This window comes from Polyodon spathula, chromosome 9, assembly GCF_017654505.1.
Source record: "Polyodon spathula isolate WHYD16114869_AA chromosome 9, ASM1765450v1, whole genome shotgun sequence".
Classification (NCBI taxonomy): domain Eukaryota; kingdom Metazoa; phylum Chordata; class Actinopteri; order Acipenseriformes; family Polyodontidae; genus Polyodon; species Polyodon spathula.
In genome coordinates, this window is record NC_054542.1 from 37,132,781 (window position 1) to 37,204,869 (window position 72,089).

A 72,089-nucleotide genomic window follows, 5' to 3' on the forward strand; every position below is an offset into this window, starting at 1 on the left:
TTTATAAGCAAGTTTATGAAACAGATGTAATGCAAAGACCGGGTTCTGAAAAAGGCAACACATAAGTGAAGTATTTAATGAAGTAAAAAAAATGTTTATTCCAGTGTATTTTTTTTTTTTTTGTGTGTAACTCCGCCACCAACTATATATCCCTTTTAATAAACACACATGCTGAAAAAAAGTGCAGTTAATCACAAGTCCTATCAGGATTCATGCTTTGAAAACAGACTTTTGACTGCTCTTCCATCTATAATAATATTAATAATATCTTCATTTTTATATAGCACCTTTCATAGTGGACCACCATCACAAAGTGCTTTACAGAGGTAAGCTGTGAACTGTGCATTATATGCAGAGTCACTTCAAATAAGACACTGATTTAACATCTTGTCCGCAGGATGGAGCACAAGGAGGTTAAAGGACTTGCTCAAAGTCACAGAGTGAGTCAGCCAGTGGCAGAGGAGGGATTTGAACTGGTGACTGGTGACTTTCTGGTTACAAGCCCTGGACTTTTACCACTGGACCACCTGCCACCTAACATTACTTCAACACCCTTTACCAGCTGAGAAATGTACTCAAGATCTGTACCACTAATATTTACTAAGCATGTATTTACCAAATAATTCAGTTTGCTAATAAGACCCCTACAGTAGAGCGTGTACAACTGTTTTTTTTTGTTCCAAGATTTGTTATTCCAGTTAGAAAAAATAAAAAGGTGAACAAAATGAATTCCATAACATCATAAACAAATAAAAATAAGAACCTGCAACGCTTCCAGGAATGAGAACTGAGAATCAAAAGGAACAGATAGTGCAAGCTACATCCAAGGAAAGCTACACATCCACCTAACGTCTCATGTACCCAGAAAGCCCAGTGTCATCTTCCTCCTCTGAGTCTGAATAGTATCTCTGCTCCTCAATGTCTTTCATTTCTATATTGAGGTGGCCTGTAACACAGTTTACAGATTCTATAGACCCCATTAGTGGAGATCCTTGATGTTCCTCTGGCAGAAGTTTGCTATCCTCTTGGTCCAGCGCCAGCTCCATTGGAGGGCTCTCCAAGATTTCATCATCATCACCATCACCATGCCTCTCCAACAGTACTGAAAATAAAGGGATGTCTTGAGAGCTTTCCTGCTGTTCAGAGTATCTCCCCTCAATTACAGGTTCTTTCTCCTCCTGATCTGGTTGGTCTTGTGGCTGCTCCACTAGAAACTCATCACACACAAGCAAACACTGCTTCTGTTCCGGGTCATCTGGTTCATAAGCTTGCTTAGGCTCCCCCAACCGGGCAGATGAACAGCGGTAGACAGCAGGCCGTGTGGCTTGTGCTTCATACCCATCTTCACCCCCGCTGTCGCTGTTCTCGCTTTCACTGGAGTCCAGAAGTGTCCGACTTCGTCTTTTCAGCTTGCATTCCTGTTTGTAGACGATGCACACAGGTACTACAGGGCACCTCTCTGCTACTAGACACTGTTGTAGACGGCAGGAACTGTGATGTAGTGTAAAAGAGGCCTGAGGACACGAGAGAGGAGAGAGATTTTGACTTAAGTATTATTTAAGAATTAGACACCATTAACTGATGAACCGTGTGACAGCATAAAATCTGCTCTTTCAGTCTTAGTTTACCTGTTTCTTTATGTTGCCCTTCACTAGCTAGCTCTCCTACAGCTCATTTATGCACACTGTCCGTTTAAGAACTACCCACCTGTTCTGTACTGTTGTTTTGTGTCTTTACCAGAATGATTTACAGTTGAATGTACACCTTGGGTACATTTCTTGTATAAAATATCTATACTGGTGTCACTACAAACCAAGAAAAAGTAGGTCATTATATCCAACACTATATCCAATATAGTGATATATCTCTAATTTAATGGCACATGAGGAAGAATCTTCATGCCAGCCTACAAAACATTATAGAATATTACAACACAATCCTGTTCAAATAATTATCCTTACCAGTACTTTGGGGAGCTGTGTCTTCGGCTTGCACAGGTAACCACTGTAGACCAAGGCTGCCATAACCACTGCACTCAAGACGAGGAGAACACACACAGCAACCAGCAGAAAGGGGACTGGCAAAACAGCAACATCAACATATAAATCACAGTTTTGTGAATTGTAGTGCTCTTGATATCTGAGGAGTAATAAAACTGCCCCAATTAGCTTTGTGACCATGCATCAATACCTATCTGAATATTCCCTGCACTTGGCCTTAGGAGGAAACTGGCACTTACAGTGAGTGGTGTAGTGGCTTTGTGATATGGAATAATGTCCACAGGGGGCTAAATAGAGATCACCAATGGATTTCTTACCTGAACAAGTACATTGATTTCGTTTAATTTCCTCATTTGGCCTATATAGTAACAGCAGACACACGCCCCCATTACCATAACAATTCTGCTGCTTATGGACAGGCATGGATTGTACATCTGTCACACTGCACATGGTGAACACAACAGTGACTTCTCCAAACCTTTTTGATACTGCCATGTACAAAACTCTTGGTTTTCACACATACCTGCCTACTATCAGCCCTCCATATTTTAATAACTGAAACAAAACAAAGCCAAAAATGAAGACGTTGTTGTCTTCATTTAAACCCTAAAATGCCACCTTGTTTGCAGTTCCCACACTACATTAAATTAGCCAACTTTACTGTTTAAAACAATTCCAAAAAAGCATAACTGAAGATAAACCAGAAGCAATAACTGTATTGATTCTGCACTCAAGACAACAACTCAACAGCACCATCTTCAGGAAAAGGGAAAGGACAACAGAAGCTACATCACCCATTAAGCTTTATAAGACATACTTCTGAACTATGAATTATTTAAAAAAATGAAAAACCTATTCTTTTAAACAAGAGTATAGCCATAGTAAAAATAGCACAGTACCTTTGCTGATCTCCTCAGGGCTTGTGAATGCACAGTGCCACTGCGAAAACCTTGAGTTTTCATTAGTATTGACTGACATTCTCACCCTGACACAGTAATTTGTAGAACGCTCCAAACGGTTGACCTGGCATTTATTGAATGTTGTTGTCATCTCTGCAAAAATCTGAAAAAGAGGTGTACACAAAAAGTACTGTTAGTAACATACAGCACATATTCACACTCATGAATGAAAAAATAACTGTAACCCAGCCTCGATACTCTCAATAACTCGTGCCAACGAATGTCTTTGCCAAATTTTACTAAACAATGTGAATGTGCTTGCCTGCAATTGTTACAGCTATTCACGTGCTCAGACTTCTTAACTGCAGTTATCTTGCACGTTGTGTCCTCACTATGAATAAGGCTACATGTGGTTGCGAGTTCAACTTTTGCTCTTAATACAGTTTGTATATACAGAGTTCGGTTACAAAGGGCAGCGACAACGGCACTAGTTAATCCTTTTCTGAGCAAGTATGCAGTTATTAATTCTGTTCAGTTAGTGAATGCGCACTAACTGTGTGTGTGTGTTTGTGTATTACAACCTCAGTTGGTGGTCAGCGCAACTCGTTTTTCCACCGATACTGAACGTCTCATCTGTGTGTTCTGGCACTCCAGGAAATGTCTCAGGAAATGACAGAGATGCATATATGACTTCTTGGACAGGCGTACATTTTTTTATCCAGTCATTTGGAAAATCACAAGTCGTTCTCACCAGCCTTCTGGTCGGAAGATCGTCCAAATGTGTAGATCTACTGTCATGGTACTGCAGATTGTCACCACTGTATTTAGCAGTGCAGAAAAAACAACACAGTGTCTCTGCTGGTTTTGCAAAAAAGAGCATAGCTGCGCTTGACAAGCTCTCGATCGACATACAGTACTTTCTTCCAAAAGCATAAACAAAAACACAGCCTGCCTTCTGTCACACAAAATGTCACGATCGCCATGTAATGATGGACAGAGTTCAGTGCTTTGTTTAAATAGGGAGTGCACTCACTTCAGTGATGAAAGGTGTGTGTGTACAGCAACCACAGTGCAGTTTGTAAATATCGGTGTCGAGCCAACTGCAGTGTGTGTGTGTAAGTAGTCTTAGTTATGTTAGTTTGGTAAGCACAGGAAAGCCACCACTCTGTGTGGACTCTTCAACTTTGACTAAACCAATGTATTTCTTCGTTAGTCTCCTTCTCCTAATTCAGCCATTGTCAAGCTCCAAATCATATATTTTTGATTGCTTTCATAAAAAAATGTGTGGATCCAAACCTTAAATACAAAAACTTTTATTTGGTTTAGCAACCCTCTCAAATTCTACCGGTGGTCAGCCCCTGTTTGGTGAAGTGTATGTATTCTGCATTAAGAGGTGAATTCTTGCACTACATGGTCCTTTTTTCAAGAGGATTCTAGGAAGAGAAAGCAGTAGCTTATATTCATGGCAGAAAACTAGGTCTCTTAAGGTGTTGTGCATAGGTTTACACAAACTGAAAACAAGAGCAGATATACATATATATATATATATATATATATATATATATATATATATATATATATATACTATATATCAAATGAATACAATCAAATGAATAGTGAACCAGGTTAATTTCCTGAACAGATCTGTGGCTCACCTTGCTGGGTTGTGGAACGAGGCAGAGCCTTCTCACGTCAATGACATAGTCAAACGAGAGAGGTCGGGAAGAGATTCCAGTTAGGTTTATCAACTTGAGCAACAAAAAGGTTGTCTCAATCTCCACACCCAGAGACAACCATTCCTGGGTGGGCCCCCCAACCACCCGGGTTCAAAACCCCCCCCCAATGACTGGGGGGGTGGTGGGTTAGGGGTTGGAAACATTTAGTCAAGTGACACTAAAAAAAATGTTGAAGTTGAATATACCTAGTTAAGAAATACTGGCTCACTTTGTGAAACAGGTTGGAACCATTTGCTCTCAGTCCAGCCGGATTGCTGTGTCTCAGTAATGGCTTTAACCCGAGCCTTATATTCTCTGTAGACATTCTTAAACTGTTTTGTTAAGTTGCACTCTCTTCCATCTTTTTCACTCAGACATGTCACCAGTGACCAGTTATACTTTCTGGAAAACAAACATATGATTCAATTTAAAAGCTAAAACTTGCAACACGATTTTATGTGAGAAGATGTATGATATGTCCAGATGTTAAAAACAATATGGCAGTGACAAGGTTAGTTCCTACTTGACACCACCTGTACTGGAACTTTACTGAGAGAATCATAGAATACTGCTTGTAAAAACAAACAAACAAACAAACAAACAAGTCTGAAAGCAAGTGGTCCGCATCATTATTATGGCTGGAGGTTAAAAAATGTGTCATTGAAATGGCTAATTTTACTGGACACCAGTAATGGAACTTTAAGACAATCATTGAGTACATCTGTGTTAGATTTTTCCACAAGAGTTTTCCATAAACTAAAAAAGTTTGTCAGCTGAAATGGTATCTGAGATGCTGTTGCCCCAGCAGAGAAAAACAGGCTCTGCTGATTACTCAGTTAAGGTTACACATGCAAAATAACAGCACTGAGAATAAATGAAAGCTTGGAACATAATACATATAATCATTTAAACCAGCTGTTATTTTTTTTTTATAATATACACTACTTTCAGAAGAAGTACTGTACAGTACATTGTAGATGTTTGCTATGACAACCCCCCCCCCCCCCCCCCCAACAATGAATAAGCAATGTAATCATAAAGCACCTGGTTCAGTAATGTATACAATTCAGTTTTACTAATATAAAATAATAATGAAATAAAACATGTTAATGCCATACTGTTACACTGCTCAGAAAAACAACAAAAATTCAGCATCCAAAAAGTGGTGTTGGTGGTTTCATGTTAGTGTCAAAATACATGTGACTGTTGAGGTGAAGCATGAACTGTCACTCTTGTTTCTTCTAAATGAAATGATTCTGTTCACATAACAAAGATGCTACTCCCCGTTGCCTGACCTGTTCCCAGTGTACAGTACACATACCTGCAACACCACTCAACACTGTAATTCACCCCCATGGGAGTGCCAGCTCCTGGTTCCCATCTCAGGATATGCTCAAAGTTATTTGAGTCAATAATCACATTTTTCGGATCTGGAAGAACAGAAAGAGCTGAAATAAAAATAAAATAAAAAAAGACCAGAACAGTTATGCAATGCAGACATCAACATACAAACAAATGAAGTACAACAGGGGTGGCCAATTACAGTCTTGAAGCCCATTCTACTCCAAGTTTAACAGGTGGAAATGACATAATAAACTACTTCTGGGTCTGGATGAAGGTTTAATTGGTTTGATTAAACAATAATTCTTTCTAGACTGGAAGAGAGAACTTTGGACACCCTTGCACTACAACAAGGGAAACACACTTGAATGGATTTAAATCGATCATAACTGCTTTCATTGCTTCATTTATTAATAACAGCTATGGTTAAATAAAAATAAATAACTATGTTTCATGTGCTAAGGGCAGTTTCAAATAATAACATGCCTCTAAATGGAGCATGTTGTTGCATACAAGCAAACTAAAAACAGGTTTTCCAAATGTTTTCATTATTATTATTATTATTATATTATTATTATTATTATTATTATTATTATGTATTATCTAATTCAAACATACAATGTTTGGCTAGACACTTCCTTCTATGCAAAACTGTAAAATTAAACAATCAAAAAACTGCACTGGTTGGCAGTCAAACATATATTGATACCTGAAACTTACCAATTGAAGCCAGTTGTGCAAAACATACAACTTGGATTAAATGTGTCATTGTTTTGAACAAATCAGGCTTTTCCTGTGACCCTTTCCCCATTTTCTCAGCCCTAAAATTAAACAAAGCATTTAATTTGTTGAGATTGGGTAAATGCTATAATTAATAAACAAAAAAGTGAATTACGTTCTGGAAAATATATACTATTAAAAAAAAGTTAAGTGCAGCACTTTTTATTAATTTCATTGTAATAAAAAAAAAAAAAACATGGAAATGCTAGGTGTGCCAACATAATCCTAAAGACGTGTGACAAAAAAATGACAATACATTCTAACCATAGTAAATTTAAAGTGTATTTACAATGGTATACTTTTATGCAACTGCTACTATGAATGAAAACATGTTTCAATCATTTTTATTGAATAATTCAGAACAAGACGCCGTTGTCCACAATACGAGAATGTGATCAGAAAATAGTATTGTTTTCATAACTGCTTACTAATTTGACAATGTTATAATTTTCTGAAAGAGACGGTGGCAAAAACTGAAATGTATTTAAAAAAACTGATGCATTTTTTCTTCTTTTTTAACATAGGCAAAATCCGTAAAATATCCGTGACATTTGACACGGCTCCATTTATATCCCATAATCCTATGCGCTCAACGTGATATATATATATATATATATATATATATATATATATATATATATATATATGTAAAAACTACAGAATAACAAATTAAGATACATACCTTTCCACATTTTAACTGAGAAAAAAAGCAATTAAAGAGAAACGTTTATGTTAATGCTTACCTTTTTTTTCTATTTCACGTTTTGAATTCCAAAACAAAAACAACAACATTACACGGGTGTTAAATTCATGGTTTGACGCTGTGAAAACAATTAAACAGAACTGCTGTTTCCAAATGCGTGCTATTTCTTCTCATTGAAGCAACATAACTGAAACCACTGTGTAACACTTTCTGTACTATGAGGCCGTCAGTTCATTTGGCAATTACAAGTCTCCGGAATGCCCCTTGGAGTACTGTGCTTCCAACAAATGAACCGCCACGTGATCTCTCCATAGGCGTATAGAACAGGTGGCAGAAATAAAGGCGACACTCCCACATGCAAATTTTGATTAGCAATGACAAGAACATGTTCCAGCCTACACTGCGTAAAAACATGTGCGAGCAATATTCTTCTCCTGTAATGTATGTGTTTCATGATACCTGGAATTAGGTGTCAAATAAAAGAAAATGAAGACGTTTTAGCTGTATTCATTGATTTCTGTTCACACCACCAGTCTTCCCTCTTACACAGGGCAGTATTGTAGTGCTGTAGGTATTTGAACCAGCATTTTGGTACAGTTGCAGTAAAACCATACTGAAATGACACACACGTTAAGCAGTTTTAATTCAGACACAGATCCTTTTCTGTGCAGAACACTCTTATTTTATTTACAGTAAACACATATCGGCAACTGAAAGCTATTATGAGCAAAGTAAGATCACTGTGTCTACTCGAACCTTCACTGATAGATGTGCCAGGCATGAGGTTTGTTGTTACAGTCTACTTACAACTGTTAATATCACTGAGGTAAACACTAAAATGTATTGCCATAACAATCTTTATGTTTTTTTGGGATCTGGTGAAAAGCTGTGATGAGAATCCTATTGCTTGTGAATGCCACTGCTCAGCTAGCTCTACAACAGCTGGATTAATTAAATTAGCTCCATTACATTATTACTATACAGTATTGTACAGCATGTATACATGCAGGTTGGTTTAACAGGTTTTTTTTTAATGTTTGTTATTTTTAGTACATTTATAGTGATTTTTTAAATATTAGCAATTCCCTTCTCTAAACACTGAATATTAATTTGAACCATCATTTAGTCATTAGGGTGAAATATAGAATATTCTTCATACCTGCTTTACAGAAAACGCACATCATTTATGTTAATGGACACATATCATCTGGTTATTGATAGCCTTTCTAAAAAATCAGCTTGTGATCCATAAACCATTTTTTTATTCTAATAATTATTAGTTTAATGTTAGTAGATGAAGGTGACTAGGCAATGTTGGCTGTCAGCTGGCTCAAAGGGGCTGGGGAAGAGGAGGTTTGGGAAATATCCCCCAATGCTGGGGAGATTTTTCACACTGTAGGCTTTCAGAGAAGAGCCACCGTTAAGTAGGGCTAGGTCCAGAAAAGAAACCATGAAGGATATGTGTGGGGTCTCTTTAGGCAATGGTCTTTGTTTGCCTCTAGCTTTCTCCAAACCTTCTATGCTGAGGCCTTGCTCTGGGAACTCCACCCCCTTGGCGCTATTGTATATCTTCAACCTCTTTAAACCAAACACGGTCAGGTACTCTGGGAGGAGGGGATTGACCCCACATGCGGCAAGCCTGAGATCAGGCACAGAACTGTAGTTAACCAGCAGTCTGAGTATCCATGGGTCTTTCAGCCAAACTGTCAGCCCCCCCTGATAGGTAAACCCTGTGCTGCCTGCGATGCTGGACAGAGGGACGGTCCTGCAGCTGCACAGCATGTTGGCCTGGGCTTTGTTGCAGTCCTCGACCCTGGAGGCGCAGCTGCAGTTGCGGATGCTGTTGTTGTTGTTGTGGTAGATGAGGGTGCTGTTGTGGGGTTTAGCTGCAGCGAAGGGTACAAGGACTGCACAGAGACTCAGAGTGCTTATCAAGAAAGGAACCTGGGGTGTCCTGGAAACCATTTTGAGTTGTCTCAGCATTCCTGCATGGTCACCTGCATCTCTAGTTACTCATCGTCTGCAATCTGAAAATAAGAAGTATATCAATAATGTAAATACACAGCAATGATTCAGTTTTAAGTGTGGTATAGGAGGAGTTGAACATTCATAATTATAATACATTTTAGTTTATGATTAGTTTAGAAAACAAATCATTGCTATTATACACCAATACTTTATATAAAAATACCTTAAATGTTTTATTCTCTTTTCTTTTTGTTCTCAGATGCTTGAAACTATTTGTTTTTGCTTTTTAGTTAACACCCTTCTGCAGGTCTCAATAGTTGCTGTAGTAATTGAATGTTTTTATTCCAGTTTACATTAGTTCCATTTGATACACTACAGAAATCAAAAAGCTGTAAAGTATCATAACATATCCTTGGCCGTAACTAGCTACGAGGATACTGAGGTCGTGTCCTTGGTTGTTTTTTTGCATCATAAATGCTAATGATGAAGCAAAGTACAAAATACTCCTTAATTTTCTTTATTGGGTTGCCGTATAACATAGATTTGGAGGTTGAATAGTAAATACCAAGCAGTCATATAAATACTGCCAGCTATAGCTTGAAACCTAAGTTCCCAAGTTATAATCTTCAATAGCTCAGCCAATCAGGTGTCAGTACCATGAAAATGTACTTCAGTGGGATCTTTTTTTGCACAGTGGGGAGTATCTTCTAAGAACAAGTGTCCAAAGAGTGTAATACAATACACCTGTAATAGCTCAGACAATCATGCTCCAAAACAGTGAGAAAGTGTCACGTGAAGAAGTCTGCAGAAATAATAAAAGAAACATAATATTTCAAATTCGAGACATTAAAAAAGATAAACATTTTGTCAATAAATTCTTTCAGTATTTCTAAATTTACCACCATTGAAGTGTTTGATTACAGAGGAAGGTAATGTATTGTAGTAGCTTTTTTTTTTTTTTTAAATGATGGTTAAAACGGTTTAAAGGTTTCCATGCGTCAGTTCATGTTTTTAAAAACCACACTTTAACTCTCAGTTTATCCTAAATAAGGAAGTGCTACTTATGATACCTTTAAATGGTAGCTAGCTTAAAATGCCTCTTTTTTTGTTTGTTAAAACAACCATTTAGACTTTAAAGATCCTGACCTTTCTTAATGACACCTTCGTGGAAATGCAATGTTGACAACATGCGCAAGACTGGAGCAAAAGTAAATTACATTTAAAGATTACCTGTACTGAAAGGGAACAGAAACCACCTCTCTAACATCACCGTTCAACCCACTATTGAATTAAACATGCAAACTTCATGACAACAAAAGCTTAATTACACACCAGTTCTCACTGTACATAATTGGAGAAAGTAACTGAATTATAATTTTAAAACTGCCCCCCCCCCCTCAAGACTCAAAGCACTGTTAGTGGCTCTTTTGATTTTGCTTGTGTTTTTTTGAGAATGTATTCTCTAGATGTTTTGTCTGTTCTTAATCTTCCTGTATGTATTTTTAATTATGGAAAGAAGAAGATATCCACTGTGACCTATTGGATGTGCTGTCAACTACAAGACAAAGAACAACAAAAAAAACCTTTTTAACAGTGTATGATGCTTGTGTTACTGCTGGAATTATTGAATGGCTCAATGTACTTTGACAAGAATAATGAACAGGTTTTGAATGAAAAATACCATTTGTTATTATGTTTTACCTGGTGAGTGCCCTACAAGCATTACTGTTCTTTTGATATTCAGGGAATGTCTTGAGAATTTGGCCAGGGCAACGTCTGTGTCCTTGCTCTCCTTCATTAACATGCAGAGCAGATAGGGCATTGCTTTTACTTCTTTTCAGGGGTGTCTCGAGAACAAAATTATAGATGCTGGGAAATAATGTTCAAGTTTAAAACCAAGAAAGATTTGAACTGATCACTTTCTGGGCAAATTATTGGGCAAGAGACCTTTTATGTTGCTGATACTTGTAAAATCTGTTCCTATGGTAAGATTAGCACCCTACACTACTAGTATATGCTCTACAGGGGGTCCATCACAAATATGTCCGAATACTTATGTTCACATGGATACACATTATAGCTGGTGAAAATTCCAGAAATCTCTCTTGCATTCCCATGCACTATGTAGGTCTCAGGCATGCAGTTTTGAAAGAAGCAAATATTAATTGCAAAGGTACAGTAAAAAATAAATAAATAAATCTAGTTTACTTTACATTTAGGTAGTTTAATTTTTTAGGTCATTTCATCACACCAGACATGCAAAGACAGATTTCTTTAATCGAATGTGGAACCAGATAGACTGTTTTATGAGTGTTTTGTTCAAAACTGCAAATATTAGACCTACAGTAGATTATGAATGGAAGTGAGCAAAGGGGTTAGACTTCAGGAATGATTTCAATAGCTGTAACCCATTTTTTCACAATAGCAGCACAAAATGATCATCTGACTTTACACTTATACACTATAGAAATCAAAACGCTGCATCATATTATATTAAATAGGCAATAATGTATTAACGATGTCATTGATATGAAGCATTAATAATGGGAAACCAAAAATATATACTACTGCGATTACTACTACTAATAATAATCACACTGCTGTTCCAGTGCTCTGTCCTTCCAAATGTTTGTCAGACTTGCTTAATCCCTGCACAGAGCCCTTGTGTGGGTGGCCCGTGAGTTCTTCATTGTGTGCGTTTTTGTAGATGAATGCACTTTGTAATTGTTCACAGTAGACAGACCCTGGGCGCTTTCCCATGTTGTAAAGCTCACATTAAACCAGAATCCCAGACTCCCGTCAACCTAACTGCCTTTGATTTTTTTTTTTTTATTCCTTATGCTTCTGTCAAGAGTTCCAAAATTATAGTTAACCAAACTCTGAATAGCTGCTGACCAAATGTAAAGACTGAACTAGAAGTTCATCTGAACCATACATTAACAGAGACCCCCTGAGACTCTGATGCCACCATTATTAGGAGCGTGATGAAGGGATAAATATTGTAGTAAACATTTTGAAAATACATGTTTAAATGGACTATGACCTCTATAAATTGTTCGTCTTTAACATGTTGGCAAACCCAATCTTAAATATTATTATCACACACAAAAAAGTACCAGTAAATCACTTCTCATTGAGGTTGTTGATAGTTACATTGGAATGATATGAAAAAACAAACGTGTTTTGTTATAACTAGCTTACAGTTTTCTTACCTTAAACATATTTGGAGTATGTGGTGGGGTGGGGTGTTGTTTGGTGGATACTGGTAATTACCAAATTAAAACTTAAGATTAGTATTTTAGAGTACCTATTCTAAAATCACATTTAATGGTGAGTTTATGAACAAAATGAAACTGCTACAATTAATACCTAACATGAAAAGTAAGCTCTAAAACATCATATTTAGTGGTTGAATGAAGTATAAAGGTTAGATGTCATGCAAAGACTACAAAGTCAGTTTTATAGCCAAGGGACAATACATGTTAGCTGAAGTACAAAAGTTGATTAATGTATGATTTGCTATCTTTCTGTTCATCTAGTTTGTTATTACCTGTGCATTTTAGGAATTGTGAATGCTTTTACAGTAGAATGACATGTTTCCTTGTAAAAGGGTATGTCTGGTACTGTATCTGGCAGTGTTGTTTTCTCTAAGTGAAGGCATTCTCCTCCTTCCTGGGGGTTGCACATTCCTGAGGAGCACTCCCTCAAGAGTGCAAGGCTGTTTATATACTCCCTCTGGGCTGTGCTTAATAACCCAAATTAACAGCAATGTTAGCTGCTCAGTAACTTCTTGATGTTCTCACCCTCTGCAATGTTCTCTGGTAATATGAATTCCAACTCACTGTAAGGCAGTGGTGTTTGAAGAATTGCTCTTTACTAAATTTATTAGTTTTAATTACAAAGCAAATCAAAGATGGAAAAATGTATAATACCAATACAACTTTTTTGTACTATTTTTACTTGTTCAGTACATGAATAACACACTATATATATATATATATATACACACACACACACAATATATATATATATGTGCGCTACTTTTTTTAATATTACACAAAGAGGGTAGAAGTGTATATGACACCAATACTAAACAAACAAAAAAGGCCCAGATTTCTTCATAATATTTGTTCGCCAAAGGGGGAGAGTGTGAAGATTTAAAGCCACCCAGGCCCTCAGAGCAGAGTGGGGCAGCTAAAAGCTCTACTCAAGGAGAGAAAAGAATGCTTTGCTGAATAACCTTTAACTCAGAGGGTTTTGTTCATTCATTTTAGTTTTTTTGTTTTATTCATAACCATCACACACACACACACACACACACACATATATTGTCACCTTTTTGCTCGCCACACAGGCTCTCACGGGTTCTTCTCCCTTCTGAATCACGACCCAACACACAGGATTCTACTGAAACAGCGCTCACGCGCACTTTTAATAAACACAAAATGAAATAAACACAAAACAAACACCTAGCTCCTATTTGGAGCACTCACTAAACATAAACAGGAACCTAACTATCACGCAGGACAGCTAAGCCGTTTACCTGCCACAAACATTCAAAAACACACCCTCACACAATACCTCAATACGACTGCTCACTCACACAGTCGGGCTCTTCTCTCAGCAGCAGCCTGGAACAGACTGGCTGCCTCTCTTAAATACCCTGCACCTGGCTCTAATTTACAATTACCACCAGGTGCAGGGGATTACTAAACAATAAAACAATTACACAATTAAACCCCATAAGACCCAAATGTGCATTCTCACAAGGTTTTTAGCAGGGAAGGATTTTAACCCCCTCCCTGCTATCTCACAATATATATATTTAAACCATTTACCATATACCGTTAAACCATTTTGTATAACTTAAGACATGTGCAATGGGAGAACAGCTTTACCGATCTGTCCCAAGTTGAGTTATATTTCCTATTCAACAGGTACTGTTGATAATGTTTGTGATTGTATCACGTTATGCGGCTGGTCACCTATTGAGGTCTGCAGGCACTTGCAAACCTTCAGCTGTGAGACACCACATATAGTTCCGTGGTGGAACCTTAAGCTAAAGCAACTGCCTTGTTGAATTTGAAAAGTCACCTCCTGTTTGTAAAGGAATTTGAGATGTTTGTACATAGAACAATATCGTATTGCACTACATACAATTACGTTTTCTAAATCCCATAGGTACCATGTAACAGGCTAGTGTCAAAGTATCAAAATAATACAATTTAATTCATTTTGGAATGTGTGACAATGATAAACACAACATTGTGCGCGCGTCCAAACTGAGGAGACAAACATCTGTCACAGAGCGTGTGAGAAACAGTCCGGTCTCTGAAGTGCTTTCAGACAGCAATGGGCTAATACAATAAGTTTCTTCTTGGCACACATTATGCCCTTTATTCTCCTCTTGTTATGAATAAAAAAAAAAAAAAAAAAAAAAAAAAATGAATGAACAAAACCCTTTGAATCAAAGATTATCAGCAAAGCATTCTCTTCTCTCCATGAGTAGAGCTTTCAGCTGCCCCACTCTGCTCTGAGGGCCTGGGTGGCTTTGAATCTTCACACTACTCCCCTTTGGTTTAAATCCCATAGTAATGTGATGCCCTCACTATGGCTGGCACAAACATACCCAATCTGCTATGAAGTTCTGATCAAACAAATATTATGAAGAAATCTGGGCCTTTTTTTTTTTTTTGTTTAGTGTTGGTGTCATATACACTTCTACCCTCTATGTAATATTAAAAAAAGTAGCGTCTCATGTATTTCTGGAGTATATACCTTTATAATTTTTAAATAACCACATGAATAGCTGGCCATTTACTATTATTTCAGATAGAAAAAACAACTTAAGTTTTATATAATAATAAAAAATAATAATAATTATATAATAATAATAAATCTAAAGATTAATGTTGAGATTCCCATTTCAAATATTCAAATACTGGATAGCTGAGTGACACTCACGGAGACTCGTTCAGTGTGTTGGAGGAACACTATTAAGGGAGTGTCCTCTGGATGTAAAACCAAAGAACATAAGAACATAAGAAAGTCCAAACGAGAGGAGGCCATTCGGCCCATCTTGCTCGTTTGGTTGTTAGTAGCTTATTGATCCCAAAATCTCATCAAGCAGCTTCTTGAAGGATCCCAGGGTGTCAGCTTCAACAACATTACTGGGGAGTTGATTCCAGACCCTCACAATTCTCTGTGTAAAAAAGTGCCTCCTATTTTCTGTTCTGAATGCCCCTTTTTCTAAACTCCATTTGTGACCCCTGGTCCTTGTTTCTTTTTTCAGTATAATAATATCTACAGCAACAGTTGTTGATGCATAGTCCACCCACTCATCTAAGTTGCTTTGGATAAAAGCATTTGCTAAATGATATTATTATTATTATTAATTATATATACCCACTGCTATAACTCTGGATCGTATTACATAACCATAATATAATACATATTCTTAATAACTAATGAAAACTCTTATTCTCAAATATAATAATAATAATAATAATAATAATAATAATAATAGCTGAACTTCTACTTATCACAAGGAATAGTTGCTGAAAATATTTAGGATTTGGGAATTCAAGTTGTGAGGCATTTAGATATCACTTTAACAATATGTAAAGATTATTTAGTAACTTCCAACTGTTGACAAAGCACACATTGTTATATAGAAACAAAGTGCTAGAGAACCTACACTAGTTTTACAAACGAGAAAAGTACTGTAGTATCTACTGCTCATTTTGTATTACTGGTGAACTTAGTCGATATTAGTCCTATTTTTATTTTTTAACCAGTTGGTGTCAGCCAAGGTCAAAGCATGACAAATACGAGAAGAACATTTTCTACAGTATATTGAGCAAGTCAGGATATTTACCACTAAAAAAAAAAAACTAAACAAAAAACTTACTCCCAACGACCTAGAATACTACCCTCGTGAGGGTGAATAACTTCTCCACACTGCAATGGTATTGTCAATATATAAGGGGTTTCAAGGCTACTACTCAAATAAAATCCACAGAAAACAAAGACAGATGCTCCTGAAATGTTCTCAGTAAATAATATTCTGTACTTTACTGTAGTCATTTTCCACACTTTGACATGCCTTAGTTTTCCTCTGACTTGTTAAATTTTACCATGTATTATGATGTTTACCATTGCCTGTACAGTATACTACAATAGTATTGATAGGTTATACTTTAGGCCAAGTCTGATACATTTCCCAGTGAATAAAAAACAATGAAGGCATCAGAGGGACAGGAATGAGTCTGCAGATTCTTCTGTTAAAATGCATTCTTAGTCTTCTCAAACTCAGTTTAAAGCTGAAAGAATCAAAACAGTGATGTCACCAGCCATAAGTGAATCAGCCGATTTTACAAGCTCCTAACTGTCACACATTATAAGGCAGTACGTTCAAAGCATAGGGATATATATTAAATAGGAGCTAGAGCATCTGTATTAATTGTGAATTTTAAAAAGTACTTACCTTTTTTCTTTAGAAACATTTGCCACATTTTCATAAGAAAACTGAAAAAGATTTGCAGGCGTTCTCATGTTTGTTTTCTTGATGACCCACTTTAGATACCAGTCCTCCTAATCTTAAGAATCTCTAGATGGAATGCAGCCTCTGCACTCGCTCTGCTCCTTTGCTTTTCTGCCCCCACTCCAGTGTCTCCATAGCAACCAGAAGTGGAGTCTGTGGCCTACCGATTTAATTATTAAAATCAGCAGGATAAGCAAAGACCTTTCTATAGAAACTCCCCCAAACCATTCACTGAGATGGTCAGTTGTACAACTTGTTCCAAAATTTACAGATGGCAAACATAAGCTAATTTTAAAAGCACATAACAGAGTGCATACAAAACTTGCTAAAGCTAATAACTTTTATTCTCCCATCTTTCATGTGTGGCTATTGTGATTTATTGAATTGAAACATTGACCCGTACTTCAATAGCTTTAATTTGAACAGTTACTTGTTCTTGTGGATATTCTTGAATCATTTCCCAAAGTGTCAACAACAGTTTAAAAATGTCATAAACATGAACCGTTTTCTTGATTTATCTCCCACTCATTATGTGGTGCCCTTGAGCAGATATCTGTCAGTGGCCCGATCCTCTCAAAATATATACTGTTGTGGCAATTTGGCCAGTGATTGTGAACAGGTGTAGAGGTGATGCAGTGCAAAGGAAATCACAAACAATTGTAATCCGGTAGGAAAGTGGTTTTAATTGTAATCCGGGTCTGGTGACCAAATAAATACCGGCAATACACAACGATGTGTATTGCACGGAGAAAACAGGGTTACAGTCCCAAACAATAATCACAGACGTATCTGCCCCACAATAAATACGTGTTGTTTTTTGTATCAACCTTTTGTATACTCTAGCCAAGCAACCTTTATACAATTTAGCCGCACCTAGATCTTTATCAGTGGTGTTTGAAGCCTGCCTGACTTCTGTACCGTCTTGGTATGAGGGCATGCCTGCCCATACTGTGGGCAGATAACGAAAGAATTTTACTCCAATTACAATTCTGAAATGAATAGACATGGACTAAAGTCCCCCTGCAAGAACATCATTTGAGCAGACCAGTTATTTTGTAACAACGGCAAGTCACCCTGGATAAGTAATAAATAATAATAATAATATTGCAATAAGAAGTTACGATGCTGAAGTTGGCTTCTTATTCACATCCTGCAAATGTAACACAAATTAAATAAGTAACTGGGGTATTTCAGGGGTTAAATCGCTTTGGGACACTTATTCCAAAGCTGATTCTCAGAGGGGGGACTCCTCTATGACCAGCATTGATATTTATATGAAAATGCCTGGCAAGGGTTTTGGTGCAGTATTTCAAAGCAGATATCCAGTGGAAGCCATGTGCGTAATGATCCGTATATATTCTTCCCTGTGTAACAATTTGTTTAATTTTTTATAATATTGTCTGAATCCATTCTTACATGCAACCTATTTTAGCTAACTGAGTTTAATGCTTTTGTAGCATGCCCATAGGTAGCCAAGGAGATCCCAAAAAACGCAGGCAAGGAGACAGCCCCTGGTTATGAGTTTGCATTTAATTAAATTTAAATGACCAAATAAAAAGGTAATTTTAATAATTAAGAAAGGAAAAACAACAAGGATTTTACTTGGACAAGATAGAGAAAGTATTAACACATTAAAAATGACTCAATTTCTAACTATAAATCTATCTAAACCAAACAAAGTAGTTATCACACAACAACTTAATAACAAATAAAATCACAGTACCGATCTCAACTCAAATATAGCAATTTTCACAAGACAATTCAATCAGGCTCAAAGTACTATGGCACTTTAGTGAGTTTAACACCAAACACTTCAAAAACTCAAATAGATCAATTATTTTAACAAACAAAATTCAAATGAAACTTTATATGCCTTTAAAATAATACACTACAACATTACAAACATCAATAAAGCACCATGTATCTTCAAATACAACTTAAACAGCAGCAAGTAGGCTGACAAAAACGACAGATATAAAAGCACCATATAACTTTAAATACTGAGTTGTAAACACTCCAGTGGACGGTTTCATTAGTATAAAAGTTGCTAAGATACGAGTTTGCAATAAGAGTTTAGTACACAGTAGCTATAGCTAATGAATATATCATGGATAGACAACAAGCACACAAATCAATAATAAAGTTAAGAAACACTGGTTCTGCAGCTTTAAAACAGCCGCTAATACACGAAGAGATTTACTACACAGTGCTTGAGGGGGTATTGCACATACTAGATCCAAACAAACTACCGAGGTGTAAATGTAACTTTAACGAGACGGCAATAGCCAAAAAGAAGGCATTACGATATTTCTTTCAAAGTTAAAAAGAACAGTTTTCTTTTGTTTAGACTCGACCCATACAAAACAGCTACCACAGTCTGAGAGCACGCAGGATAACTGACCAAACCACTCTAATATAGAGCAGACCAAACTATTAAATATGAACAGCAAAAGTTTAACACTGTCACCTAGCGCCCCAGCCAATTTCCAGCGCATTCAAGTAATAAAGTTTCGGCAAACAATCTTACCTAACGGCAGTTCATCAACCGTTGCTCTCAGCTCACAATTAAAAACCCGATAACCCTCCTTTGTTTTACCTTCACGTTTTTTTTTTTTTTTTTTTTTTTTTTTTGCTTTTTTTTTATACACCTGAACCAATTAAATGAACACTGCAGTTTCTGTGGAGACTCAAACATTTCTGGCAATTTAAAGGGACAATATCAAATTATCAAAACTTTAAAGCAAACTTAATAAATCACACAAAAAGGTTAATAAAATAAATGAAATGTAAACTTCCAGACAAATTACACAAAAGAAAAAAAAAAAAATCACATTTCACTTCCATTACACTTTTCCCATTTAAGTACACTGCTGTGCACAACCTTGACTTGCATAAGAAGGAAAAACATTGAGTGAAATAAGATGTGACATCCGAAGCATAATAATCAAGGTGTGGCATCCGAAGCATAATCAACAAGTACAGAGAAAGATCATCTGTAATTGACAAACCCGGGACTTTAAGACCCAAAAAGCTGTCTAACAAGGATGAGCAATACTTGAAGATAATATCCTTAAGGAATAAAAAGAAGCCAAGCGTTGAATTGACAACAGAACTGGCAGAATGTTTTTCCTTCTTTATGCAAGTCAAGGTTGTTATATTAGTAGAGAACACTAGTGGAGGCTTTGAGTAAATTATTGATGCTCATAATGCATCAGAGTAGAAAAAATGCAACACTTTTGCACAGCAGTGTACTTAAATGGGAAAAGCACTAAACTCAGTTGGCTAAAAGAGGTTGCATTTCTTAAAAATTGATTATTGGACAAGATAAGAAAAAAGGAAAACAAATCATTAGACAGGGAAGAATACATATGGATCATGTACAGGGCTTCCACTGGATATCTATTTTGAAATACTGCACCAAACCACATGCCAACTTACCATCTGTGCCATGTGTGTCCTGTGTTTTCGTATAAAAATCTGTTTTGGACTGGGGTAAATACCAATGGGTGACATAGAGGAGGAACCCCAGAGCGATTTAACCCCCGAAATACCCCAGTTACTTATTCAAATTGTTATTGGATAACATGTCAACTTACTATCTGTGCCATGTTTGCCCGCTGCTTGTTTGTCAAAATTAGTTTTGGGTTGGGGTAAATACCCATGGAGGTTGTAGAGGGGTTCCCCCTGTGTGAGAATCAGCTTTGCAATAAGTGGCCCAAAACGATTTATCCCTGAAATACTCCAGTTACTTATTCAATTTGCAGTATGCGAATAAGAAGCTACACTACGCTATTTGCTGCTGTTTCCTTATCAAAATCCATTTTGGACCGGAATAAATACACATGGGTGACATACAGGGGTTCCTGCTCTGTGAGAATCAACCTTAAAATAAGTGGCTGAGAGCGATTTAACCCCCCGAAATACCCCAGTTACTTATTCCATTTGTGCGGGATGCAAATACGAAGCTGTCTGAATAAGAAGTTAACTTCAACTACAGTTTGAGCTTTACTGCACAGTGCAACACTATGCTTCCCCACCTCACTTTGCCACAATTAGTCTGGATGAGTCTTTCTGTTTTTTTTTTTTTTTTTTAATTATTTTTTTTTATTAATTTTTATAAACTGGTTAAAAAGCATGGTCAATATAATGATCTTAGCATAAATAACTATAGAGAATCATATACAACACACATATTTTAAGAATACTAGGAAAATGTATGCTATTTATATTTACGTTTTGTTAATACACCTGAATTAGTATTTATCATTTTGTCCTTTATAATTTGTAACACAATTTAATCAAAATACATATGTCTACATGTTTGCTACACCAACAGCTTTTTCTTTCAAGTTGTAAAGCACGGGGAATTCCGCGATTAGTGTAAAGCAGAACTTTTCAGGGTCGTGTTGCACAGAAATGGAAGAAGGCGCTTTTTGTACGTCACAGAATTAGATCACGTGTAAGCATCTGGCAAAATTTAGAGTCCAATCATTGTACCTCCCGGTTGGATGAAGCGAGCTTACCCTACAGCGACAGAGCCGGTTGTTAGTCTTGTCTTTTTGATGAATCTCAAACCAGCCAAAAATAAATAAAAAATATTTATGTACAACTTTTTCAGAAAGTCAAGACTCGGGAGACTTCGCATAAGCCAAAATACAATAAGTAAGTCATAATTTGTTTTTTAATTATTAAATTGAGGTATTCCTGGTGGGACCAGAGTAAGGACGGATATGTAAAATGTCGGATACATTAATTTTGTTTTAAATATTATTATACACAGATGTAACATTTACTGTATTCATACAATTATTGTTTTGAGATTCAGCTTTTATTAGGGAGCTCCCCTAAATCCCTCGACAATTGACAGGGTAGCCGCCTGCCATGTGGGTATATTTGCTGCTGAATGACAGCAGGCGATCGAGACGGAGGTTGAAGTTGATACGCCCCGCAGGCGAACTGGATTTATTTACATATTATATAGTTTATAGTTGTTATCTCCCATAGATGTTGCTGCAGGTTAGTACTGCCAGGTAAGTGTGTAATAAAACCGAGACGTCACTGTCAGGTCCTGTAAATCGATTACAGGCTATGGAAGTGACGTTGTCACATGTCAGAATTCCAAACAAACAGCAAAATGTCAGACTAAAGATTTCTAGAAGTCAGTGAGGCTGAGGTGGATAGTTTTATTCAGGAACAAGAAAACCAAGGTACAGAAAGGAATCTCTCTCTCTCTCTCTCTCTCTCTCTCTCTCTCTCTCTCTCTCTCTCTCTCTCTCTCTCTCTCTCTCTCTCTCTCTCTCTCTCTCTCTATATATATATATATATATATATATATATATATATATATATATATATATATATATATATATATATTATCGTGGTCTATGATGTCCCATAACCCCAGCTTATTACACACACTTACCTATGGTTAATACTCTATATCAACACACTGCACAGCTCACGTGACACTACCAGCAATGGCAGCGCACGGAGTACATACAGCACAGTGTACGAAAACTTTGGTGGGATCTACAATCTCTGAACTGATGTTCTCTGTTCAATCATAAATGGTTAGGGCGGATATGTGTCTACATACAATGCCTATAGAAAGTCTACACCCCCTTTCAAAATGTTCACCTTTTGTTGCCTTATAGCCTGGAATTAAAATAGTTTTTTTTTTTTTTTTTCATTTAGTTGTCATTTATCTACACATTCTACCCCACAATTTCCAAATGAAAAAATATTCTAGAAATTTGTAGAAAATTCATTAAAAATAAAAACTGAAATAGCTTGGTTGGATAAGTGTCCATCCCCCATGTAATAGTAATCCTAAAATAGCTCAGGTGTAACCAGTCGCCTTCAGAATCACACATCAAATTAAGTGGCCTCCACCTGTGTTAAATTGTAGTGATTCACATGATTTCAGGATAAATTCAGCCGTTCCTGTAGGTTCCCTCTGTTGGGTAGTGCATTTCAAAGCAAAGACTCATCCATGAGCACCAAGGTGCTTTCAAAAGAACTCCAGGACAAAGTTGTTGAAAGGCACAGATCAGGGGATGGGTAAAACAAATATCAAAAGGTCTTGAATATCCCTTGGAGCACGGTCAAAACGATTATTAAGAAGTGGAAGGTGTACGGTACCACCAAGACACTGCCTGGATCAGGCCGTCCCTCCAAACTGGATGACCGAGCAAGAAGGAGACTGATCAGAGAGGCTACCAAGAGGCAAATGGCAACTTTGCAAGAGCTACAGGCTTTTATGGCTAAGACTGGTCAAAGTGTGCAGTGACAACAATATCCTGAGCACTCCACAAATCTGGCCTGTATGGTAGGATGGCAAGAAGGACGCCATTACTCAAGAAAGCCCACCTTGAATCCCGTTTGAAGTATGCAAAAAACCACTCGGGAGATTCTATAGCCATGTGGCAGAAAGTTTTGTGGTCTCAAGAAACTAAGAAAGAAAGCTGAAACTGGGACGGGAGTTCACCTTTCAACATGACAACAACCCAAAGCACACAGCCAAAGCTACACTGGAGTGACTAAGGAACAAAAAAAATAAATGTCCTTGAGTGGCCCAGTCAGAGCCCTGACCTAAATCCAATCAAAGATTTGTGGCATTACTTGAAGATTGCTGTCCATCAGCGCTCCTCAAGGAACTTGACAGAGCTTGAACAGTTTTGTAAAGAAGAATGGTTCAAATATTGTATAGGTGTGCAAAGTTGGTAGAGACCTATCCCAAGAGACTCACAGCTGTAATTGCTGTCAAAGGTGCTTCCACCAAGTATTAACTCAATTATGATCTTTCAGTTTTGTATTTTTAATATATAATGTTTTTTTTCCTCAATAAATACACTTTTTCCCCTTAACAGTGTGTAGATAAGTGGAAAAAAAAAATCCTTATTTAAATGCATGAAACTCTGAGGCACTGACACAACAAAATGTGAAAAAAGTTCAAGGGGGTGTAGACTTTCTATAGGCACTGTAACTGTGTCTTGTGTTTTGTGGATAGTTGAAAACCGTTAATCAAAACTTATTGAGTACATTTACACCTAAGTATTTTTTTTTTATTATCAAAGATTTATTAATTTATTTAAGTTACCAGGCTTTGACAATCAGGCCTTTAAAGCAGGAAATGTGTATATTGAAATGATTGATTAAGGCGTGCATATAATCTATTCACGTGTAAAATAATAATAATATAATAATAATAATAATAATAATAATAATAATAATAATAATAATAGTTAAGCAACATTTTAAAATCTCAGTCTATATCTTGTGCTGCTAGATAGGACCCCCCCCCCCCCCCCAAAAAAAAAAAATGCTTGAAGCGTTTCGCAAAGAGGTCATTATGGTTTTAATTTAACTTAGATAGAATGCCAAACAATCTAAAACCTAAACAGAAATATGTTCCCACAGAAGACATTGAATAACACCAACTTTAGAATTTGTTTCTGGAAGGGGAATCCAAAATCACACAAGCATATTGTGAAGTCAGAACTAAATGGTGTTATCATGTAATGTTATAGAATTTCCTATTCTATTTAGAACAGGTTGGTTTTATTATTTGAACTGACATTATATAGTACAAGAACACATATTTAAATAATGTAATAAAAGAAAAGCTTCCAGTGAAAACATTACACATCCACATGGCAGGGAACTTTTTTTTAAACAGCATAGGATAATTTGCGTGTTTCATAGTACATTTTGTAGTGGGGGGGGGGGGGGTTGGGAAATCTTTTCAAACTGCACTGCAAGTCTGATGCCCTCTTGTGTTCATTGTGAAGTATTGGCACTGGGCTTGTTTTGTAGGCAGTATAAAATGTACTATAGGATTCAGTGTGAACCCCGAAGATGTTGAACTGGTCTATTTTTATCCTATTCTTTTTTTTTTTTTAAATATCCTTGCCACTATGTGTTGCTATTTTACTCGATGGACTATGAATAATATTTATAAAATAATATAAACATGTCAACACCCCCCCCCCCCCCCCCCCCCCCCCAAAGAGATTCAATGTGCTCTCCTATTACATGTCAATCACTTGGACAGACACACACACCCCAGTTACCTATATGACTGGATAGCACTCCAAGTGTCATGAGCTTTGTTTTTGTTAAAAACTGGAGTGTTGTTTAAATGTCGCATGTGGCTAGAAAAACTTTTATGTAAATGCAATGAAACTTGGTTAAGATCTGGAACTATATTTTCCACTATAGGCAAAATTGCAGACAGATTGTCCACTCCAGTGGAAAAACCAGGGCCCTAGGTTTTTAAAGTGCCAGCTCATTACTATGCGTATGCACTTTTTGTCTGTAGTTACATCTGTGGCAGATGATAGGTAAGCAAGTATTTTTGAAATTCATAATTAGAGCTGTCAGGATGATAATAAAGCTGATGACCGTGATGCATATCAACAGTGTGTAGGTAATACGACAAGAAGGCAATGAAGAGTTGAAAATTGAATATTTGGTATTCAAAATCAAAAACGAAGTTGTTATGCTGAAAATGAGCGCTGAAGTTCAACAGAGTAGTAGCATAGTTTTTAAATTGCCCAAGGCTAGGCAACCTTTACTCTTCAATTCCATTCAATGGCAAGATTTTTGCAACCAATTATTTATTGTATCTTTTGCAGAGCTAATATAATTAAGGAACAGGTTGCCTACATCTGCATTAGGCCAAGCTGATACAGTATAAGTATGAATTAGTCCCAATGATATACCCTCCCATCCTGTTCACTCACGGACTGGACATGAGGTTAGAAAAAAGAGATGCAGTACGTAATGTGTATGAAACAACTATTTTTGTTTCTAGTAAATGACGGCAACACCTTTAAGAAAAAATAATGATGCTTCCCTTTTTTCTGATTTTGGTTTTCTAGCTTGCGTGTATAAACAGTGGTTTTGGATGGAAAGGCCAAAGTACACAAAACAGGAGAAGGAGAAGGGTTTTTCTCTATAGAAATCCCCGTGAAACCTTTTTCATTGCTTCAGTGTAAGGACTACAGGACAAGCAACACCAACATAACAGGACTGCTGCTTTCCTAGAAACTTTGAAAGTCATGTATGGGTGAGTTTTTCAGTACATAAATTTTATATATATATATATATATATATATTATATATTATATATATATATATATATATATATATATATATATATATATATATACACAATAAAGAAACAAAAATAGATAAATGATTATAAAGATCAAATATAACAAGAATATGTGTATTCTGGTTAAAATGAAAACAACATACATAAAATGTTATACTGTTGCCAGCATGTGTCTAGATAACAAGAAGTTATACAAAGTTATGTGAAAATTTGTAAACCCATTTCGGACATAGGGAATTTACCAAGTGCCCTAAACTAACACCACAAGCTGTAAAGTGCATGACATATTTTGGTGAAAATGACTAAAGGTAATGGGCAGCACAGTTTCACATGCTGTAACTTACTGGAAGGTCTGCAGCACTCCTCCATACTTTATTTAGGCTAATCACAGTCTGTATTTCATTTTAGACTATCAATGGCAGGGACGTTTGCTTCCAAGGACAGGGGCTGCCGGAAATGCTTGTTTTTGCTGTTCCTGTCGGCAGGTAAGGATTGAACCTCATTATTGCAACATAACAGTAGCAAAGACTGGGACTGAAACATCTAGTTGTAGAATTCACAGAAAGCTTTTCGTTTTTGTCCCAATCATGCTGATAATTCATATGTCAGAAATGTTGTATAAAAACCAAAGAACATGCAGTGTAGTTGCATGGTTGTTATTTGAATGTTTCTGTACAGTACAACACTTTAACTCAAATAGTGGGGAACTGCAATGAGTAAGGGAAATTGTTTCTTAAGTGGCTGTGGAAGAGAAGAGGAGCAAACAGGCACAAGCAGGAAAGTTAAGCTGGTAAAATGAAAAGAAAGTTTTAAAAAGTTATTTAAGCTGTCAGTGGGAATGTGTAGGAAATGTGGGAAACTGATAGTGTGACGCCGAGGTTAACCCGCTCATACTCATTACAACCTTATTATATACTCCTCCTTTGTATATTGTCTCTTTATTAAAACAGGCGCAGCTATAAAATGCTTCTACAGTGTAATAGCCACACGACCATTTACACTGCAGAAGGCCTGTCTTTGTCTAATTCAGTTTATTATAGTTTTACCTCATAATTTATAGTTTAGTGTTTGAGGTCATGGATGACTTATGATTTTTACTTGTGTAGAAGTAACTGACAAAACAAATTATATTTATAAAGACAGTAAGTACTGTCTTTATGTAATAAAATAAGTATTTCATGAAGTCATATTAGAAACCAATGCACCGTACTGTAAAGGTCATGTTTAGAATACATTATGAATAGTTACATGGACTTTAACTGAAATGTTCAATGTACTAAATTTCAGTTGAAAGAAAAAAATGAAGGCAGGATATATATATATCCCAATACCCCCTAAATCATGCAAGTGAAGCACAACTTATCTGTTGTTTCACAAGAAAGTGATTTTGTTCTGTCCTCACAGCCCCATATCTTAAATGCAGGCTAATTCATTCCACAGTAAGTGAATCCAACCAATCAGAAAACACTTACAGAGTTGTAACCAGGACAATAGCAATGTTTAGTACGTTCACAACTGCTTGCTGTAAGGATTTATTACAGTAAGCAAGATAACACCAAACTGCATATTTTAGATTTGTTTACCAGTTCCAGTAAAACTACTTATTAAGGTTGTGTAAACAGCCACATAACAATCGTTAGTTTGAAAATGACTATAGTTAGTAATAATATCTACGTAGGAGTGATTCTTATTCATTTAGTTCCAGTTTCATAGTTAGACTACATAGTGGGGTTTTCCCTGCTATTATCATAAAGTAACTATGTTACAAGTCTTTATTGTTTTTGATTCTTTGTGATTGTTGGGATCTATTTTTAAACAAAACATAAAAGTTCAGTGGCTGCTTTTACAACAGTAAAAAAAAACACCTTTTGTTTTTTTTTTTAATCCTATAACATAGATGACATTACTATCATTTAAAAACTAACAATTGTGTTTAAGTTGTACAGCTGTGCTCTTGTTAATTTTTAAAACAGTGAACTCCTAGGAAATTACACATTGTTTTGGGAATTCCTCTGGGGAATTATGTTGTATGAATTGGTCCCAGTTTCAGTATCCACATAAAAATAGCACTTGGAATGACTGACTGACTGACAGAAACAAAGGTTACCACTGTTATGTTTTTGTGAAGAATTCCCCACTGCTAAAATATCTTTCACCTTCCTATTACACTTTTTTTTAAAGATGCTTGTGTTGTTTTCTGTTCCTGAAATTGTATCTAAGTGCTTGAAACAACAATGCTGACTGCTATATACTAGTTTTGTGATGCAGAGCAACACTATTAATAACTTCCCATCAGTAAATAAATGCAAAGTGACAGACTATACAGACAACACTACATAGTGGTACAACAAAGTCAGCACAGAAAACTTGTTCCTTATTTTGCATGGGCTAGGGAGTGAAACAGGAAGTTGTATAAGCAGCATTTTGCCATGTTCACTTAAGAGCGAGTTGCCCCTTTTTTAAAGGAATGTACGAAAAAAAGGTGAACGAATGCTAATCTTATCTAAATTGTACTGAAGGCAATATATGTTAATATTAGGTACAGTATCTAAGATTAAGGGTAATCAGGGTCTGTGAAAATTCAGCAAAGAGTTGGTTCAGGCAGGGAACTCACTTTTAAACTAGATTTAAATCGTAAACAGCAAGCGTATTAGGCACCCTGATTACCAGATCATTTGTCAGTCAAATGGCTATTGTCTCATTCGTCAACCGATGTAGCATTGCCAGTGGCTGGGGCCAAAACCTGGAAAATGTGTTTAGAACGAATCGCACGTGCTTTTTTTACAATTTTCTTTTCAGGCCCACCCACATTTGATTTGTATTAACATTTTGATAAACAATGGGATGATGTAAAAATGTTTATTGGATGGCTGTGTTACCACACGTTTACAAATATAAAAATGTTTTCAGTAGCCACAATTAGACAGTTTTAGTGTTAGGCTGCAAAATCCCATTGAGAGCAGAGTGCACAGTTTGCTGAGGTGTACACTGGTGTTTTAATGCAGTACCAATTATTAATAGTTTGCAGTGACATGTTATATTGTTTTCTGGTTTAAGGCTGGCTGAAAATATACATTGAGGGAACGTTTACAATGTTGTGGTCATTCTTTGTTGTCTGCATTGAATATCAAAGAGATTATAGAAAGTCGGTATCTCATGATTTGTCCACAAAAGTGTCGTAGGCTAAAACCAATAAAGAATAATTAAAAATTAATTTTAAAACAGGAAGTCCAAGTTTTAGTGGTGCTTCAGTTTTTAATGTTATCACCCCCATAAACACACTGTGAACTTTAAATGACCTGATTTGATACAAGTTCTGTATCTTAAACCAGTTTACAGAAAGGAAAAATTCATATCAATGAAAAATTAAAAAGCCAATTTGTACATTTGAGCCTCAAATACAGAACCCACAGGCCCTACTGGGAGGAGTTAAAAAAATGGTGTGACATCAGGAAACAAAGAAAACAAAAAGGAACGTTGACGTGGAAAATATTTTTGATTTATGCATTCGGAAATTCCTGCTCACAAGATTTTTTGTTCTGTTTTTACCAGTCCTGCTTTATAATATAATGATTGCTGCTGACTCGTGAACTTCCAAAGAACGGAACAGTGCAACGCCCAGAACCAGCCATTTTAATGCAGATAACAAAGTATTAATGCTGTTGACAAACTGACATTAAAGGGAGCAGAATTTCCCCAGCTAAAGTTACAATTTTACAAAAGTCACAAATTAGTTCTTAGTCACTTGTAGTCAACATCTCAAATCTACATCACAACAACCTTTGTAAGGTGTAAGAATGTACATCACTTTAAGATTTCTAGTTAGCTGCCATATAGCTAAAAATAACTTTCATCTTCGAATTAGACAAGCATGAGCTGTTGTGAACCTCTTTAATGTTTATTGTTTCAATTTCAACAAAAAGCAATGGGGTCATAGTCATGTAAGGTGCTATGGGGAGACAGCACGAGGAACCTGACTCTGAAGTATGCTACTGACATTTTTTAAACATTTTTTTTCTTTTATATAATGAATGCTGGTACATTGGGAAAGCTATGCAAATTCACGGTACAATAGTGTGCAATTTCCAGGGTGAAAGCTACATTTAACATCACAGAACATGGGCAGTTATTTTAGGGAAATGTACCTTTACACCTTCAACCAATAAATACCCATACTGTATAAGTCTTAACCAGATCTGTTAATCATGCTGTCATTTAGCAGTCAGGTCTATATAATTTCACAACAGGCAGGTACTATAGGGCGAGATGCAAATGCACTTGTTTCTTTATTAAATAATATATTTAAACAAAAACAAAACACTTTACAAAACAAACAGCTCATTGGCCAAACCAAACAGACTAAACATCATACAAAGTGAACACTAAATCAAACAAGTATTGTGTAGATTTAAAGCCAGCACGAGTAGCAATTGTTTCCTTTCAATATGTGTTCTTGTCTCTTTCCTCCTCTGGGCAACCCACCACGTTCAGCCAAAGCTGCAGGTCTTTTATATTGTGGCCGAGGGGTCAACTGGCTATCAATTACCTAATGTAACCCTCAACCACATTCACGCGGGTTTATCATATGCGTGGTCAACAGCTAGTTTATCAATACATTCTCACAAATTTATCTGAATGGGACATTTTAACACCATCTGGGCTGTAAACAATAATAACAAAACATTGTGTTTTTACACAAAACATACATTTTAAATAGTAATACAACAAATACAAAATAACACACACACACACACACACCCAAGGGGGGGGGTTGTACCTCGTCACTGTAGCCTTATAGGCTAAATAACAAAAATGTACATTTACATTTATTGAAAACTGTGAATTTAGTATTCCCACAATAACCCTTTGAAAGTTATAGCAAAATGACAATATGCAAAAACCACACACTTTCACAGATTTTCACAGCCCAAACTTTCTGTCCTAGTCATGAATTCTCCAGGTTTATCTATGCCAAGTTTGCAAGAAATGCAGGAATGTCAAATATATACAGTCGCAGACAAAAGTATTGGCTCCCTGGCACCCTTCGCTCATTATACAAAGTAACAGATTAAGGACAAGCATTTGTTAAACTTGAACCACTTTTTAATAAAACAAAAGCAAAATCGACAGCTTGTAGTAATTTAACCATCTGACTTCATTACAGTATTTGCTCATGACACATTGGCACAGCTGCTTTAGTATTTTGTGTGTCCGCCTTTGGTTTTTATTACGGCTTTCAGACGTTTATGATAATTCTTAGCCAGTAAGTTACATCTTGGTGATGCAGTCTGGGCTCACTCTGTCTTGCATATTTCCTGGATGCACAATACTTGGCTACAGCTTTTTTCAGATCCAAAGCATTTCTATTGGAACATTTGTCTTTGTTTTTTTCAAAAAATCCAGACTTGACTTAAATGTAAGCTCTGGTTCGTTGTCGTGTTGGAAGATAAACTGGCTGCCAATCAGCCTACGAGCAGATGGTATCAGTGTTTCGATACACAGCTGTATCCATTCAATCTTCAATCACATAAATGTCTCCAGTCCCTGAACTGCTAAAATAACCCTCATATCATGATTGAACCACATCCTTGTTTAACTGTAGGTACAAGGATTTCTTCATTGAAAGTGTTCCCTATTGTTCTCCAAACATACTGTGGTCCATTTTTGGAGAACATTTATATTTTAGTCTTATTGAATCTGAGAATTTTGTTTAAGATTACTGTTCATATTTCTTGGCAAATTTTAGACTTTTTTCTTTAAAAGTGGTTTGCAGTAAGGTCTTTCGTCCACTATTATGCCTGCCTGTTAATTTTGGATTTTTTTTTTTTGCTGCTCTATTTTAGTCCAAGCAGCAAAATGGCCAATTGTGATGGAACTTCTTTTGCACAAATTATTGAATATATCAGTATGGAGATCTATTCTGTCTGTATGTCTGCCAAACTTCCTTTTCTACCTTTAAATACAGTGTATGTAGGCCATGATTATATACTTTTCCATGTTACTGATGGTCATCTTGAATGTACTGGTGTTGCGTGGTTTAATGCCATTAGCTTCATGAATGAAAGTTTACAGTAGACCACAACCTTACAGTCCTTCTTAGTTGATTTGATACATCTAAGTCACTTGCAATATTTGTTTTCAATGTGAACTGAAAGTGTGTAAATTTAGGTAACAGGGCTTTTTTTTCCCATGTACTCTCATTTTGAAAACAAACATTTACTGGACTGGTGACTAACACGGGCAATTTACATAAAACATGCTGGGAAACCCCCCCAAAATAATAGATGCAAAAACCAATCTACTTTCCAGAATTTTGGTGTTACATTACAGTTTTTTTTTTTTTTAATTATTGAGTAGTTTTTTTTTTTTTTTTTTTTTTTTTGCTGGGTTTTTACTGTTAAATTGTTTCATTCCCTTCTGAGAATTTGCCTTTGTACTTGTTTGAAAACAATGGAATTTTGTTACGATTTTGCAGCAGTGAAAAAAACAAAAAAACAAAAAACAAAACAGAAGTTGTGTACTAATGTATTCTGTTGGTCAGAAATGTACTGTTGCTATGACCACCTCCCCTTCTAGTTTGCCCTACAAATCCAAATCTGGCACAACCCTACTTTTCGTGTTCCACAGTGCTTGTAAAATCTTTTGTTTTCAAATGATGCATTTTTAATATTAATTAACATATCAAATGATGATCAAAACGGTAACTGATCCTAATAATGGAGCCATCAAACATATAAACCTGTTTTAATCACGTTTTTATTGTATGTAGAAATGTCAATAATGTGGTCATTAAAACACCCTTGGGTATAATTTATGTAGAGTTGAAGAGTGACATTAGAATAGATTCCACTGTGTTGCTAAATCATTTTGCAAGCCAACCACAGAGATAAAGTGTCTCAATGACACATCTAAACTTATCCCGACCAGAAATTTAATTTTGAGGGGAACAATCAAACAAACAAACAAACGAATATGATTTTCCTATTATTTTCTTTCTTCTTAGTTACAGTATGCCAAGGAAACTCGTGGGACACCGTAATCCGGGGGGAAATTGGAAAAACAGTGACTCTTCCTTGCAACCATACGGCAGTTCAGAAAGAAAGACAGGAAAATGTGATGATATACTGGCAGACTGACGATGATGACGTGGTCCATGAGTTCAGTAAGGGAAAAGAAGAGTTGCAGCATCTGGGCGAAGCATATAAGAACAGGACAAGAATATTTCCAGATGAGTTGGGAAAAGGGAATTTCTCTGTACAGATAGCCCCAGTTAGACACACAGATGCCAATATTTATATCTGCTACTTTAATAACGCCGGAGGCTCCATGTCAAACCCATGCATTATTAAACTGGAAGTCACAGGTAAGATTTGAAGTCTGGTTATGATAAGAAAACCTGGTCATGTTGAATTCTATTAAGATTTGTGTTTTTATATGAACTCACGAAATGTTAAGATCAATTTCAATCATAATTGAAAAATTATAAAAGCTTATCGTGACATGTGGAAGGAGGGACATACAGACACAGGGTACCTCCAAATATGCCTAGATTATATAAGCAAGCTAAAGAATGCGAGAATAGGTCTAGATTTGGAGAATACATACTGGCCTCAGTAAGTTGGTGATTCTTCAATTTGTCCCGATTATTTGACGCATTACAACGCAAAGTATGATTAATCGAGCCAAATTGGAACTGGCCCACTTCATACATTTCCCAAATCTATCTTAATTCATAGAAATAAAAATTACATTCTTGGTGCTAGACTTGGTTGTGAAAATAGCAACTGTTTTTCCCTTTTATGAAAAAAAAATGCTAATAATGATTTGGTGTACAATGAGAAAGATTAAGTCAGAAATTCAGAAAGCTGCAAATTGTCTGCTGGTCTGTTGTCAATTCAAATGCAGATTATGTTTTATTAAGCATCCCCTTAAGGGGAACTTGTCTATGTATCTCATAAACCATTTATGGTTTACTGGTAACTTCAAATGTTCAGTTTTGTCGAACTCTGCAGGCAAAATCTAATTCACTAATATAACAGTGAATCAGTCTTTTTCCTTTTTACTTCATGTTTACTAACCATGATATGATTTGCTACCAGGAATGCCTGATTTTGCTGACAATAACTCCCAGTTTTGTTTTGTCTTTGTTTTCCCTTTAGCAAGTTTTACAGACCCATTAATAAACCTAGGCCCTTGCTGGAAAAGTGGGGAACAAGTAGAAAGAAATGTAAGTTGCATTTCAAATGGAGGATATCCAAAGCCTCAAGTACATTGGAGCATACAGAATGGAGAAACCCTTGTGCATCTGCAGGGACAGACGAACTTTACACAGGATCCTGACAGTGGGCTCTACATTATTGACAGTCAGGTGACTGTCAACTTTACTGAAGGGCTTACCATCAGCTGCTCCATTGAGAACAAGAAAACAGGAGAGAACAAAACATCATCTTTACAAGGCTGTGAGTTCCACTTTCAAACATAATTCATATTTATATTTCAAAGGATTTTCCCAGCAGCGAAACAAAGGTATAGCTCGAGGAACAAGAACGTAAAGTATTTTGAACAAGATCATTCTTTTTTGTTCAACCCCAGATGAGCTTATTGTTGACTTTGCAACTAGACTGTGAGTCATGGGTACTACCTGCAAAAAGACAAAATCTCAGTAATATGAATAGTCACCTGGTTCTTTATATCTCATTGAATGTTTGAAATGTATGAATCAGCATTTAGACAATATTTGCATGATAAAAACAACACACACTGTATTCTTTTTCAATTCAATTTTTCCACGCAAGCTTCACATGCACTTTTGTAGCTGGAATTTGTACATAGACTCAGTAGAACTGTAACCTCTGAGTGAGTTTCAGGGTTATACTCCCTCTCAGTCTCCATCATTCCTGTCAATGTACTTTCTGTCAACCTTCATTTCCTTATCAAATCCTTCTTCGTCCCATCCTACTCCACTATGCTATGCCACCTCTGCAACTTTTCTCCCTCCGGGGCTAAACTAAGCTCACTTCTGGACCTTGGAGGGTGACCTGCGCCGCCTCTCAGAGGGACCCCTCGCCACACCTTTGTATCCCTATACTCCCTTCCAGTGTTCACTCAAATCTCCCTCATTTATCCTTCCTTCTGGCCATCTTTCCTTCCTTTTCCCATTTCCCATGTCCCAGTCTTTCCCCCCAGGTGATCCACGGTCTTGCTCTGAACTGGTGTGACCTGGTCACACCAACCCCCTAACCAACAGAAGTCACTTGAATGTGGAGGGGGGGGGGGATCCTGGTAACTTTTGTTTCTGCTTTCCCACATTCCCAAGCAAATTCACTTCCCAGGTGTAGGCTCCAATGAGCCAGCAGTTGACCTTGGCTTTTCAGCACAATTTTTATAATGAAAGTACCAAAACTGTTCAAGTTGATAGAATGCAAATAGAATACAAATAATATTACAGTATATCAAAACTGAAATTAGTACTATATTTTAAACTCTATCTGAAGCTCTGTTCCTATTTCAGGTCTAATCACAGTTCCTCCTGGCTTCCCAGGAAGCATTTTGGCTGGTGTAGCAGGAGTCGTAATTGTTTTGGTGATAGCGGGATGCATCAAGGTTTACAGCAAAAGTAAGTCATGTACTATTATTTATTGAAATCACTATTCACAAGCGCCACCTAGTGGAAACATAATTATATATATATATACACTAACCAGTTAGGCAGATGTGGGTAAAATCTAATTAATACAGCTATGCTTCCCGGTGCAAGTGATTACTCCGGGACCAACAGTAGTAGCATACAGTATATACATTTACTATATGAAAACAATTGTGGTTTAGATAATTTATAGATGACACGAGGGAACATGTATGTTTTACTAATCAAAGAAAGCAGGAGGGTTTGACAAAAAAAAAAAAAAAACCTCAGTTTTTTGTTTTTTTCCTGTAGGAAACCAAAGAAATGAACAACAAAATGCAGCCTCAAGTGAAGTGACAGGTAGGGTGTTTAATTCACAATATTATAAATCACATGTAACAGAGTGACCTATCAGCACATCAATTCCGAAGTGACACATCTGGTTCACAGACTGTAATAGGAAGGCTACTTGTTTATAGTGTTGGTGAATGATTAAGAAGTATGTTTTGCTTAATAATTGCATTTAAAAAGTGTTTTTAAATTCTGAAGTCTGCTGTTTCTGATTCTTTTATCTAGGAAACCCAAATACAAGTCAGTTAAATGCAATTTCAGGTGAGTCTATAATCCACTTTCCTTTCTCTGAAACAGCTATTTAATTGTGGGCCCTATTCACAGAGCTTTTACTCAAGAGTGTTTCGAATAATCTTGAATCAAGTTCTATTATTCATGAAACATTTTAATATCTATATATATATATATATATATATATATATATATATATATATATATATATATATATATATATATATATATATATATATATACGTATTTGGTTTTAAATTCCAAAACACTTGGGAAATTAAAACTCAGTATAATAAAAGGTTATTTTATACACTTTAAAGGGTTTTTATCAACAACAACTTTTACAGCCTCAATGTCTGCCAGTGCTTATCACCAGCTGCTTTTATAAATGTACATTGTGTTATGCAATAAAATAATCTTTTTTTTTTAATATCCTATCTCAGTATTATTAGAATTCTTCAACCATAGACAACAAATAATAACATCATGCCATTCACAAACAGTTCATAATCTGGTTAACTTGCCTATGTAAAAATACATTCCTGTTTAAGTCTACACTGTATGTTTCATAATAAACCCTGTATTTACTGTTGCAGTGTTTTGTTGTGTGCTTTAATGCTAATACCCTCTTGTTTTTAAATATGTTTTATTAAATGTTCCTCTTTCAGGCAAGCAGTCAAGTTGTACTGTTGCAATACATGAATCGGGAGAGGAAGGGAACGAGGAACGACTTCCACTGAACAAAACAGAGAATAACCAAGTGGACTCAGCGACATTAAGTACAGGAGTTGACATGTTTCCTGCATAAAATGGACCAATCTTATGCTGGTTAGGTGGTATGGTGTGCTAAGTCATTAGTCTCGCTGGAGGTGTAAGTTCAAAGTCAGATCAGATCAGTGAATTGACTGGTGATCGCAGCCTGATCCCGTGGACATCACAAAACCACCACACTATTAGGCCCAGGACTGAATGGCAGGAGGTGTTCAGGTCAGGACTGGGGTGGACTGGAAACATTGTGCCACTGTCCTTCCACTTTCATGAGCACAGCATTTGCCAAATATAGAAGAAATTAAGGAGATTAAGTAAGGATTGGACATTTCTCTCTACGCATGAGAGAAGACAAAGCAGATCACATGTTTGTCTTTATACCTGACTGCTGTTCACCTTTCTGGCTGGTGGATAGTCATGTCTATGTAGAACTTTAAGAAAACCACCTGAGGACTGAAATAAGAGTTTTAAGATCTAAACATCTTGAAAAGAGTCTGAGTGGTGCGGTAAAGTCTCTCTGGGCCTTGATTTTGCAATTCATTTATTAATTTATTACCTTCATGCCAAGACTGTTAGACAGTTATTAAGGCAGAAAGAGAGGCCACCAAAACCTGCACTCAATGATGTACTGTGCAGTCAGTTTTATCGGTAGAACTTGATTAAGAATGACTGCAAGGCTTAAGGTGATGCAATGACAGTCTTTAACTTAATTTAGTTGTGAAATTGGCATGACCAATAACAATTAAGTAAACAAAACTAGTCAATACACTGAAGCCTCCAAGCTATTTTGTTGTTACTGACCAAATTCTAGTTTCAACTTTTCCACATTTCTTTTTGGATTTCCTTCAGAAGTCTGTGGTGAAGTAATTTACAATAATGCCTGACTCCTGGGCTAGTCATATTTATATTTAAGGTGACCAGACCACTTTTGGAACACTGGTCTCGGTGTCCCCAGAACCTTTGTTTGGACACTCATTTGGTCCAGTTTTTCCTCCAGAGCATCATCGCGCTGGTAACAGAAATTACAGAATATTGTATTCTCATGTAGGCTGCTGTGTTTCTACCATATCTAACTTATTACAGTGCAGTATTACAACACTTGAATGACCAGTAGCATTAAAAGTACAGCGCGTGCAATAGTTTCAGGTCTCCTGGTGCCAATTTAATTTCTTTAAACAATATTTACATATGTGTAAATATTATGTAAATAAGCTGCCTTAGAGACATCTCTTTTTAATTTGGTGACCCTTATTTTTATTTCTGTGTTAAATGTATATTTTATTCTGCAAAGTTTAAGAAGAAAATAGAGACAATGGAGTACTCATATTTAAGATTAATGCTCTCTGTTGCATAGGTGTGATCTCTCTGTATGGTATTTTAGAAGTATTTTACTTTATCACAGCTTTTAGTTTAATAGAAGAAAAACAATTATACAATCAGAAACTGCAATATAAAACATACAGAACAAATACCATGTCATATTACATGGTAAGAAATTCAATATTTAAAAAAAAAAAAAAAAAAAAAAAAGATTTATGAAGTAACCATTTAATAAATAGGATAGCATAGAGATAGAGCGAAATGGAAAGTGGAAATCAAAGAGAGAAGGTGCAGTTTCTTAGGCAGTAAAGGGACTAGATTTGCAGAAGTAATCAACAGTAAAATAGAATCTGAGAATTTGATATTATTGAATTGCTATTGTGTAATGTAATGACTATACCTTTTGTGTAGAAATGGCATTACAAAGACAATTTATTTATTCATTAAAAAAAAAAAAAAGTTTTTTAAAAGTAAAAGATTCCACTCTGAATATCACCATGAGTCTCTACATTCACTTTCAAAATAAACACCCGCGCTCTTCCCGGTAGCTTGGACGTTTACAGTATTTCCATACTGTTCCAGTTTAAGGACTTAAAAATCTGGTCACCTTATTTATATTACTAAAGGTGAAAATAATATATTACTAGTATCTTTTATCATGAAAACAAATGTTTGTTTACGTGACTTTATGAGCACTAATTCACAAAAATACAGCTTGATCTTCGTGTATTCACTGGTTTTCTTCAAAACAGAATGGTCAAAGTAAACACAGAGCAGCTTAATCTAATAATACTATTTCAATTATATTGATCAATTTTGATTCAGTATTAAAAGTAGCTTATAGATTGATATTTTCAGATTGAAAGTTTCTTCAGCAACTGTATTTAAATATCTCACAAATTAAAACTGTGAACGTAGTTGTATTATTTTTTGGGGCCGACAGGCCCCGTATGTAAGTTTATACTCATTTTAAAGTGCTTATTAACATCATGGGCAAAAGGAAGTGCTCACTTTGTAAGAGGGATGTCATAACTGTCTTATTTTATGATTGGTGCCTTTTTTCCTTGTGGCCTGAATGATGTGTGCCATTCCAAGTACTGTATGGGTTTAATGCAACTTATACAATATGGTATGTGCTACTACTGTACCTGTCTGTATCATTTAGAAAAAATGTATTACTTCTTAAAATATGTATTGAATGATTTAGCTTTGTTAATATCCCGCAATCTGTATTTGTCATTAAAGTGTTGCTGAACACGCTGTAGTGTTTACAATGGATACTTTGGCAGTCTGGTACTTTATTACTTATTTATGACAATTGATTAAATAAAAAAAAATATATATATTCACGTGAAAAAAGATAGCATTTTTCTACAATGCAGTAGGTAGCAATGGTAAGTAAGGTGTTTTGATGCTGACAGCTGTTGTATTATCAAACCCAGAAAAATATATCATTCATGGTCTATGGAGAAAGCTGTACATTAATTGTGAGTTGGAAACAAATGCAGTTTGTAATTATAAAGAACCCATGTGCATTTCTGATTCCAACAAAAAATATATATATATATATATATATATATATATATATATATATATATATATATATATATATATATATATATATATATATATAAAAGGGAGCCAAACTTTAATAATATAAGACTCTTTATATTCTGTTACGATCACTACTTACTGTAATACTACTACTATGATGTATGATATGATATTACTATTAATAATAATAATAATAATAATAATAATAATAATAAAGAACATATTTACTCAGTGAGCCAATCAAGTTCTTGACGATTTTAGAAATTAAATCTAAATTCTGTCAGTGGCTGAGCTACTGTAAATGTACGTGTTGGTATTAAATCCAAGGTGCTGTACAAAGGGTGTTTTGTAGGGGGTGTGTCAGTTAACGTGGTATAAAAATACATCATTCAAACGTTGTTGAACCCGCATTTGGTAATATAGGTGCATTTGTAAAGGCAGCTTCAAAATGGCTCTTACATAGCCCACTTAAAGATCTCCTTAGAAGAAAGGTAATAAGAAACACAGCATTTGAACCAAATATAACACAGGCATTATACCATACCAAAGTACACTATACAAGTGTAAACGGCATACACGTTTACATTGGATTTTGTATCCAAATACACAGTGAAAACCTGAATAATCAAGCCCTTCTACATACCAGCATTTTCTATAAATCTGAATAATTTTGGTGTCCTGACCAAATCTCTTTTGATATGAATGGCCTAATACCTTCTACAATGCAGAACATGTCTATAGTGGACTCTGGCATGATTGGGAAGTTTTGTCTGCCTAAAATGTATGCCCGTCTTACTGTGCAGTCCAGCACATGTCCCGTGACTGTGGTACATCTTTATTGGGCACCAATCATTTTGTTCCTTTGGAACTACTTAATCAGGTTGAACCTTATAACAGCAGATGGGCAGAAATATAGCATATCAAGGGATGTTTGACTGTTTTGAGTTAAGAAAAATGCCAATGAAGTAAAAAAACAACCTACCACAGCCTGATTCCCACAGGCTGAGTGATTTAAACTGTATTGTCTGTTATAGAACTCCTTCCCCCCCAGGTTACTAAAGAAAACTATCTGTACTTGTCATGCCTTGTTCTTGCATTTCATCCTGTTACCACTCAGTCTGAAATAAACACACCCTTTTTAATGCTCTTCATGACTTAGACTGTTGACTGTTGTTGCAAAAATGGCAACTGCTGGGGATCAATCTGCTGCAGAACAAGTCACTTGCCCAATCTGTTTAGATATATTTTCAAATCCAGTTACTATTCCATGTGGATACAATTTCTGCATTGCTTGCATAAGAGATTTTGAGATCGAGCAGAGAACAAAGACAACAGATGTCCTGTTTGTATGAAGACAATTTCTCCGAGACCAGAACTTGCAGTTAACCAATCACAAACTGCATTTGTTTCCAACCAATGTACAGCTTTCTCCAGAGACCATGAATTTTGTATTTTTCTGGGTTTGATAATACAATAGCTTGCTGTATAAAGGGTATTTTGCGGCTTATCTGTAGGAAGTGTGTCTGTTAACGTGATATAAAAGCACATCATTATTTGGTAATACAGGTGCATTTGTAAAGGCAGCTTCAAAATTGCTCTTATATAGCCCTGTGGCAGTACTAGGAGTCCTGCGACAGGACTAGGAACAGTGCGCATGAAAAGGGGATGGGGCAAAGCCCTGCCATAAATGTATTTGTTTAGTTTAGTTTTTGTGTTTAAGGTAGAATGGGGTACTCCTCCGCCCCTATGTATAGTTATTTGTTTTTGTATGTGGAGGACGAACGAGGTGCCATCCTCCACGTTATTGTTTTGTTTTTATTTTGTATTGATTATTTTAGAATGGGGTACTCCCCACCCCTGTAAATATTTTATATTTACTTTGTGTTATGATTTGTTTATTGTATTTATGTATTTTTATATATGACAGCGAGAAGCCGTGTTACTGTTTTACAGCTTGGATGGAAAGCCCCATCCACATTCAAAAAAAAAAAAAACCTTGTGCAGAAGGTGACCATCTCCTGAGTTAATTAATTGCTGCTAATTGGGAGATGGTAGCAAAGCCTGCAGCTCTATACACTCTGGTGGGTGTTTGGAGGAGTGAACAAGAGAGAGCGAGGGGGGGGGATAAACAGGATCAGTGAAAACGATCTGCCCAAGCCTGACCTGCGAGTTTGGTGTTTTGTGTTCAAGATTTGTTTTGTTTAAAGCCTTTATTTTGCTCTGTGAGCAAGTTTTTTTTGTAAAACCTTTTATTTTATTTTTGTTATTTGTTTAAATAAACGGCACAAGTGCCATTGCACCAAATCCCTGCAGTGCCTGTTTCTTCCTGCATCTGGTCTGACGTCACCACAAGCCATCCCTGTCACAAGCCCATTTATATATCCTTTTAAAAGAAAAATAATAAGAAACGCAGCATTTGAACCAAATATAACACAGGCATTATACCATCCAAAGTACACTACATAAGTGTAAATGGCACAGACATTTTAGGAAAAGGATTGGATTTTGTATCCAAATGCACAGTGAAAACCTGTCTAATCAATCCCTTCTACATACCAGCATTTTCTATAAATCTGAATAATTTTGGTGTCCTGACCAAATCTCTTTTGATATGAATGTCCTAATACCCTCTACAATGCAGAACATGTCTATCCAGGACTCTGGCATGATTGGTCAGTCTGTTTGTCTAAAATGTATGCCAGTCTTACTGTGCAGTCCAGCACATGTCCCTTGACTGTGGTACATCTTTATTGGGCACCAATCATTTTGTTCCTTTGGAACTACTTAATCAGGTTGAACCTTATAACAGCAGATGGGCAGAAATATAACATATCAAGGCATGTTTGACTGTTTTGAGTTAAGACTGGCAGAAATGCCAACGAGGTGAAAAAACAACCTCCCGTAGCCTGATTCCCACAGCCTGAGCAATTTAAACTGTATTGTCTGTTATAGAACTAATTCCCCCCAGGTTACTAAAGAAAACTATCTGTACTTGTCATGTCTTGTTCTTGCATTTCATCCTGTTACCACTCAGTCTGAAATAAATGCACCTTTTTTAATGCTTTTCACGACTTGGACTGTTGGTTGTTGTTGCAAAAATGGCAACTGCTGGGGATCAATCTGCTGCAGAACAAGTCACTTGCCCAATCTGTTTAGATATATTTTTGAATCCAGTTACTATTCCATGTGGACACAATTTCTGCATTGCTTGCTGTGACAGGATTGAAAGGAGTCCCTGTCGTAATTTGCCTTCCCAACCACCGGCAGCGCTGTGTAGGGTTGACCGTAATTGGATCAGAAGGCTGAACTCTGACCATACAGGAAGTTCTGGGTCAGGCGGCCATCTTGGCCTAAGGTAGAACCATGCGGCCGTCGGGTCCCATCATTGCAATCAGCTATGCTGTTCTCATTGATTGGCTGACGTGGGGCAGCGTGCTGGTTGCAGGTGTGGGACTTGGCAGTATTTAAGCAGTATGGTTTTGCCATTTGGTCTCCCTGGGCTGAACTGAAAACATATGTGGTGCTTGTTGTGTTACTTTTATCCACAGAAGCTTGAAAACCTTGGAAACTGTGTTGGATTACCGGAGTGAGGAACTGAGGACTGGCCATTAATCTGTGGAAGGGAGCTAAGAGGTGGTGAAAGGAAACCCACAAAGAAGTAGCACAAAGAAACCCAGTGCTTCCTTTGTTATTTGTAACCGCAACATTTGTTTGTTTACTCTTTTTATTTCAAACCTGAGTTTACCATTGCTGGTATTCCAGGTGGTTTTCTTGTTTATTTCTTGCAATACTGGACTGTTCTATTTTTATTGTTTGGTAAAATAAAACCCTGCCGTGATACTATTGATGGTACAGGGCTCTAAGGACTAAACTCCATTTCCGGCTCCTGTGTGCTGTCATTTCTGGTCCTTCCCCAAAGCTCCGCCCACTACCCTCCCACACTTGCATAAAGAGATTTTGAGCTTGAGCAGAGAACAAAGACAACACCTGTCCCATTTGTATGAAGACATTTTCTCAGAGACCAGAATTTGCAGTTAACCATGTGCAGTTAACCATGTCTTAGAAACAGTGGCAAAGACCATGGGTAAATTAAACTCTAGAACTTTGGGAAAACCAGTTTCATGCCTTGGACCACCCATTTTCCAAAACTCTACAAAGCTGAATGTAAAAGTCACCCGATGATCCAGTGGGTATAAAACAAAACCACTGCAGCAAGCATAATGAACCTGTAAGTCTTTTTTGCAGAAAAGACCAGACCTGCATGTGCTCCTTGTGTGCATTTCAAGAGCATGAACACCATGAAGTGATTTCTATTGAAGAAGAAATACCTAAAATGAAGGTAATTTCTAAACAGAAAATACATTAACACTTGGACTAAGCAGTTGATTTTTATAGAACTGACCTTACTTTAGAACTATTTTACAGATGTATTCACTATGTAAATAACATACTGTACTTTGCCCTTATAAAAGTTTACAGTTTTGCTGTTTCACATTCTTTTAATATTATAGGTTTTTTTGTATTAAATACTGTTTCTTTTACTTCAGCGTAGGTAGGATACTTTTGAACATATTTAAGCATTAATGAGCGATATAGAGTTCTCTAACTGGCAGTTAATAACCTAAGGGGGTGGTTGGGCAAAAGCACTGTAATGGTATTGTAGCGATCTCGGTTAACGCAGGCAGGCAATCCACACACAGGCAGAGGGCGGTCGCGAACCTGGGACCTTTCGCAATAAAGCATAGCTCAGATACCGCTGTACAAAAAAAGAGCTGGCTCCCTTGCAAGGACTTATATGTCGGGATTATATCTTTGTGTGTGATTACATCACCTACCAGCTCTACCTACCTACTGCTGCCTCTTCTACACTCTCTATGCCAGCCTGGGACTTGCTCACGAGGCTACAGTCCGACGAATGCGGGCCGGGGTACCTGCATTCACTTCTGACACTAATGTAGCGATCCCGGTTCCCACAGGCAGGCGCATCATACAGGGCGAGGCAATCCACACACAGGCAGAGGGCGGATGTGAACCCGGATCCTCTCACATTAAAGCATACCACAGCTATCGCTGTACAAAAGGTCTTTTACGGGTATGTAGCCCAGGTAGTTACCTTATTGGTCATTCAAGCCTCAGTGAACAGCCATATCTTGTGCCACATGATCAGGTTGCCTGGGATGAATAATTTGAATTTTTTTTTTTGCACATTTTCAGTGAATCAGCTTTTTTTTTTTTTTTGGTCTCTTTTGTATATATGGCCATAATTCCCTTATTTGCAGGCAGGCAATCCCTACATGTTTGAAGTTTCATTGTACACTTTGATTTGAGCTGGCCTTGCTAAAATATTTTTTACAAACAAAGTTTCTTTTTCAAAAGTTTTTGTTATCTCTAACTTTTTAATGAAAGCCTACTTTATGCACATTTATTTCATGTATGACATGTAACCTTTATAGTTGAATAGTTATAGGCACAAATCTAACAGTAACAAAAAAACAGGTGAGAATGGCTCGGTCCGTAAAGGGTTGAAGCAGATTGATAGTGCTTGTTAAAAACACAGAAATGAAGCTTTTTATTACAATAGCAGGTGTTCACTGGTAGAAAATGGCCTAAAATGCTGCATTTTGATTGGCTGAGACAGTGTCCAATTGTTATTAGGTTTATAATATTTAAGTCGTAATATTTCTCTTTATAGAAAGAGCTGGTCAGAAAACAAAGAACTCTTCAAAGCCATGTGCACTTGGTGAAAAGCGAGATAAGCAAAGTAAAAGGTTGCATGGAGTTAAAGGTAATCATGTTTTTTTTAAATACCAAAACACCATTTAAAAGACATTTATTCTTCACCTAACCAAAATGTTTATACACTTCAGATCTCCACTGACAAAGAGAAAGAACATGTTGGAAATGATTTCGTTGTCTTCATCAAAGCCATTGAACAATACCAGAAGAAAGCAATTGACGATATAAACAGTCAAGAGAGGCATGCACTGAAAAAAGCAGAACAGCTCAGAAGGCTGGAACAGAAATGCACCAAACTAGAAAAGAATATAGACTGTATTGACAAGACTCTGAAAATTGACAATGGCGCCCAGCTCTTCAAGGTAACAGATTTTATATATATGTGTGTGTATATATGTATATAAATCTAGCTGTCTTTGTACAAAAATTGAATGCCAAGATCATATAATCTAAAGACAAGCTAGTGACATTTACTGCCTGTTTTATATTCTATGCAGTAACACTTTGCTTTTCAACCCTTTGAAGGCCCTAGCTCCCCCATCCCCTCGCACACACACCTTATTTCCAATTTATAGAGTATAATTGTTTTTTCTTTTCACAATCTAAATTGTGCTCAAACACCAAACATCCATCATACTACCTTGTGTTACATATAGTTTAAATACTTAAATGCTTTAATCAAATTTTCATAAGCACAGTTCAATAGAATCTTTTATTTGATGTTCATGGTTTTTTTGTATTAAACCAGAAATGCAAGTCTTTGAAACAGGAGCTGCTTGATTTACCTGCCGTCGATTTGAAACTAGATGAGGAAATTACATTTTCTGGAGGTTCTGCTCTAAAGAAGGAGCTGCTGGAGATCTTCAACAAGCATGTGAACACACTTTGGAAAAGTTTGCCGGACCGGTAGATTGCTTTGAAAATATTAGCCACACCTGTACATGAAAGAACAGTAATTAATTACAAATCTGTTACAGGGGAAGGAGTCTTGTTTGTGGTTGAAGTAAGCAGTACGCCCAGTCCGAAACAGAAGCCCAAAACAAGGAAAGACTTCAAAAAATGTAAAATATCTCTAGATCTTTCAAACAATTGTTTTTTCATTATTAATATGCTTGTTAATAAACAACACTAAATCCAATATGAAAACAAACATCCCCCCACCCGATACAGCTATATTGGAAAATATGCCATTAAATCTGAATAAGATGCATGTTAGTCTGATATTCCAGTAGCAGAAAATAATAATAAAAAAAACCTCAAAATACACTTTGATAATAAAGTTATCAAATGCATGACAGGATGTGCATAAGTCACATCTTAATACATCTGTAATTGCTTACACCAAACTACAGGAGCCAAATCTTGTGTCCAGTCACAGATATGAGTGTCTTATGCAGTAGCTCAAGCATGGTGACCAAACTACTGAATGCATTGTACCAGGCTAGCCTGCCTCATAGACGATATTGCCTGTTACTATCTTTTTGCCTAGGGGCTTTTTGCAAGGGGACCAAAAGGGGAATCAACTTATTTATTATCTGCTTACTTCCATTTGGTCACAGCTACAGTCTGACATGCCACAATAATGCAAATACAGTATGTAGTATACAGTATATCATTCAATATATTGGATTCAACATTACATTTTAGATGCTATGGCTTCTGTGCATTTGTATACCTTGCTCAACACATAGCATGTATGTTATGCAGACAATTTGTGCAGTGGGAGTATTTCTTAATGTGCATCGAAGACTCATGTAGGTCTGTATTTGTTATGGTCTGTACATCTATAAACCAGTTTCCTCAATGGTCCTAAATGATCACATTCACGTATCTTCTTGTTCTTAAACCAGTTTGAAAGGATATTTGTATACGATATGTTTTCTTTTTCACCAGACGACTGTAAACCTAAACTGGATCCAGACACAGCGTTTCTCAAGATAACAGAGAGGTGACAAACACAGAGCCACATTTACAACCTCATCCTACCCACCCAGAGAAGTTTTTAATTTGTTCCCAAGTGATGTGTCGTGAAGGTTTGAACAAGGGCTGCTATTACTAGGAGGCCACAATCGAGGGATTTGTAAAACTTGGAATGGCATATAATAAAATAGCAAGAAACAGGGTTCATTTGGGATCTGATAGAAACTGATGGGGTCTTCAATGGGATGATCAATGGGGCCCTGGTTTTTATGCACGTCACGGAAATAGGACTGAGAAATGCACAAACAAGTATTTTCGTGTAATAGGTGTTTACTTGGATTATCTTGAAGGTATTCTCTCATTTTATGGAATTGAATCTATACATGATGTTCAAAACTAGGTTTACAGAACCCCTTTATCCCATACTGTATTTAAGTAAAAGCAGCTCTTTACACCTTTAAGAAAAAAAATTAAAAGTATGCTGGAATACAAAAAGTAAAATGAAATTCAGGCAACTATTTTAAAAAGGATGAGGCTGAACGCTAAAGATTTTGACATGGCTGACAAGTTTAATTTAAAGAGGTTTTGACAAATAATGTTTAAATTTGTTTTAAACGTAATACAGCAAACATTAAGCAGAAAAATGTAAAAAAAAAAAAAAACTTAAATCAGTTTAGAGTAAATGCATGTATTGAATAATATGCTTTTTCTGTTATTTTATAGCCTAAATGTTGAAAAAGTTATGAAAGTTTAAGTTACTGTAATTAAACAGTTAAAATGAAGTGTCAATGATTAAGGGCCAATGGTAAATAACTTTGTGAAACACAGCATACAAAATAAAGTAGCAAATAACAGAGAGCAATTTTATATATATATATATATATATATATATATATATATATATATATATATATATATATATATATATTGTGAGCAGGGAGAGGGTTAATTCCTCCCTGCTAATAAAAAAAAAAAAAAAATGTGCAAATGCACATTTGTTAATTGTTTAAGTGTTTTGTTATTAATTATCCCCTGCACCTGGCTATCATTGTAAATTAGAGCTAGGTGCAAGGTATTTAAAGAAAGCAGCCAGTTTGCTCAGGGCTGCTGCTGTGTGGAGAGCCTGCTTGAGAGTGTGCACAAGCGTATGGGGAAAAAGGTACTGTGTGCAGCCTTTTGGAAAATACTGTTTGGTCAAAACTGTGTATTTTTTTTTTTTTTTTTTTGGTTAACAGGTAAACAGCTTAGCTGTCCTGTTTGGTAGTTAGGTTGCTGCACAGTTTGGTTAGTGCTCCAAAAACAGTTAGGTTTTGTTTTGGTTGTGTTTTATTTGGTTTTTGATTTTTGTAATTAATAAAATGGCACGAAAGTGCTATTAGAAACTTCAAATTCTTGTCTGGGTCTGATTTTTAAGGGGTTATGAACCTTAAAATAAGTGACTGTCTATATATATATATATATATATATATATATATATATATATATATATATATATATATATATATATATATATATATATATATAAAATCTCTGAAAAGAAATTGTTCAGAAGTGCTTATGTATAGATTCAGATTCATGTGAGAATAAAGCATATTAACTGTAAGTGTTAGTCTGTTAAGAAAAAGTGGTCACAAGTCACAAGCTCTTCTCTGGTTTGGAACAAAGGTAATCTGTTGCACTTCCTAACATTATCAGCAGGTGTCAGCAGAAAACTGTCTCAAATCAACCCAGCCAATTGATTGATTATATGAGATCACCAAAAGTTAGTCTAAAGCCCCTTTCACACTGGCATGCTCTACCTGGGTTGAAACCTACCCGGTCAGGACCCGGTGTCATGCAAGTTGGTACGTGATTTCACAAGACTTTTGATAAAGCAGGGTTGACCTGGGTGACAGATGCAAGTACACAATGCGTGTATCACTGCCCAGGAATCAGCTTGTTACTGACCCTTTCATCCAAGGGTCTCTGGATTGAACCATCAGCCCAAATGTTGATTAGACCAAATTTTTCTACATCCCTGCTGCAATCTGACTCATGCTGTCTCAATCAACAAAAATATAGCTAAACAGAAATGTTCCTTGCGGAAGTGAAACCTTCACACAGGCGTGGCTGTTTGTTATTGTGCTGGCTCACGAATGGCCATCAATCATATTGTCTTGCTCAACCAGAGTCAAAATGTGTTGACCTACATCCTGAGGTGGGTTTCTGGGACCCCGATCAACCCGTGTATGATCCAGGTACGTGGTTTCACAACACATGGGATTGTGACCAGGGCAGGAGTGCCAGTGTGAAAGGAGCTTAAAGATGTCATAATTATTGAATAAATAATGGAACCCTGTCATAGTAGCGAAGCATTTGCACAATACGTTGAGGAACACACTGGTAATGATGCAATGCAGTAATATTGTGACCACCTGTCCATTAATTGTTTATTCCAAATTATCTCAAGCATCTTCTATGTGGCAAATACATTTTACTTGACTCTTAAAAACTAAACTTAGCTTTATATTAACTTTTAACAAACGTTTATTTTGAGTTAAGATTTATACATTAAGATCTTTATACTCTAATGTAACGGGCAGTGTACCTTTTAATTATTTTTTATGTGAATACAGTGCTATAGGTAAGCCGCAGCCTGTTACAATTGCTCTAGGTTCTATGTTCTGATAACATCCAGACCATGATTAGAGTGAGTTTGAACTGCAGTACATGAAGAAGTTAGGGACCAAACAACAGCAGCATTTTCCAAATTGAAGTATAAAATACAAACAATGAATACAAAAATCTTCAGCAAAAGAAAAATGGGGGCAAAACTAATACCAGCAAGTATTAATAAGGAAATTGATTTAAAATCTTTGTTTGTACTCCTTAAAATAGCAGCCAAAACAAGCAATTAATCAGTACTCTGTAAACGATACTAACAACACTAAATAATGTGCAATGAACACTGTTGGTACCAGGTGCCTGCTATTCACATCATTCACAATTATAATTATAGTTATTTGAACTATTATATATTGTCCCAATCTGATTAAAGTGTTTCTGAAACTGTTTCTTTTTTTCTTAATTTTTTTTTAAACAATGAATCTAGCACAGCATGGGCATAAACTAGTTAATTGACCCTTTAATCAGTAAAACCAATTTATTTTTCAAGGTGTACGCAATGCATTTGAAAGTCTCTCTCCTTCCATCTGTTTCCCTTTTCTCTCTAATACTTTTCCAGTCTCTGTCCTCTATTCTTTTCTTTCCACCGGCACTGAACTACCTGAAGGACACTTGTGGAGTATAATTTGATGTGAATATGCCAAAGTAGCTCCTACTTGATGAGCTAACCCTGAAAGAGGGTTTGGATGCGTCAAATGGTATCAAGATCAGAGAGTCTAGAAGAGCTGGTTATTGTGTTCCACCTTTTACTTTAAAACAGAGGGATTAGGGAGAAGACAAACTCCAGGCTGTGTAGGCCTCATTGAAAAGGAACTTGATTACAAGCCAGGAGGAGGGAGGTTGTTCAGAATTCAATGAGCAATGCTGGCATCATCAGCCTGAGCACAAAGAGTCTTCAGATGTTAATTAAAGCCACAGGTAATGGAGAAGGGAATCCAGTAGTGGCACTTCAGAGGTGCCATCTTTCTTTCAGAAAGAGAAAAAAAGAAAAGAAAGGCATATAGCAAGGGGTGGTGGGGGGCTGCATCCTGCCTCTTAATGCCAACCTCCTCCCTTTCAGGTCCTGACTGGCAGGCCGATTACTTTTTGTCTTTAGAATTCCCAGACTTAACTGGAAACGTGCACACTCCTGATGAGACAAGCAGGAGGTTTACAGATAATAACCCCCCCATCCTACTCACTCACACTCTCAACACCAATATTCACCTTTAGTGAAGCTATGCATGCACTGCACTTCATGCAGCCTTGTTTTTTTCTAAGGCAGGAAAAATACTAAATAAATGCTGCACTTATTTCTCATGTCTATGTTTTTTTTTTTTTTTTTTTTTTTTTTTTTTTTTTTTAAACAGTGTCTTTGACAACATACTTACAAAAACTATCACTAAATGAGTTTTTACCCTAGGTATGTAATTGGTATGGTCGTATTGTTGACTGAGCTCACTGCATACTGCTTGAATCGGACACGTCATACAATTCTGTAATTAGTTGTGCAAGCTGCCAATTAACTACTAGAGAACCTTATAGGACTCATCGCTGTTTATAGATCTCATCACTGTGATGCATAGGGACTGATGAATTGTGCTTTTTCTGAGTACCAGACCTTAATCGCGGGTGCATGCTTATTTAAAGAAAATAATTGTAAAAGTTCCAGGTTATCTCCAGAATCTACTTACCATGTCTACTTCAAACTACAGTACTGGCTCAGAACTGAGTGAGGGCTGACTTATTTGCAAAACAACTCATATTAACATAGCAGATTTTTCAGCTGCAGCAATATTATCTTACCCCTCTATTTTCAAGAGTAGGAAGGCACATTTGAGAGAGGAAGAGTATACATTTTATGGTCTCTAACTTTAGCATTCCTGTTTTCTAGCTTTTATTAAACACTCATAAATAGGATGGTTAACTGGGTAACAGTGTAGTAGCTGCCAGAAGCTTAGTGCATCAGTTGGCTACCTCCTGCAGGGACAAACTAACTGCAAATTAACTCTTGTCCTTAAGAGGTTTCTTGGGCCTCCCACCCTCAGGATCTCCAGGTCTGCCATGAGCTCTGTCTCAAAGACCCCCACCCCAGGGGGCAAATTATAATAAATGGGATTAGTCATAGTTTAGTTTAGAAGGATGCCGGACAGGGATCGAAGTTCATATGGTGCCACGCAACACTACCAATGGTCAATGGGTTTAATTAGAGTAAACACCAGCACGTTGTCCATTTCCTGTCACCTAATAACAAAAAGATCCCGACTTCCACCCAGGACATGTTAGTACCTTAGTAGCTCACCCCCATGCAGGCATGCCTCTTGCACTGGACACAACCATGCACTGGGGAATGCCCACACATGGGTCAGGGCTAACAATAGCTGCAGCAGATGGTGTCATAGCTAATCTCCCAAAAAATTAAAAATGAGTTTTTTTTTTTATGTCCTTTAATAATATTATGTGTGACCTGGTAGTAAGAGTTCAAGTCTAGAGAACCTAAACTGATGCCTGAGCAGAGATCTAGCAATGTCCTCCTCTGCCTCCAATGACACAGTAGCTGGGTGTTGAAGGAATCTTAAATCCCAGCACAATTTTACACAATTCTTATTTTAGCCAAATTGTTAAGTTTGTAATATAGAGGAGCTTACTTACAAAACAGTCTTTACATTCAAGGAGATCTCTTTGTAATAGGATATTTTCCGATTTGAGTGACATGCTCCTGAACCTCTGTGCTTGCTTGACTGTGTAAATCCTGATGGAACATGATCGTTTTCTCCAAAGGCCTCAGCAAACATTCTCAAGGCCAGCCAATTTGTCATGACAAATCTGTGGATTTGAGGGACCTGGAGCCTTCAATCCAGGTCCAAACACAAGGGCTAACTGTTTGTGTGCCAAGCTGTTTCGAAAAGCCTTCCCATTCCAAAGTCAGGCCATTCATCCCTTTGTCTGACTTCATGTGTAAAGCTTTAACCTGTGTCCAGGCCTGGGAGGATGGATGTTGTAGAATTTTCTCTCTCTTTCTCTCACTTCACACAACTGTATAATAGAGTGTTTCATTAGCTGCATAATACATAAAATCCAGCCCCACATCTCACTTTTCTGTCCCTTAATTTTTTTTTTTGGTTAAATTGGGTTTAGGGGTGGCCTGACAATAGGCCCAGGCCTCAATGTATTACTGCAAGTGCTTCAGACAATCTCCCCTATCACTAGGCCGGGAGTAGTGTGCGACTCCCTGGCATGCTGATCAGTGGATTAGTCTGTCCACAACATCAGGTCAAGTGTCTGTTTATAAAGGAAAGACTGTGGGGGCGATAAGAAATCCATAAGTTGACAGCACATTTTCTTATTTTCCCAACCACTTGTAGGGTTGGGAGAAAATCCTTCGAATTGCAGGACGAGTCACCATCTGTTTTCTTTTTCTTCTAAATGATATAATTACCTTAACATAATTCTGAACTATGTTTCTGTTTCTGAAACTTAATTACATATACAATATAGCACACCAAAAGGTAAAGAAACTAAAACATATAACATTGTATAGATAGTACAGATAGTAAAACTCCTCCTACCTATAGGGAGGATATCCGGATATATATATATATATATATATATATATTATATATATATCTATATATATCTATATATATATAAACAAAGTGGAACCTTGTGATGGGAATGGCAGAGAACTATTTTGAAGGGTAAAATCAAGAACAAATGTCACACCATGTTGTTTCACATGCCTAGTATTCGATACAAGTGTACGGATGTGCTAAGCTATGATAAGCCCCTATGACACGATTCCCAACGTACTTATACTTCGACCCAGGGAAATACAAATCCCTAACCCTTATTTCAGCAATTGGTAACCAGTTTCTAGTTTCATATGTATTAACATAGGTTATCGATGAGTCCGCGTAGTAGCTACTGTAAACTACACTGAACAAAAATATAAATGCAACATGCAACAATTTCAAAGATTTTACTGAGTTAAAGTTCATATAAGGAAATTGAAATAAATTCTAATCTATGGATTTCACATAACTGGGAATACAGATATGCATTGGCTGGTCACAGATACCTTAAAAAAAAAAAAGGTATGGGCGTGGATCAGAAAACCAGTCAGTATCTGTTGTGACCACCATTTGCCTCATGCAGCGCAACACATCTCCTTCGCATAGAGTAGATCAGACTGTTGATTTCGGCCTGTGGAATGTCATCCCACTCTTCTTCAATGGCTGTGCGAAGTTGTTGGATATTGGCGGGAACTGGAAAACACTGTCGTACACGTTGATCCAGAGCATCCCAAACATGCTCAATGGGTGACATTTCTGGTGAGTATGCAGGCCATGGAAGAACTGGGACATTTTAAGCTTTCAGGAATTGTGTACAGATCCTTGCGGCATGGGGCTGTGCATTATCATGCTGAAATGAGGTGATGGTGGTGGATGAATGGCACAACAATGGGCCTCAGGATCTTGTCACGATATCCCTGTGCATTCAAATTGCCATTGATAAAATGCAATTGTGTTCGTTGTCCGTAGCTTATGCCTGCCCATAACCCCACCGCCTCCATGGAGCACTCTGTTCACAACGTTGACATCAGCAAACCACTCATCCACATGACGCCATACACACTGCCTGCAATCTGCCGGGTACAGTTGAAACCAGGATTCATCCGTGAAGACCACACTTCTCCAGTGTGCTAGTGGCCATCGAACGTGAGCATTAGCCGACTGAAGTCGGTTACGACGCCGAACTCCAGTCAGATCAAGACCCTGGTGAGGACGATGAGCATGCAGATGAGCTTCCCTGAGACGGTTTCTGACAGTTTGTGCAGAAATTCTTCAGTTGTGCAAACCCACAGTTTCATTAGCTGTCCTAGTGACTGGTCTCAGACGATCCCGCAGGTGAAGAAGCCGGATGTGGAGGTCCTGGGCTGGCATAGTTACACGTGGTCTGAGGTTGTGAGGCAGGTTGGACTTACTGCCAAATTCTCTAAAACGACGTTGGAGGTGGCTTATGGTAGAGAAATGAACATTCAATTCTCTGGCAAGAGCTCTGGTGGACATTCCTGCAGCCAGCACGACAATTGCACGCTCTCTCAAAACTTGAGACATCTGTGGCATTGTGTTGTGTGAAAAAACTGCACATTTTAGAGTGGCCTTTTATTGTCCCCAGCACAAGGTGCACCTGTGTAATGATCAAGCTGTTTAATCAGCTTCTTGATATGCCACACCCGTCAGGTGGATGGATTATCTTGGCAAAGGAGAAATGTTCACTAACAGGGATGTAAACAAATTTGTGCACAAAATTTGAGAGAAATAAGATTTTTGTGCATAACTTATTTCAGCTCATGAAACATGGGATCAACACTGTACATGTTGCGTTTATATTTTTGTTCAGTATGTGTTTGTATTGGATGAATATAATTTGAAATATAGACTTGAGTGATAGAATAAACAACATGATGAACATTTTATATTAGAAGAAAATATGATTCCCTATGGTTGTAGTCTGGAAAGGAGGCAAGTCTTGAGTTTACACCAAAGACAAGGCCTATCAAACAAAACAACTACATCCCTACAGCTCAGGTACCTTGGCTTGGGCCTATGTTGAGAGCTATGCTTATTGATTGATTCCTCAATGCCTAAATCCCAGACCAAAGCCATCTCTTGTGGAAAGAAAAATGGCTAAGAACAATTTATCTATTGATAAAGAAAGGACAAGCTGGGATGGAAGTGCTGGGTGCCGAGCTGGGTAGTTTTACCACAAGAGACACCTCCTACTCCTTTTTTAAAAAGCAATTCTGAATGGGAGCCCACAGCATTGATCGTTGGTTCCCTTTTACGAAACCATTGTCCTGAGGCGTGGCTCATTTTAGACATTTAATCTGGCTTGAATGGCATCTGTGTGTTCCCCCCTTTTTTTCCTTGCTGTCTGTTTTGGCCCAGTGATCAGAGGCAGCTGGTCAGTGGGGACCTAACAATGGCCACAAGAGTGAAAAAATAAGGGAAGGGAGCGTGTCGTGTCTACAGATGCCTAGGTCCACCAGCATTGACCTTGCCTGCTTCCCCTTAGCGGGATGCCTTGTTAGTCCCAGTAGGGGTCCTAGGCTTCCATAACCACAGCTAGGGAGGGAGGCCTGTAAGAGGGCTTTGTCCCAAATAGGCTGGGGGACAGGGGGGGGTTAGATAACACTGAGACCCAATGCATACGCTCGACAAGTGACTCAAAATCGAGACCAATATGTGTGCAGGGTGGCTGAAAGCAATTTGCAAAAAAAGGAAACAATGCAGGGCCTAATTTACAAGAGAGTCGTCTAAAGCGGCAATTAGCCCAGAAGAGAAAAAAAGGGGCATGGGTGTTCTGCATTTGCTGTTTAAATGGAAGCACTGATTAGCATATGGTTGCGTGGATCCGTTATTCTTTTGCAGATGAATGCATTGCCCACACCATACCTCGCAACCCACTCCCTCTACCCATTAGCTGAGAAAATAACTGAAAGGCTTTCTCCTTCCTTCTTAATGAGTCATACCTTTATGTCAGTTTTATCCGTTGTTTGGATTCTTTCACATTCATAAGAATCCCATTATATGTTGCAGTGTGTTTCAGTGTAATCTTAATATATAATACTGCCAGCATCAGTGGGTGCACCAGGGCCCTTGAAAACCTAGTGCTGTCCCTGTGAAAACCAGGATGCTAAGTCTTTTGGACGCAAAGGTCCATCTTTTACCTGCAATGAAATTTTGAAAAAACAGGCAACTAGGACTTTATTCAGTTTCATATACAACATCATGTATGCCAAATCTAGGCAAAGCTGACTTGAGTTTTAACTGACATAGCAGCAAAAGCATGTGAACAGAACATTAATATGACATCTCAACACAAGGAAATACAAGATAAATAAGGTCTTTCACTTGACATGATATGGGTTACCAGGGATGGCTAACAACATCAGATATGTACGGCAAGTCTTCAATCATAACAAAGCAGGTACAGCACAGTTACAGTAGGGTTACAAAAATGACATACTTATGATAAGTAGCAACAATGGGCACACACATCATTACTGCTGCCCATTGTGACAACACAGTTTAAGGGATATGCTCACTAAATATGTAGCAAATTTCAGACTGTTCAATTATTATGTGCCTAGGGATGACATTATTGACCTGTGTTGTTTACATGGTACATAACTAAGTTTATAACTACTGTAAACACATTACATGGTGTCAACCTAATGAGGAATTATTACTTCCTGTGTATGGTTTACTTTTGAAAGAAAAATGTTATGCGTTTGAGTCGATTCCCATGGCATCAACAAAAACAACTAATTGACACAACATCAACCTACAGTATAGAGGTCTAATGAGTGGAACTGTGCTATTGATCACCTTCAACTTACTTAGAATATGTGTCAGTAACTGGATGTAGTTGTATAACATGTGCAGACTTGTCTGCTTGGCAATGAGTCATTGCCAGAAACCTGCATGAATGTAGCTACAATATATTTACTATGCAGATCATTATAAGTTAAATGTCAAGGTATCGGTTCTGCAAATCTCCAGTACAGTACTGCTCTAGTCTATTTACAAGTTTATCTTTAACTGGCTTGTGCTGGTTGCTGTTAGTTTAGTTATAATGCTGGCCACCACCTCTAAGTTAAATAGTATCCTTTTGTACTGATCATTATACTATAAGTATGCGCACTACTGTGAATACCAGTGAAATAGGGTTGCGCTTTGATTAAGCTTGGGGCATGCAAGAGGAATGCATGCATGTTTAAGGCAACAGATAACTGAACAATGAAGCAAAGATAAGAATTTCATTGACTGAGTTTAGTATCGTCAAGCTTAACCCTTGAATTGGTAACAGTATGCTTTGCAGTCACTTGCTGAGAGAACTGGATGTCGGACCTGAGTCTGGACTTGGATCTACGGGAGTCATTCACTGGGTTTACATGATCGAGAAACTTTGCCAAAAGTTGGGAATTAATGGCAGTGTTCCTGTTAGCAGGGTATAAAGTCAGGCAGTAAGGACCAGCAGAGGAGCGGCATTAAATCTTGGGCCAGAGGAGGGTTATACTTTTCTATCTGACTTTATCACTAAAGTTGAATGAAAAGTATATGTAGACCTGAGTGTATGATTAATAAAAAATAATAATAAATAATAAACTTTGTGTTATTTTCCCATGAGGTTGAACATGGATTCTGGGATTTAAAGGCGGGAATGTACTGTATACAGTTTCCACTAATGCAATTCACATGAAGAGCAAAGCAAACCTTTAAGTTTAAAAAAAAAAACATCATGGCTTTACAGTGACATATTTACATATTTAAACAAATAGTATTCCAGACCAAAAGCAAGTTTGTTTGTAAGACATGTTATATACTGTACCTTTCACATTATTAGCAATAACATTTAATATCCTAGACAGGTTACCTGTATACATTTATCTTTTTCATTAGGCCTAACAGCATTATTATTATTATAGCAATATAATATTGCAACATCTTTTGGCATGTTATTAAAAGTAGTAAAACATATTATGGTTTTCTTTGATTACATGATGTCAAATAAAAGATTTAAATTCTGTTCATGTAGTTTAAAAAAAACAAAAAACTTTTCAATGGACACAAACCCATTTCCCATGACAATTGCAGACACAACCCTATCTGTTTGCTCTAGAGATCTCATTTACGTTGCATCAACCTGTGCCGTCATAACTGATCCATTTCGTTGGTATCAACATGTGATCATCATGGTGAGTTACTATGTATTGATCAATAATTTATCACTGGTTATGAATGATTTTTAATAGATTAACATGATATCTATGTATGTCAGACTGGCCACATGTCACAGTGATTGTATTAACATTGTTGGCCTGAGTCACCTTAATTAGTGAGTGTTTATGCTCTCCAGGGACAACCCACACCACCCTGCTATGACAATGAAGGAAATAAGCCTATTGGCTTTCTCGAGACATATATACATAAATACATGTTTCTGACAATGAGGGAAATAAGCATAAGCATTTTGGCTTTATCGAGACATGTATAATTAATAAATACAGCCTTACAAAAACTGTTACACAGCATCCACAGAAATGACCTTGTCTGATGAGGCCATTAGATGTTCTGTAAGGTGAAAAGACAGGTCATTAAAAGTTAATGGGGAGGAGTTAATGGCTGAAGACCCAGAGACCTCTGAACTCAACTCTACCAGGATTCGCAGGACTGGCCTGCAAGGACAAAGTTCAAGACTATCTGTAGGCAGTGACCCTTGACCATCTGCCATGGTTGCTGGTCAGTGAAGGTCAGGGTAGGATAGTATTGGCCAGCAGAAGTTAGATAGCTAGGATTAGCCCAGTGTCCACTTTGTTGCAGAGTTTGTGAAACCTAAGTTCATGACCCGGGACAAATGTGGTGCAGACGTGATCCCTGACCCCTGTTTAGAGGGAGTTAAGTTACCTTTTGAGGTTGTGATAAATAATGAGTGATGAGTAAATTGTGGAGGGAAAAAACTCAAATACCCCAAAATATTAAAAAAGAAAAGTTCTAATAAAAAATGTATATATTTTCTTAGTAAAAGGAAAAGATTTACCTAAATAGTTTCTAAACAGTACGACTACTACTACTACTACTACTACTACTACTACTACTAATAATAATAATAATAATAATAATAATAATAATAATAATAATAATGAAAACCTATATATATTAATATATGTTTTATTTTGTGAAAATATAATTTTAAAATGAACACTTAAAGAAACATTAAGATTAATTTTTCAAATGTTTTCCTAAACTCATTTTATGTTTATGTTACTAGATATTTTAAGAGTGCCTGAAGATTTTTTTCATCAAGCTGCATCCAGTTTGAAGGGAAAAAAATGAAACTAATCTAGAGAAAATGCAAAAGAGTTTTGACTTGGAAAGGGGGAATGCTTGTTTAGAATTATTTATTTATTTATTTAATCTAGGCTTTTTACTTTACAGAACATGAACTAATTTGTCAGCTGATGTAGAAATATTCATAACATTTTACTTCTAAACAAGCCATTTTAAACGATTTGAGATTTGTTTAATGTGATGATTCATTTGCTTGTATATCTGATTGACCAGTGGTTGATTGTTTTTTGTTTGCTTTTTTTTGCAACATGTCATAGTGCTGCTTTTAAGATGTTCCATTCAAGCCAGGTACTTACATCTCAGTGGACACATCCTGAATAAATCATTTCTAATTTGTAATTATTATTATTTTTTTTGTAATTCAAGGTTGCTTTAAAGTAATGCTGGCTTAAAGTCACTGTTAGCATTCTTTAACTTTAAAATACAAGTGATGTAAAACTATAACATGCAGTTAGTAAGGTGAACAAGTGTTTGTGTGTTCATGTGTGCATGTGTGTGTTTGTATGTGAGTATGGTATGTTGCTGGTCAACAGTGAGCTGCTGCTGTGCTATTTATGCTAGCATGGAATATTGTTTTATCATTGATTGTTATTTATCGATGCTGTGTGACATTGTTGTATGTTTCTTTTGTACTGAGCCATGGTGTAAGCTAAAGACACATTTTCATTTTATGCTCTATTTAATGGACAATAAAGTTTTGTTGAATTTTTTAATTTTGAATTTGAATTAAATAAATCCCTTCATCAGCATTTTCTCGAAGGGAAAATAATGACCCTTTCATTAAAGACAAGGGTCTCTCAGCTGCAGGCCCTGTTAGAGCACCACTAGGCTGCACTGTCTCCTTCACCACTTCACACGCCAAGGACAAAGGGTCACAAGTTGGCAGCAGAGGTCGTTTGCCAAGGGTACGAGGTCTAGTGTGTGAGAACAGCAAAGAAAGACAAAGTAGAACAGACAGTACCATTGTTGTAAGGGGAACAGAGAGATATAGAATGAAGGTGGATTTCGTATTTTCTCAGTTCGATTGTGACTGTCCCTCTTTTCCAGACAATATTGTCTGAATGCTGTTTCAGTGACACACTGCTGGTGAAGAGAAAGCATTTAACTAAAACAGTGTTGATCCTCTGGGCTGGAAAACCACCAGAAATAAGCATTTCTGTGTTCAGTCTGAAGTGATTATTTCCATTTATGCTAGATGACGGAACTGAAACTTAGCTTTTCAGTATATCTATTAAACAGGAAGTATTGGTATCATAAAAGAGAATAGATATACCTGTTTTTTCCCCTTCATATTTGGTGGAATAGTGTGATTTGTGATGGAGCCATTTATTAAGATCTGCATTGTATTACTACTTCTACGTTAATATATATTTCCGTTTTCAAAAACTTATGTAAAATTTAACAAAAGATAAAAACTAAATTTGACTGAGTTAAAGCATTGCTTCATCTCGCCTCCTGCTGGTAAAGATGAAGTGAGGCAGGAAAGTGACAATAAATCTAAATACTGTAGTGCTTTTTTATTAATTAAAAAAAAAAAAAAATTGGCAAATAAAATAAGGTATTGTTAAACTATATTTTCAAGGATTATGGGAATACAATACACTGGTGTTGATACTACTGTAGTTGCCTTTTCAGACCTGTATTCCAACCACATGACTGACATAGATACAATGAATAGATACAGTCATTACTGTCCTTGCCATATCTACACCAGGTCTATATAATGATAGTCTGTAGCAATAGGATGGAATAGAGGTATCAAGTAAATCATAGTTAGACCAGTTTCTCTGTTATCCTGTAGGTTTGCCATTTTAAACCATCCACTTCTTTAAAGCCAATGACTAATAGCTTGGTATGTTATTATAGTGTGACAAATACTCTTACCAGGTCAGTTTAACTATATGATAAGATAAAAAAAAAAAAAAAAAAAAAAAACTAATTTAACAATTAAAAAAATGTTAATAGTTATTCAATGGGATTGATCTGTAACTTCTTTTTATTTTGTATATAAAATGGATTGGACAAACTGAGCCCTCTGATTGGTTGGCAGTGAATAAAAATGGTAAACTATACAACATGTATCTAAATACTAAATTAATTATGTTGTGTGAAACTGAAGATGCTCCTACATGAAGAGAAATGAAAGCTAACTTACTTAAGAGGGGAACGTATTGTGTTTTGCACAACTTTAAACACTAAATTATGAATCTTATATAAAAGTATCTATCTATCTATCTATCTATCTATCTATCTATCTATCTATCTATCTATCTATCTATCTATATATATATATATATATATATATATATATTTTTTTTTTTATTAATTACAGAAATCAAACACAAATGAACAAAAACAAAACAAAACCTAACTTTGTTTTGGAACACAAACTAAGCTCTTCAGGAACCTAACTAACAACCTGAAAAGCTAAGCCGTTTATCAGTTTCAAAACCGGTTTTACACGTTTACACATGACAACAATACACAAAGGGTTTAGACTGTACCTTTTCATGACTGACAGCTTCTAGCCTTCACATGGAGGACTGCAGACTGCCTAGAACAAACATTTTTCCTGGTTTAAATCGCAGACAGGTGGCATTCATTTATTATTAGAGCCAGGTTTGCCCCATCCTAGCATCCCTCCCATGGCATTCTGGGGGATGTAGTCTTTTGGCCCCTCCTTGATCTTTTCCCCTTCTTCCCCCTGGTCTTTTTATGCAATTGTAATTATATTTAGTCTTATGAGTGCAAAATGATAGAACATGTAAAATGAATGCTATAAATCAATGAAGCCTATATCAGGGGATTCATAAGTTAAGGAGCTGCTCTTGAATCCTACTACAATTGCATTGTAGAGAGTCTTTCATTTCGCCAGGCCTTTGGTGAAATTTCTTAATTCTGTAACTGTACACATACTGCAATACTTTAGTATCGCAGTACGTGTACAATCAACAATGCCTTGTAAACCAGTAATATATATATATATATATATATATATATATATATATATATATATATATATATATATATATATATATACACAACACACTGGAGTCTAACTATGTTTTCATATTTTTGGTCCAATTTACTGGACTTTCACTGCATTTTAAACTGTTTTTTTTTTTATTTGAGTTGCTCCCAATGGTGAAGGGGTTAAAACAGGGGCTAGTCGCTGCAGCCTGGGCAGGAATGCTTAAGTTTAACCTGCCAGAGTTTAGTTTAATTTGACACAGATTCTGTACTTTGGTTAGCTAATCCCTTTCAACACTCCTTGTTGCAAGTAAGTAACCTTCTTTCGAACAGAAAACCTCAAAGATTTTAAATAAAGAAACTTTAGGTTTTGACTTCTTAAGGGTTTTGCTTGAGTGCCATCTGTTGTATTTTGTCAACAAAAGTGTCTCATGCAAGACTTCCTCGTGTTCACTGCATGCTCACTCATTAGAGGGAATTAGTTATTTTCCATGGTAGCAGAAGCTGGTTCATAGCTTTAAGTCAACACTGATTGAGGCCAACACAAAATAAAAAAAATAAAAAGAACAATGACTTTTACACAAAACACAAAATGATAAATTATAAAGCAGGGATTAACATCTGTGTGTCCTTCAGATCCAGGCATTGTGTACGTTACGCCCTGAATATAACTCTGTTGGACAGGTATTTACACAAACTCCATCCAGCTTGATGTGGCTCTTTCAGATTGATAAGATTCTTAAAATGAGACGCACTCTTTTCAAAACTGATTTTCTCTCTATTCATGAATCCATTGTGTGTGTGTGTGTACTGTATAAACTATAGTACAAACCCGTATTAATAACATCCTGTACAGATGGACCACCTGACTATATAACATTTAGTGTGTGTGTGTATATATATATATATATATATATATATATATATATATATATATATATATATATATATATATATATATATATATATATATATATATATAAATTTAGCGCAGATTCCTTGGGGAAGATTTGGTAACCACCACCCACATGAAAATATTATCAATCTTAGAAGTACTTTCTTTCCTACTATACTACATGCTACAGTACTTTAATTCATTTACATAATTTTCCATTATATTGCTCAAAAACATTAAGAACAAAGCACCATTTCATTTTTTTAAAGCCACCAAGCATGTAACAACTGAAAATTGAAGTTCAGTTAAAAGTATGGATTTATTAAATAGTAATTCATCATCTGAATTACATTGCTTTTGTTTATTCGTCGTTACTATAACCAGCTTTATCATATTCACGTTTCACATTATTAAAAAAAAAAAAAAAAAAAAAAAAAAAAAAAGTTACATGTGACTGGCAGGGCGATTGCCCTGCACAATGGTAAATTAGTGTTGGTGTAGTTTGTATGTGGAAGTGAAATTATTGTGTATAGTTTTTGACTAACTTGTTTGCCTGAATTATTGTTTACAGACTGGCGCTCGATCGAGACTTGCTGCCTGCTAGGCTAGGTTTAGGGAAAGGACAGCAAGTGATTGGCTGTGCTAGTCCTCAATCAGCAGGTGGGCGGGTCTTGACCGAGTGTCCGTCACATTAAAAACCTCCGCGGGAGATTGCTCGGGGCTGCTGCAAGGCCTGCCGCTTTCACGGCATGTTTGACTTATAGTTTGTTGTATTGTGTTTTATTTTGCGTTTTTGTACAGCTTGCTGTATTAGTCCGCTGAGCGTTACCATCGCTGGTAACGTCACATGACCAACTTTATTTACTTTCGTTTTCTGTTTGTTAATAAATCCTGCGCGCCTGTGCTGGCGTTTCAACTCCATGTCCATGTGTCTCTCTGCATGCTAATCAGCGGTTACCCACACACGTGACACGAGCAAGACCCTGTCACAGTGACATTGTGACTTGTTTTCATAAAGCGATATGCATGAACAAACCATTAGCAACAAAAAAAGTTCTTAACAATTAATAAACAAACAGGTCCATGGTAAAATAACCAATTTATTTGATGAATCTATCAATCTGACCCAACCAAAGATATAATTTTCAGTTGTTTCAAAGTTCACCATTATCTTGACCTGAGCCTGACCCTTTCAATTGTGTATCTCCACATGCTGTACCAGCCCATGTATATATAAGTCCCCTAAAGTAAAATTGCTCACTGCAGCTGCTATGATGAGCATTATGTACTACAACATACAGGCACTGACCCTTGATTTGTTTTCCTATTGTAGCATTGTATCCTGAATTTTGATGGGATTTAAGTAATGACATCCTTTCAGTTATGGCCACAATACAGTAGCTACAAGACCAAGTTGTATTGTGTAATTTGTTTTTTCAATTTGAATCCTGAAAAAGTCAACAAGAAAATAGGTGTTGGCATCAATGATTTGATTAATGGCACAGTAATACAGGACCTTTTTTATTCTCTGGTATAGTCATAGTCATTTTTTGAAGTCATATTTACTTCTTATAAATGTGTTTTACAAAGTGGAAACATCTCCACAAAGTTGGTTTTTCAGCAGTTACTATCTTTGTGGGGACATTTTCTCAATTCTTTTCACACACACACACACACCACTACCACCATCACTACTGCTACATTTCCTTCAGTTCCCCAAATACTAAAATCCTTGATTCCAGACATGCAGCCAGCCCCCTCCCTGTTGCCTGTCAGTTGAGTACAATGTCAGCCCATTAGTATGGTAATAAGGCTGGGGGTGACAGGTGGCCAGGCAGACAGCTCAATTAAGCTGCTCATTAAACAAGAGCTAATGAAGGAGCCGGGCAGGGCCTGAACAGCGAGGCTGTGTAACAATGTGATGTCAGAGCCAACAAATGGGGGGGGGGGGCACACATAAAAATATCAATATATAAAATGACAGGGCTGACCGACATTGCTATAAGAGAGCCTGTTGCTTTACATTAGTCAGTCAGGAGGAACAAAAAACTTAAACTTGATTCTCCTTCCTTCCCTGTCTCTCCTTCTCCTCTGGAGGAAAGCGGTTATGCAGCTCTTACTGTCAGTTGTTATTTTGTTGTATTTAATGAAATAATGGTCAGTGAAATTAGGGCGTGCAAGCTGGGGGGTGGGGAGTATTGCTACCTGTGTAATAGATAAGACATTCCAAGCTTTCTTAAACAGCGCTCCCAATAAACTGAGTTAGCTGGACTTTTTCTCATGATGGGCAATTGAGTAGTGGTTTGCAGGTGCAAGTGTATACCTGGTTGATTTCAACACAGCTATTGAATATTAATACAAGTGTCTGTACATGCGTTGTGTGTGAATACTCACCTAACAGTTTGTATTAGAATCTGGAATATTTTGTGATATACTATGAAAATGACTTAAATTATTAAGAAGCTGTTATGGTAACACACGGACAGGCTTTTACCCAATTAATAGCCTTATCTTTACCTACAGCGCAATCCGATTAAATCAATATCTTAGAGCACATACACAAATTAAACACAGCAACACTTTCTATTTCCATATAGAAGATATGTTGAGCATTTATCTGAGAAAAAGTCAAACACACTGCATATGAAATTTTAAATTACCCCTTTCTGTTAAATTCATGTGTTTTACTAGCCCCTAACAAACTCCTTGGCTGAACTGACTCTGGTATTGTTCACTGAAGGCTGACCTTTTATTCAATGGTAATGATGAAGCTCATTAAAACACCACTCCATAAATGTAGTGTCACGTAAGCTAAAGTACATCTATTTTCAACTTTTCTTTTTCCTCAACAAATTATCAGTGTTATAGCTGACATAATTTGTACTGTTTTCCACTATTGTAAATGCTGAGCGCCTGTACTGTGCTCTATAATTGGCTGTATCTCAGTGGCACCGAGATGAAAAGGCCACAGACTCCCGCATTGCCAAACACATAGGCTGGCCTGCCATTAAGAAGGTCACAACCTCCTGCTTTGTCTCTGAATTATAGCAACAACAAGAAGCATTATGATATGTGCGCTATTTCTCTTTACACAAAAGTCAGAAGTAAATAATCTTGTGCTTTACAGTATACTTGTGTTTTAATATTATACATTTGCATGGCAACTATCTAAAGAAATGATTAAATATAACTCTCTAAGGTAAATTGTATTTTTATACTGTATTAGATAAAAGTAATTTAATTGGAATTGCAATCAACCAACTCCAAAGCAGCAAATGGTGTTACTAAATTACAACGTAATTGCCTGGAGCTTGACTTGAATACTATTAAGCCTTTTAAAAAAAAAAAAAAAAAAAACTTAGTAGTTGCCAATTGATTTTACCTAGTTTTTCTCCCAATTTGAAATATCCAGTTGTAATTCCTTTAGGCTCAGCTCACCACTACCACCCCTGCGCTGACTCGGGGGCAGGAGAGAAGTAGATATATCATACAAAGTACATTATAAAAACACAAAAATAAAAAGGAAAGACATTATTAATCATTTTACTTACAAATAAGACTATAATTCTACATTATTTTGTTACTAAAACTGTTTCATTTTCCTCAGACATTTTAATTGTATTTCATTTATTTGTTTATTCTTAAAAATATCCTCATTTACAAGTGTCCTGGCAAGATGACCAGCAACAGGTCATCTCTAAAAATAGCATCATGCATTCACCTGGGATCAGAAACGTTTACACTGTGATTGTTCTTGGACGCTACTTATTAAAGTAAATGTAATCTTGGTCATTATTCTACATTTAGCTGATTTATTTGGGTTATTTATCTGATGCACTATCATACAGTATACCATGCATACAAAGATGTATTAGCCAACCAAAACTTGGAATCTCCAGGAAATGTTGGCCCTATTGACAATAATTACATTTTTTTATACCCCATTTTTCTCCACAACTTTACTGAATTACTTAATCTACTCAAAAATAAGTCATCTCTGAATACAAGTCAGATCCCTAAATTTAAAGCCATAACAAAATACCCTGAATGCAAGTTACATTCAACTCAAGGGACCATCATAAAATATTTAATAAAAATCACCAGTTGGTTTAGCAAAAAATCTTTCTGGTTGGGGAACGGAAGGTAAATACATCTTTGATATGCAGAAAGTATATACTTTACATGAAGCTTGTATAATAAAATGTTTAGAATAGTCAAGTCTCCTCTGTACAATGGTAAACCTCGTCCAGATCAGCCAGAACAGGGCAGATGGACAGCAGTGAGGTTTTCCGTTGAAGGGTTTAAACTCGTGACCTTGAGGCTCAGGGATGAGTGCTCTATCTCCTGGGCAGGTTGTAACAGGCCTGTAGCCGGCCACATGGGTCTCTCTGGAGGAATCGCAGGAGCGGAAGTAAGTTTACAAAAATAGCTGAAAGGCTGCTTCCTCCTCCCTTAACAGAAGAGTGCCCACCTCCAAATGTCCATTTGTTTTGTGATTCTCCACGGTCCGGCCCTACATTGTGTGAGGAAAGACACTTTTATAATATCAGTGCTGAGCACCCGGCACATGCAACAGCATGTGACAGCTGACCAGAGACAAGGGAATATGGGCTTGAATATGTGAAGCTTGTTTGAGCAAATATGTTCACATGGTAGAATTGGGAGATACTTTTTTTTTTGTTTTAAATATTTTTTGGTTAGAAGTTCACAGATCCATTTGATCTACAAAGATGTATTCACTTGAGTCAAGGAAGCTAATAACGCAATTGGGGTAAATGCCAGTCATAGGTTCACGAAACATTTCTTCATATGAGGTATTTAATAGAGTTGAGTCATGAAAGAATAAAAATCTTGATAATTAATTGTTTAGAACTTTATCTTAACAGTGAAGTCTAGCTTATGGATATCAAGAGTAGCATGGGTATGCCCATCAGTATTGGGGCACACAAATTGAAGAACACCATTGGGAAAAAGATTCAAATTGAATGCTTGTAATTTAGAAACTTAAATTGAACGTTTACAGTCTAGTATACATTTATTCTGTGCCTATTTGCTAACTTTAAAAAATAAATGGTAAAATATTATTAGATACTGTATAGCATTATGTTTCTGTGTTAATGCAGGTAAATATGTATTTCTTTTTTAAGTTTATGCATTAATTTATAATGAGATAAGGACTTTTGCCAAAATAACATCACTTATAGGGAACCTGTTTGTGATTGAATGTGGCTATGTTATTGAGGAAATAGTTATTGTAATGACAAAAGTACCAGAATAATTATCTTTAGTCTGAATGTCACGCTGTTTGCTGCCAGGTAGCCTATACATTAATAATGATACACCATGCACTTGAATCAAGCAGACATGTACTATTTTCACACAAATGATGGTTGATCCCGACTCAACATAAAGTCTCTTACCAGCTTGTGAAAATAACCACATATTTGTACATTTTGTTGTAGTTGCTACACTTGGTAAATACTTAAATAGTTCCTCACATTGAACAATACTCTTGGGAAGACTTTCTTTTTTACCCATATATATAAAAAGTTGAAATGTAAGATATGGAGAAGTATTGAAAGAAACTATTCAAATATTCAAATACTTTTAGTCAAAACTTTTCATAAAATTTTTTACTAGTTATATTATATATATATATATATATATATATATATATATATATATATATATATATATATATATATATATATATATATATATATATTTATATACCAGCACATAAACTGTTGAAGAGTTCACTTATTCTCTAACAAGTCAGTAAACACAGAGAAGATCTGTTTTTCTTCTCAATACAATATTACCCGTGACAGAAGAACCTTAATCACACATTTCCACTCTTTTGGTAACCAGTTAATTAAAATGTCTGTTTTAATCTTATTTGTTCTTTTTATTTCATTTATTTTTTGGAAGTTTCCTAGAAACTATTTACCGCACAAATTAACAACATACAATGTAGACTGCAGTGTCTGCAGCCTGCTTACTTTCACTCCTGTAGCTTGAGGAATGCAATGCACTGAACTTTAGTGGTGAAATAGCAGGGTACATCCCAGCGAAAGTGAATGTTAAGTTTACAGAAACATTATAATCACGGGCAATGGAGACAGCTCAGCTGACACAGTGGGGCTGATTCTCAAAACTATTACTTCTGTACTGCTTATTTCTCATTTTGTAAATTGAAAGGCTGATTTTATTTTCCATTAATTTACTCAGGCACTTTGTTTCTTATTGGCTGTTGTTTTAAAGTCGATTTTTCAAATCCGATTAGTTGACATTTTCCACAACTAGTGTATACCCTTGTTGTACCATACTCTAATACCCTCTTGTGTTGGTCTTTATTCTCACCATTCAATCCAATTAATGTAAGAGGGTTACCTGCACTACAGTATATGCTTAAGGTTCAGAACTTCCCTGAATGAGTTCTGAGATAGAAACTTTGTCTTTTCTTATTTTGCCCACCACCCCCCCGCCCAGAAAAAAATAAATGAACTTTGTTCTATCTATGTATTAAGTGCTTGTTCACAAAATGTCCCAGAGAATTTCAAAGCGTATAAAATATATTTTTTTTATAATACATTAAAGTCTCTCATTCCACAAGGGGTAGTGATATCACATGCACATTGCATGGCTAATGCCCAAGCTGTTTATACTTGCTAAAAGCTATTGTTCTGCCCTCTTTGGCAGTGTTGACTAGAAGTGCTCTAGGGTAAAGAAATTGAATTGCCTTAAGGTTTTTGCAAGTGGTATAAGGGAGAATATACCATCTTGCATTCAGTATCCTAGCTCTTCTCTATATTGTGCAGTTAATGCAATGTACGTGTTTTGTTAAAGATAGGAAGCACTTGGCATTTCACATTATAACGCTAAAAAATATACTGAGACAGTTTTGGGCTGAGAAAAAGACAAATCACACATTACTAAGTTTTAATAAATTTATAATTTGTTTCCAAAAAATTAGGATTTATCAACTAAGCATATGCAACAGATGCATATTTTTTAAGTTTTCTCCAGTCTTTAAATAATGTATAGTTTTGTAACCAAAATAAACTTTTGAAAACTAGAATCTCACAGATAAGCGACATAATCCAATGTCTACGTGTTTCTTTGTTTTGTAACACCTCATGGGGTTTTCTCTTTTAAAAAGAAATGTGTTAAAGACTGTAGTAAACACTTTGAAAATGTGGCCCATTGGAGTTACAGGAATCACCATGGAATTTGGCACACTTAAATCATGCCGTGGAGGATAATGAGAGTTGATACAACAGGAACCTTGTGTAATTCCAAAGCACAACCTTCAAGAGCAACTTTTCCAAACTTATCACAAATACTCATCGAGCTTATGACATTGCAAAGTGATAAGCTATATTCAATAAGAATAATTAAACAGTATAGCTACTATTATACTGTTTACATGCTACAAAGAAATTTCACATATTTCTGAAATAATGGGGTTTACTATGTATTATATTCAAATAACAAATGACAGGAGAAATCTTACATCATAGTGTATTTGTGATTTAAGACTTGCCAATTACAGCACCCCCACTCCTACTCCCCCAACCCTAACCCCACCCCCTCACCCCAATCACCCGCCCCAGTATTCAGTAAGGCTTACATCTTAATCTGTTGAAACCCATGGAGAATACAGAGCTGAATGACAGAATTTTCTGGGTACATGAACACATTGGAAGCGGATCAACCATATGTGAAGCAACATCCAGTGCTGAATAGTGAACGCTGGTAGTAACAGTGTACCAATCCCCCCAGAAACATACACAGGGACACACACAGACAAGAACACACACATATAAACACACATAACATGCAACATACATTCTGCTAACACCAAACCAGAACAATTAACAATACCAACCACATAAACATTATAAATGTTGTTTTCTAGTATGCCACTAGTTGATCTAATATCCTTCTTCCAGTATTCCTTCCCCCAGAACCACTTCTGGATCTCTATTGTAGATATGTGTGCCTTCAACTACTGTGAAACACTTCTTGATTTTCCCATTGGCTCATTTTTAGAATAGTTTTCTGATACACTTTGTATGTATAAATGCCA

General features: G+C 36.4%; 4 protein-coding genes across 7 annotated transcripts; 1 reads left to right on the forward strand and 3 right to left on the reverse strand.

Moving 5' to 3' along the window:
* Positions 1 to 343: 343 nt before the first annotated feature.
* On the reverse strand, positions 344 to 4,415 carry LOC121320783. Its single transcript, XM_041259410.1, has 3 exons — positions 2,900 to 4,415; positions 1,962 to 2,077; positions 344 to 1,514 (listed from the first exon to the last, which is right to left on the reverse strand). The coding sequence occupies exons 1-3, from the start codon at positions 3,048 to 3,050 to the stop codon at positions 846 to 848; spliced, it is 936 nt and encodes a 311-aa protein (XP_041115344.1). The 5' UTR covers positions 3,051 to 4,415; the 3' UTR covers positions 344 to 845.
* A 355-nt stretch (positions 4,416 to 4,770) lies between these two features.
* LOC121320786 (interferon alpha/beta receptor 2-like) lies at positions 4,771 to 7,987 on the reverse strand. Of its 2 annotated transcripts, none has more exons than XM_041259415.1 (4): positions 7,479 to 7,987; positions 6,676 to 6,776; positions 5,936 to 6,044; positions 4,771 to 5,016 (listed from the first exon to the last, which is right to left on the reverse strand). In XM_041259415.1, the coding sequence occupies exons 2-4, from the start codon at positions 6,764 to 6,766 to the stop codon at positions 4,821 to 4,823; spliced, it is 396 nt and encodes a 131-aa protein (XP_041115349.1). In that variant the 5' UTR covers positions 6,767 to 6,776; positions 7,479 to 7,987; the 3' UTR covers positions 4,771 to 4,820. The 2 variants fall into 2 exon arrangements, with proteins under 2 accessions (XP_041115349.1, XP_041115348.1); XM_041259414.1 differs by having other exon boundaries at positions 5,936 to 6,062.
* Positions 7,988 to 8,128: 141 nt separating this feature from the next.
* LOC121320784 (uncharacterized protein C21orf62-like) lies at positions 8,129 to 19,540 on the reverse strand. Of its 3 annotated transcripts, XM_041259412.1 has the most exons (3): positions 16,893 to 17,065; positions 10,063 to 10,208; positions 8,129 to 9,465 (listed from the first exon to the last, which is right to left on the reverse strand). In XM_041259412.1, exon 3 carries the CDS (start codon positions 9,419 to 9,421, stop codon positions 8,726 to 8,728), a length of 696 nt encoding a protein of 231 aa, XP_041115346.1. In that variant the 5' UTR covers positions 9,422 to 9,465; positions 10,063 to 10,208; positions 16,893 to 17,065; the 3' UTR covers positions 8,129 to 8,725. The 3 variants fall into 3 exon arrangements, with proteins under 3 accessions (XP_041115346.1, XP_041115347.1, XP_041115345.1); XM_041259413.1 differs by lacking the exons at positions 10,063 to 10,208; positions 16,893 to 17,065 and adding an exon at positions 19,477 to 19,540; XM_041259411.1 differs by lacking the exon at positions 10,063 to 10,208 and having other exon boundaries at positions 8,130 to 9,465; positions 16,893 to 17,064.
* A 1,916-nt stretch (positions 19,541 to 21,456) lies between these two features.
* LOC121320787 (CD276 antigen-like) lies at positions 21,457 to 38,253 on the forward strand. The gene is made up of 9 exons (XM_041259417.1): positions 21,457 to 21,611; positions 25,832 to 26,019; positions 26,476 to 26,552; positions 33,071 to 33,430; positions 34,227 to 34,526; positions 35,579 to 35,683; positions 36,005 to 36,052; positions 36,269 to 36,304; positions 36,943 to 38,253. Exons 2-9 carry the CDS (start codon positions 26,012 to 26,014, stop codon positions 37,080 to 37,082), a joined length of 1,074 nt encoding a protein of 357 aa, XP_041115351.1. The 5' UTR covers positions 21,457 to 21,611; positions 25,832 to 26,011; the 3' UTR covers positions 37,083 to 38,253.
* Positions 38,254 to 72,089: the final 33,836 nt, after the last annotated feature.

Excerpts from the sequence above, each read along its gene's own strand:
- LOC121320783 (XM_041259410.1), bottom strand. The coding sequence starts at position 3,050 with ATGACAACAACATTCAATAAATGCCAGGTCAACCGTTTGGAGCGTTCT. Across the intron at positions 2,078-2,899 it reads CCCTGAGGAGATCAGCAAAG|TCCCCTTTCTGCTGGTTGCT; the intron begins GTACTGTGCTAT and ends CTGTTTTGCCAG. Across the intron at positions 1,515-1,961 it reads CACAGCTCCCCAAAGTACTG|GCCTCTTTTACACTACATCA; the intron begins GTAAGGATAATT and ends TCGTGTCCTCAG.
- LOC121320786 (XM_041259414.1), bottom strand. The coding sequence starts at position 6,766 with ATGGGGAAAGGGTCACAGGAAAAGCCTGATTTGTTCAAAACAATGACA. Across the intron at positions 6,063-6,675 it reads TGCACAACTGGCTTCAATTG|CTCTTTCTGTTCTTCCAGAT; the intron begins GTAAGTTTCAGG and ends TTTTTATTTCAG. Across the intron at positions 5,017-5,935 it reads AGTGTTGAGTGGTGTTGCAG|AAAGTATAACTGGTCACTGG; the intron begins GTATGTGTACTG and ends TTTGTTTTCCAG.
- LOC121320784 (XM_041259413.1), bottom strand. The coding sequence starts at position 9,421 with ATGCTGAGACAACTCAAAATGGTTTCCAGGACACCCCAGGTTCCTTTC.
- LOC121320787 (XM_041259417.1), top strand. Across the intron at positions 26,553-33,070 it reads TTTGCTGTTCCTGTCGGCAG|TTACAGTATGCCAAGGAAAC; the intron begins GTAAGGATTGAA and ends CTTTCTTCTTAG. Across the intron at positions 36,053-36,268 it reads AGCCTCAAGTGAAGTGACAG|GAAACCCAAATACAAGTCAG; the intron begins GTAGGGTGTTTA and ends TCTTTTATCTAG.